The sequence below is a fragment of the Cupressus sempervirens genome, chromosome 4 (assembly GCF_028749045.1).
Source record: "Cupressus sempervirens isolate cs-2001-9-10 chromosome 4, ASM2874904v1, whole genome shotgun sequence".
Classification (NCBI taxonomy): domain Eukaryota; kingdom Viridiplantae; phylum Streptophyta; class Pinopsida; order Cupressales; family Cupressaceae; genus Cupressus; species Cupressus sempervirens.
The window spans coordinates 413,842,898-413,914,986 of NC_143121.1; positions in this window are offsets into that span (position 1 = coordinate 413,842,898).

The following is a 72,089-nucleotide window of genomic DNA, read 5'->3' on the forward strand; positions in this document are numbered from 1 at the left end:
GATTCACACCCCTAGTATATTAGTTTCCTAATTAAGACTTCCAACACACACATACACACACACATCTAAAATAAATAAGTAATGGTAGGGAGTGTTACATCATGTAGATCTTGACTGTAGGTGACTACAACTCCCTTCTTCAACCACATTAGATACGTCTATCAAAAAGAATAAAAAACATACACCATACACATGCAAGTATGGGGTAAGTATCCATAATCCATATAAACAACATCATGAATCTAATTGTAATCATAATATCAAAGCATTTAAACATTACCACATGAGCAAACAAGATTCATAATAACATATGAAATATCTCAAGTATGAAGTAGCTCATCCAATATATAATCAAACCATAAAGATAATATCAACTAGCTAGGTAACCAAGTACCACTCTATTAAATAACATAACAAAAAAACTAGCCTAAAAGTGTTTGGTAATATAACTAAAAGAAAAATGGGGTAGGCACTGCATATAGATATTTGATATATTATTATAATTATTTTTTACAAATTTAAGATATTTGATTATCATATTTTAAATCAAATTAATAAAAACCAAAAATAACATTTCAAAATGTAAGCATTTAATTTTAAAAGAATTAAATAAAAATAACATCTTCTTAGTTCTATGTTTTTTTTAAAAACAATAATATAATATTTCTATAATAGGATAATATAATAGTTCTTATTACGTAAATGCAATAAAAAGATAAAATGAATGTAATAGTACTACCTACAAGCCACATACTAATAACTCATTAATTATAAGTAACAATGATTGTAATAGTTAATATGAGTTATTATAACTAACATGTGTCTTCTTTTTGGGTGGCATTTAAAAAATTATTTGAGCATTCCCCAAATCTACCTTAAATTCATCTTGGGTCACTAATCTTGTTTATCCCTAAGCCATGTTGTCTATTAGTGTCAAACACTTAGTCATTTACAAGCTATGATTATTTAGTCATCACTCCATCCAAGTCATCCTATATAGGCTGAGAAAATAAATGAAGAATTGTATATATTGTAAGTCATATGTTGAGGAGTAGTTACTGCCAAGTGACCTAATGGTTGCTAAGTACTCCAATGGTTGCCAAGCTTACCAAAGACTTATGATAGACAATAATGGATGTTGAGCTAGTCATAGATATTGGTGGAAACCAAGTGATACACATGATGAGTTATTTAGTTCACATTAAACATAATTAATACCAAGGGACAAGATTAAAAAATAGTTTATGCTAAGCACCAACATGATGTATGTTTCGAGTAACACAGTTTAACATTTTTGTTTGGAAATACATCAAACTCTATGTTAACCATTTATATCAAACTAGAAGCATATTTTGAAGATTGAGGAGGAAATCAAGGAGGTGATTACACATTCAAATGAAGATCATTGATCACTACAAAGGGGAATCCACCAATCAAAAAAATGCAAGGCCTAAATGACAAAATGATTGATTGTAGATCATTGATTTGGATCTAAAAGCTTCACCTAATCATCTATTTAAGGAGGATCTATGACCTAATTATATATGATGATATGTATGCAAATGAATAGGTGAAGAGGGAAGTTTTGGAGGTGAATTAGAGTCTAGATATCGAGTAGTGTAGTGAAGAGTTTTGAGCAAAGACAAAAGATATTTATCTTAGTTAGGTATAGTATATTGCATAGAAGAGATCTATTATCAAGCATTGAAGTGCTACTCAAAGGATTAGATATTGAATATTTAAATAGGTGTTTTAGGGTTTAAATCTCTTAGAAGAGTATCCTTAATAGGCTTATGTAAATCTCCTAATAGATTACTCAGTTTATTGTTAAGGGAAATCCTTTAATCAAGGTAGAACCTAGCAGTTCTTCTAGCCTTTAACATGGAAGACCCTTCACAAGGTACATCACTAGAAGTGATCAAATCATTGTAGCCTTAATAGGCACAACTTTATTGCTATAGTAGTGAAGATTTTGTGGGTGTCATCCCCATTTCAATTTTATCTTCACGTTGGAGGGTTTCTGGGTTACCAAATTAGTGTGTTAATGTGTTATGTAAATATGAGTTTACATTTATGTAGTTAGAAGGTAGATTAGATAATATGTTAATGTGAATGGTTTCATTGATATGAGATGGACAAATAAATGAAGGTTTTATGTAGTGATATCAAATATGTTTCATGTTGGAGAGGAAGAAGTTTTATAGATCTTGATTCACCCCCTCTCTTATTATTAAACTTTCCCTATTAGATTTCCAACATATCTAAGTTGAATGAATAATGATCATTTGGTTTCTTACAAGTAATTATCATTAGTAGTTTATGATAGGGGACATCTTTAAATTTTTTGAAAGTTTTTTAGGAATTTGGGTTTTGTATATCCCATCCAGTCCAAAATACAACTAGCGTCATTGATCTATGGTGATCTAATGGTTGTCGGGCCTCATTGATATTACAATGAACTAATTAAAATGTGATTTCAATGATTCATTTGTTAAATTAAATGTTAATTACACATTAAATTTCAAACCTTAATATTTTGATTTTGATTCAATGTTTAAATGTTATATTTTATTTCTTACAAATTACAAGAGATTTTCAAAAAATTAAATCATTAAAGAGGTTAGCAAAACAACAAAACACAATTTTAAATGGAACTAGAAAATTTTATTGATATTTTTTTAAAATTACAAATTATAGCTAGATTTGTGTAGAAAAATTGTAATTTGATATAGAAAAACATAAACCAAACAAAAATGTCAATATGGGTAATGAATGACAAGCCCTGGGAAAACCCTAGTGACTTTTCCCTTCATTTGTGTAGAAATACTAAGACATGATTAAGTCTAGAAATTCTTGAAGCTAATTATTTCCCTCAACTTCATCTAGATAAAACTATTTTTAGAAAACATCCCTACCAATTCACACCCATTTCCTATGACACCTCAACTTCCTAGCATTTAGGCCAAGCATAAATGGTTGCTTGACCACATTCTGGCTAGGTTGTAGAAGTTTGTGGAGTTAACTTTCCCAAAGGATTGCCACCCCTAAATTTACATGAACAACAACCTCAACATCATTGTCAATGTATTCTGCCTTAAAGGTATTCCTCACTAGCATCACAATATAGACTCTTTCTGCTCTGAGGTTCAGAAGAGGCAAAAAAATGAGAAGTAATGTCTATGTTGACATGGTACTTGTTAAATTTTTTGATAAACTCAGAGCCAAGCACTATTTTCACAAGATGAAAGATGAAAGGTGAAACCTTATAGCAAATTGACTAAAGGTTTTCATTAGTGATGTTTCCTAAAAAGGCCTTCTATGTCTCTTCCAATTTTCATTTCATACAAATTAGACCATCCACCTCAATTTGTAAATTTACAAAAATAGGAGAAGATAATTAACGATCATTAAATGAACTAAACTAGACTATTTTGGTGCAAATTAAATTACCTACAAAGGAATACCTATGAGACTAATTAATTAAACCAAACTTAAATTTATTGATTGATACCACCACTAGACTAATGAATACCAAAGATGAGATAAGTGTATTGACCTTATGGCTAGACTATTTGTTAATTAGTGCCAAAACACTCAGTCATTTGGTTGGTTGCATTGTTACCAAGAGCCACATAGATAACCTTGTAGACAAAGTCAACTGAGCTAGCATGAAATGTTAATTGAGAAAGAGAAAAAGACAATGTCAATTGAGCTAGCCATGTTAACCAAGAAGAGGGAATATTAGTGTTGACCAAGCTTAAGTTCTAACCAAGTTGTTGCAATGTTAACCAAGCTCTACAATGTTTGTCAAGTAATCAGTGTTAACCAAGTTCACAACTGCTCTTGAGTGATCAATGTGGACTAGATTGTGTCAACCAAGTACCAAATTTTGTTGAGAACATTGTGTTTTCGAGTATCAAAATATGATGTAGGTGGACTTCTAAACTTGAGTGTTAGCATTGAGCTGACTTAGTGAATTTTTTTTAATACAATATTGTAGCCAACTTCAAAATTTATTTATTTGGATTAGTATATATATAAGAGACATCTTGTCATATCCAAATGTAAGAAAGTAATACAAATATGAATGGTATATGAAGAACATGTGAGTTCAAAGGCTACAAGAAGTATATGAAAAAATAAAGTCTTATCCATCACATTAAGGTGATCTTTCTACATTAAAGGAATCTCATTCAAAAAATTGAGTTTTGTAGTAGAGATCACCTACTGGCTCATCCTAATAGCTGCATCAGTCAAATCCTGTAACAAGGTGGACTTAATAGTCTTATGCAAAATTTCCTAGCTGAGTACATAGTTCATTGTATTGTATGAATCCTTTCACAAGGTGGACCTAAAAGTCCTTATTTCTCATAATAGGGTAGATCATTAGAATTGATCACTTGTTAGCCTTAATGAGCCAACTTTATATTGTATTACTAAAGCTTGTGTGTTGGAATTCTTTAGAATAACTGACAGGGAGGGTGAATTAGTTATCCAAGGTCTAGATGTACAAATATTTTCTTTCACAACTTAGTGAACCCATATCCACAAAAGATATTCATCATGTATGCATCCATTTGATCATACACTCACTTAAACTGGTAGGTTACTATCAAATCAACTTTGTAGAAATGTAAGCATGAAACATAATAGATTCAATAAAACATTTGACACAATGATTTTAGGTGGAAACCAAATTTAGGAAAAACCACAAGTAACATGCTACTCATTCTCACTCTTCTAAAGTGATGCCCTGTGAAAGGCCAACCTTATTAAAGGTTACAATGTACGCTATTAAATGTGACCTAGTTAGAGGATTTCAATCACCTTATTAGGAGTGAGCCTTGTTAGAGGACTTTAGATCATTCACTTGGAATGTCACTTGATTAAAAGATTTACAAATGACTGTTAGGTCAACATTAATTCAAAGGATTTACCCTAGACTAGTACAATGATTAGAAAGTAATAGTAAGGCTTGATCTAATAACAACTTACAACTCACTTTGTATATTATAGATCTCTATTTTAGCTCTCCATTATGCTTGGCTTTCACACACTTTATATTTGATAGCTTGTTCACCCTTAAAGAATCCATACCCTTAAGCCTTCTTGCTTTGCTTACCAATAGCAGGCTCTTCTATTTGGTCACTGAATAAAGTAATACCTTAGATTCCTTATCTTCTTTAGGTTCTCACACATGACAACCTTTTCTTCTAACCAACCATCTCTATAAATAGAAAATTAATATTTTTTTCATTTAACCTCCATTGTCCATTTTAGGGTTAGGTAGGATTAGGTAGGCCTTAGGATAGTAGGGGCGGCCGATGCAAAATGATTGGTTATTTGCATCACCGACCACATGCCATAGAGTAGTAGGGGCCTCCACATCTTTATTCCACCAAATAATAATATGGAAAAGGGGCACGCCATGGGTAGTGACACCCACCTATCCCACCCAATGGTAGGCTATCTTCTACCATACTTGATAGGGTGCACATACCATGTGTATAGAAGATGGAACCCTCAACCAAATAATAGGGCTCCCACCTACCTATGATAGTAAGGGGATTGAAAAAAGTTTGGTTGCTTCACCAATCATATGAGTGATCATTTTGATAAATGGAAAGATGCTTGAGATCACACTCTGTACCACAAAATTGGGTAGGCATTCACTTGTGCCCAACCATAATAGAGAATAGGTGGGTGGGCCTCAACATAGGTAGGATAAATGGGTAGACCTATGAGAAGATGTGGGGAATAATATGTGGTCAATAGCCTACTATTCTATGGGCTCTACCACCATCTATAGTTAGTTCTAGTGTTTGAAGGAGAAGAACGAGGACCTAGCACAAATAACTCTTGGTCTACCAAGAGGAACCCCTACCCCTATATATTGAAAGGGGAAGGACCTCCCACCCACTCGCCTTTAGAATAGTAGGGAATAGTAGGGGATAATTTGTGTAGGGGGAATTGTAGGTACCCTCCTATCAAGCCCCTAGAACAACTATTATAGTAGGTCCATTATTTTGCCCTTTTATATCATTCCCACCTACACACCCCCTTTAGAATATTAATTATTTCTTCAACACCTTGTTTTATTCAATGAATCTGACCATCTTTTCATTTTATCCCCTTCTAGAAACTTCTCCTTCAATCCTCTTTGAATTCATCTCAAAATGGTTCATCTTGAATTTTGTGCCACCAGCTCATCAAGCTTATCTTCCAGATAGTTTACACAATCCAAAAAATCAAACTTGTCAGCTAAAATTCATCAAATTCATGATATCTCTCATAATGTTTTCACTCAACATTAACTTGCTTCTGATGTTCAACACATACTACATTGCTCGACATCCACTATCAAATCACTCGACATGAACTAAAGTTTATTGGTGCTCAATATCAACCAAAATTAACTTAGCTTAAGTTGTATCACTCGACATACACTAAAATTTTGACTTTGCTCAACTCCAACTAAATTTAGCTTGGCTTACCTTATCATTTCTCAACACCTACTATACATATTGTTAAGCTTAGCAAAATCAATTTATTTTACTTGTTCTTCTAAACTTAATCAGTTTATCCATCATTTGAAACCTTAAGCAGATAACCAATTCACTATGTTATCATTGTCTCAACTAATATATGTACTCCTTTTTCATATCGCAACTCAAAATTTCCTCTAGGTGCTATTGTTATTTGATTTGATCAAAACCTCCTCATCAATCAAACAAATGATAGTACTCAAGTCATTTAAGCAATTGTCTTACTAGCAAGTAGTAGGTTTGACATTAGTGACAAAACAATGATTGAAACACATTATCATACTTGTATTAATTTGTTTTCAACAATCCCCCTCTTTAGAATTGATGGTGAACTAGTTCAACTAGTACAACCAACAATAATACTGAAAAGAATATAATTCCTTATATTGAAATCTTTCCCTTTATCAACAAATTTAATCTTTTGTATAGGTTACAAAATTCTATTCTAATCAATAGACATTTAAATCATCCTTATGACTCCCTTTTGATATCACCCTCAACACTATCTCCCTCTTACTAGGTATATGTAATCATTTCTTTCTTTGTAGTGATTAGTAGGTACACTATCTCCCTCTGAGTAGATATTTCATATACCTTCTATCTCCCTTGGATTTCTCACTGTATCTTCTATATGTATACTATTTCCACCAATATCTCCTCTAATATCTCCCTCTTTGATAAAAATTCTAAAGACTTGTCATCTTAATATGCAGAAATGAAGATTTTTAGTTTCTCCCTCTATCACCTTGCTTGTGACTGATTTGTAGCTCCTAAAGTAAGATCCATTTCATCAATGTGTAACATATGTCAATCATCTCTTTTGATGTAGGGAACTTCTCATGCTATTACATAGCATTAGATAGGGGTATCACCCATAGTTTACCTTTTAGTTACTCATAAGCATCCTTAGGTAATGCTTTTGTGAAGATATCAACTATTTGCTCTTTTGTATTAACATATTCCATCTTCACCTCTTTATTTTGAACTAACTCTCTCAAGCAATGATAATTGATTGTAATGTGCTTAGTATTTGTATGAATTCCATGATTCTTTGATATATTTATAGCACTTGTGTTATCACAATAAAGTATCATAGGTTCTATGATTTCCTCCTTCATACCTTTGAGTAGCTATTTGATCCATATAATATTTGTACAATTTACTGCAACTACAACATATTCAACTTCAATAGTAGATTGAGATATGTAGTTTTGTTTCTTACTAGTCCATGTAAGAATCCTTTTTCCTAAGATAAATGCTCCTCCACTAGTGCTCTTTATATAATCAATAATTCTAGCCCAATCAGCATCCGTGTAGGCTCTTAATTCAAAATTTTCATTTTTCCTATTGTATAGACCATAGTCTTATTCTCTTAATAGCCATACAATGATTCTCCCTGGGATTAGCAGAGTATATTGAAACTATCCCAATAGATAATGAAATATTAGGTCTTTTGTGTACCACATATTGTAATTTTCCAATCATAGACCTATACAATGTTTAATTCACCTCACTTGAATCATCATTCTTTGACAATTATGTCCTATCACCATAGGTGTGTTGAATGTCTTGGAATCTTCCAATCCAAAAGTTTTTAGTATCTCCTTTACATATTTTGATTGAATGATGTACATACCATATTTCATATTATGTACATGCAAACACACAAAGAATTTGATCTCTCCAAACATAGACATCTCAAATTTTTTCTTCATTTCATTTGCAAAAGCTTTACATAAAGTATCTTGACCTCCAAATATTGTAATACCCCAAAATTGGCTCATTGCCATTATACCAATTTTGGTCTATTCTGATCAATCCTAAGACCTATTCTAATAGGCAATTCTTATTCTACTACTCACTACTTGACTTAATTGTCAGATGTAGAAAACCCTAATCTGCATTCATCATGCTCATTATTTAATCCCTATAGTACTCACTCATATTAGCCACATTAAACCTATTTGATTTAATATAATTTAATCAAAAGTATTCATACTTTATTAAATTAAATTATCTCCTAAGGCTAATGTACTATGGGGTTACATTTATTTAATTTAATGAATATGCTTATTTTAATTAATTAAACAAAATTATTTAATTAAATAGGAAGTCATTCCTAATTAATTAAATGAAATTATTTAATTAATGGAAAAGGTATTTATGAGAGCATATATCATTTTATTAAATTAATATTCTTCCTAAATCTCCTCTTTAGTTCTAAATGGAAACTCTGAGTGAACTCTCTCTCGAATTGAAAATAATCTAGTTAATTTGCTTTCACACTTATGACAAGTTCAGTTAACTACGCATCCCACTCAAATTAGGAATAGTCTACTTCACCTGCACAAGGAAGTTTCCATCTTAACTGAATCTTTGCTTCAATCCTAACCATTGATCTGAGTTGATCTCACTCATTAATGGATTCTAGGAATTCTATTTAAGAAGCTCATAATTCCTTCTTAGAGGGTGGATTTGTGATTTGCTATCAAATTGCTATTGCATTTTGCACTCACTTAGCTCAATACATTCTCACATATTTTCATCATTTGGCTTAATTTCATTTAGCATTTAAAATGTATGCATCTAGTATAATTTCTTTTACAAGTTCTTAAGCTAGTTTGCATTATACATTTAGAGTAAATTTGCACATTCATCTAGCTTAATTGAATCCCTCAAATCCTTCATTCTTAGAGGGCCTGGTTGCTTACACCTCAAATCTAAGGATATCTAATAAGAAAAATCCCTTTAGATAGAAGGCAACAGGTTAGCTTGTAGAGCTAATCTTGGGTGAACAATCTTATGTTCATTCTAGGATGAATTTGCATACAATGACAGTGTTGAAGTGTGTGTGTTACAATTGAGGCCGCATTCCACGCATACAAATATGATATCATCAACAAAAAAATTAGATTGTAAAATACCTTTTCCTTTCTTTGTCTTTAAGTATAGATTGTTGTTATCATTGGTCCTCTCAAATCTAATCTTGACAAGATAATTGTGAAGCCTTTCATACCATGCTCTTGGTGTTTTCTTCAAACCATGTAAAGCTTTCTGTAGTCCACATACCATGTTTTTTTTGTTAGCATAAAAAATCCTTTTGGATATTCTATATAAACCTATTCTTCCTATATGCCATTCAGAAATGTGGATTTAACATCCATTTTATAAAATTTGAAACCTTTGTATGTAGAAGAAGCATGTAGAGTTCTTACTCCTTCCAATCTTGCAACAAGAGAGAATGTTTCTCCATGGTCTATCCCTTCTTCTTGTGCATATCCCTTGCGAACTAATCTTGCCTTATTCCTTGTGACTTTACCATTTTCATCTAACTTGTTCCTATACACCCACTTGGTGCCAATCACATTTTTATGTTTTGGTCTAGGAACTAGAGTCCATGTCTTATTATTCTTAATTTGTTCAATCTCTTCTTTCATGGATTTACTATAGTCAAACATCTTCTAAGGCATCTTGTACTATTTTAGGTTCATTCATGCTAAGAAAACATATATCATTTCTCTACTTTTTCCTTGTCATTGGTCTTGCATCTTTATGTCCAATGATTTGTGAGCAAGGTGATGTCTCTTGACATACTTGACAATCTAGGTTCTACTCTATTTTCCTCACTTGGTTTCTAACCTTCTAAATTACTATGTACTTCTCTATTAGGTAGTTCAGTATCTCTTTCATGTAGACTTATCTTAGAAGCAAAAATTGCCTCAACTTCATTATATAACTTGGCACCTAATTGTAGCTCGGTTCCTCAATGTAACTCAACATTCATAGTATGTGACTTGATAGTCACTAAAACTTGTTAATTTGCAATTTGATTTACAATCATCTTCATCAATAGGCATACCTTCATAAAATTATACAAATAGTTTATATTTCTCTAGTTCCTTCATAGGTTCAACCTAATGTACTTTTGTATATTCATCAAATTTCACATTTGCACTATCCACAATTTTTTTAGTTTTAGTATTTAAATACTTATATGCTTTACTTCTTGTAGAATAGCTAAGGAAATACCTTCTTCAATTTTTGCATCTAGTTTACCATTCCTAAAATCTTTGAGAATATAACACTTTCTTCCAAATACCTTAAAATATTTTACATTGGGTGAGTATTCATACCATAGCTCAAAATGTGTTGAATGAGTACTTTCTTGACTTTCACATAGTTCAAGGTATAAATAGATGTACTTACATCCTCTCTCCAATATTTCAAAGAAATATTCTTCTCCATCATGAGTTTATTAGCATTTTTCATCACATATCTATACCTCCTCTCAAAAATTCCATTTTGTAGAGGGTGTAAGGAATCTCAGGTGCAGAAATAGCTTCCTACACTATGAAATAGCTTCCTACACTGCGAATTCCTATTTAAATCCTTACAATTTTAGATTTGATATAATGTAAACAATAATATTGTAGTCAACCATGAATACAGAAAATAGATAGAGAAAGAAAGCACAAACAAAAAGATATGCTAGTGGGGAAAAACCTTTCACTAAAATAATCCCCCTTCCAAAACCTACACAATGTATTATCTTCAATACAAAGGTTACAACACACTTGCAATGCAAGTTCTTTTAGGACACGAAAGACAAATCCAATTGCAACAAAACACCACCAAAAATACACTTTCACTCTCACCTATCTACAACCCTAATGTCACTTATATCATGCACTTTCCATTTTAGGGAAACTTCCAAAGAAGAACCGTATTAGGGTTTTACCATTCTCTAGAAAAGTAGGAACCTAATTTTTATTTTTAGGTGATGCCTTGAACCCTGCACACTAGATGAAGACTCGAGTCTACAATACTCAATGATTAATTTCCACATATCTTCATGTCTTAACCTATCATCACATCTTCCAAAGATAGCTCTTATGTGTCATAAGAATCTGTCATAACCATTTTAATCATGATCTCCTTACATACTATTCAAGATGCCAACACATACAAGTGGAGTGACACATCAACATGCCAACTAGACATGTACACTCACATTTGATTACATTATTTACAAAAAATACATTTACAAAAAAAAAAAAAAAAAAATTGGAATTAGCCAAGGTTGAGACACCTTATTCCTAACATTCTCCCACTTGTCAAACACCTTGTAAGAGTAACAAGAACTAACCATTATAGGGCGAAAGACCCATAGACTCTAAACACCATATAAGCTTCTTTATGCCTACTGATTTCATAAATTCATTTGAAACATTCTTTATAGTATCCACCTTCTCCAAATTTACCTTTCCATCTTCCACCACATCTCTCACAAAGTGAAACTACACATCAATGTGCCTCATTCTATCATAAAAAGTTAGATTCTAGTATAGACCATAGCATACATAAGAATACCAATTGCACTAGCATAAGGTACTTTACTCATGTCCTCCACCTTGCTAGAATATTTTGGACAATCATCTATAGATAACTTTGTTCCCATAGAAATAGGAACACACAATGGTCTACAATCTATCATGCTAAACCTGTACAACATAGACTTCACATACTTACTTTGACTCAATGAAAGTTTTTTTTTAGACCTATCTCTACTAATTTCTTATGAGGCCTCACCCCAAACCATCGTAGCTTAGTTGATACTTTATTATTTTGGTACTCATGACTCAATATGTCAAGAAATTACTTGATGCACTGAACATTATTATGCTATTTTATGATGTGTAATGCTTTACTTCAGTTATTTGATTTTGTAATTTAATGCTTTATGAACATGTATAATGATGAAGTAAATGAATTCAAAACTAACATTTGGATTATGCAATTTTAATAGTCAAAAATATAAGTAGAATTAGATAAACAATTGATTATTAGAAAAATGGATGTTTTAATTTATATGATTTTTCTGATACGTAATTTAAATAATGAATGTGATTTCCTAATCTACTGATGTGTGCAATGAGTGTGCAAGAAATTTAGCCGAGAAACCCAATGGAAAGACGGAACTAAACCACTTGTTAATTTGTGCTATCTTGCATTTGCCTTGCCTTTGAAGGTTGTTTATTGGTCTTACTATTCTCCTAGCCTTTTTTTGTTTCCTATTAAGTCTTTAAGGTTTAAAAACATTAAATTTAAGTACCCTAGGGGTGAGGATATGAGTGGGGAGCACTTTCCAACCCCTTAGTCTCTTTGGTTGACTTTTAGGGTCACTCAAAAATCCTATTTTTGGTTGATTGCAAAAATTGATTGTCTCCTACTTGAGTTGGTGACTCAAAACTCCATCTTGAGGTTGCTTGAAGTCTAGTTGAGTTAAGGATCATACTTAGAGGCAATTTGGAGTAGTTTTGGGGTTATTACCCAATCTCTAGTTTTGGAGAAAGTTTGAAGGTTGAAGGAAGCAAAGGAAAAGCTCTTCTCAACTTACCATTTTGCCATAACTTTTTGTGAAGGTAGGAGTTCTTCACTTTTTTTAATTGTTTCTTCATGTTGTTCATGCTTGATTCATGCATGAGGCATTGTGTTGTTTTTGAATTGCTTGCATGTATGTTGAGGTTGTTTTGGGAGGGATCTTGACTTGTTCTTGGATGTCATTCTTATGCTTTGCTTTGAAATTTTGAAAGGATTTCATGGGGATTGTTTTGGCATCACTCACCCTTGGATAGGAAAGAAGTGGCCATGTATGGGGGAAGGGCCTTAGTTGGACCTCAATAGTGTAGAGTCTCCTCTCATGGTGAGAGGAGGAAAATAGGGTAGGGTGTATGGGCCCCTACTTGTCATCCCATACCTTGTATGAAAATTTGAATTTTTGAAGAAGGGAAGGAATGAATACCCTTATTATATTGGCCCCAAAAGGGCATTGTATAAAAATGAAAGTTCTTGAATTTTAGCCCCGGAAGGGCTATGTTATGGTATGGTGATTGACGTCTCCTATTGAGAAAATCCACCTCCCCACCTATTTTGGTTCAATTTTGAACCTATTGTGCAAAATCAGGTTGGGAATGCATGCTCGAATTGTTCATCATATTATGTTGTTTTACCTCCATGTTTGTTCTTGTCTCTCCATGGTTTCCTTGGTGCATTGAAGATAGTTGAAAAGACCTCTTGTGAAGGACCTAGAAGAGATTTCATTGGAATTGTAACATTATGTAAAAATGTATTTAAATTTTGATGTATTGGCAAGGATGTCGAGTTTTCTTATTGGTTCTTTTCCAATGGAGCTTTGAACTAGGTTAAATAATAGAGAGAAAATATTGAGAAAACCTCCTTGCATTGCCCTTATGTGTTTTAAATTTATGCATATGTGTGTGGGAAAAATAGATTAAAGGATAATGTTTTCGAATTATGAATCCTCAAGTTTTTTTTCCAAATATGTTAGGGAAAAGTAATTGATATGTTGAAGTTTTCAATTCAATGTTATATGAATCAAGAGGAAGTATATAAGCCTAAATTGAGAATAACAGAATTATCACCTTCCTTGATGAACTAAGTAGATGGCAAAAATGAACTTGACAAAAGAAAGGATTTATTTACATACACTTCATTTTTACCAACTCCTATCAATCTAAAAAAAAGATATGTCTCTTAAATAATTATGTAAGTTTTAAAAAAGAAGAGGAAGTTGACACAAAAAATATAATGGCTTGAAAAAGCATACATTCCCAGGAGCAAAAATGCTCACTAGATTTTGTATGGGAAAGAATTAAGTCATCTCCCCCTTGCAACAGAGAATCTAGAGATTCCTCTATTATTCCTTGCTTGGTTTTATTATCATTACATATTTAAATGAATTTTAAAATAATATTACTATCTACTTAACTTCATATTATGACTCCTATCTCTTCTTCCTACCAAATAAACTTTAAGACATTAATTCTCCTGCAAGCACATAGGTGCCAACGGTGATTAGGAGGGAAAGAACTTTATATTAATATAAAGAGAGTGATTTTTTTAATGCAAAATTCTACCACAAAATCTTTGGGATCATGTTCCTAGTCTAGCATGTCTTGGTATTCAGTTTTGGGCTCAACATTTATTAAGATCAAGATTTTAAAACCCCTTTTTACTCCACCATGGTAAATCAAGACAAAGCATATACTTCCTTTCAAAAAAAAAAACCCAACATTTATTGCATTCTTGCAAGTTGATTTAGCCTGACCTTTTAGGTAGGTGACATGGGAGGAAGAAGGAGTTAGGTGAGATTTAGTTGAGGCATTTCGCTTGGGGAAGGTGGGTGTAAAAGTTATAAATGAAAACTTGTTTTTTTGTTTCTTCCAAACCCTCCACTTGCTGCACACTCCTTGCTATCCCTAGTACGTGTGCAGTCTTGGCAAATGTGGTACAAACCTTGGGAAGCCACCTATGTCAGGGGAAAGGGGTAGGTCTTAGGCTAGTTTTTTTAGTTGTGTATCATGTTATTAAGTTAGTATGTTATTTATTAGTTAGTATATTATATTGCTAAGTTAGTATGTTATTTATTAGTTAGTATACTATATTGCTAAGTTAGTATGTTATTTACTGTTGAAGTTAGTATGTTGATAGTTTATGTTAGTATATTTGTCAGTAAATAGTTTTAAAATGGGATTTAGCTTGTTATTACTATGTTAGTTAGTGTTCTAAGTTGTTTTAATTAAGATAGTCCCAAGTTGATTAGTTCTAATTTAGCTATCTTTGGTTATAGTTGTATTTCATTTTATGTCATTAATTAGTTTTATATAATTGTGAGATTAGTTAGATTGTTTTTTATATTGGAATTATTAATATGGACTTAAATTTATAATAGTTTTTTAAAAATAAAGTTTAGATTTACTTATAGATTTTTTGAAATATTTCTAGTCTTCAATTTTTAATTGTAATTGATAGATTAATAAAATTAGATTTTTATAAGTATGTTGGAGAGAATTATGAATTAAAATGTAGATAGTACAATTGATGATAAAGTTTTCCTCTATTATTCGTGTATATCTAAGGTTAGTTTAGATTTTGGATTAAAATTTTAACATGTAGTTATCTTGAGTTGAATAGTTAAACTTAATTGATCTTTTAGAGTTCTAAATTCTCTTTATGCTAGTATTCTAGTAATTGATAAGTTTTGGTTAGGATAGATTATGGATCAGGATGTAACTATCTTAGAATGAAATTGTAAGAGGCTAAATAATGACATTAAGCCTAGAGTAAATGATTAAATTTGTAATGTCATTCAAATCATTAGGTTAATGGAAGGGACTAGTTAATCAATTCATTATAAGGTTAATGGTATGTTGATCATAATTAAATTGATGGCAAACAAGGTTATGTAATTAAGAGATAGATGTCATTTTAATTAGTAGGTCATTTGATGTATTGAATAAGTTTTGTTAATCTATTGTCATCCTTAGGAGGTAATATTTTAAAGAATTATTAAAAAAATTGAAGGATTAGGACTTTAGTTAAATAGAATTAGTCATTTGATTTAATCAATTGATTCTCTAGAACATTAAGTCTACCTAACCTATCTCTTTTATGATATGTTTCAAATTGAGTTGTCACCTTTCTATATCAATGGTGAACTTGCATCTATCTTCAAAGTACCTATGGTTATCTAAATTTTAAACTACTCAAACAATTAATTCCATTATAGTTAAACATCTAAAATCTTTTACGACCATGTTATCTTATTGGATCTTAGTTCAATTTTTTTTTGGTGTGTTTTGCCCTCATATTTTTGGGCATGACATTTCCATACCCAAGATGTACCTTACTACCCCAAGATCTTTCATCTCAAACAATGCTGACAACTGAGATTTAAAATTAGAAATCATACCCTTACCCTTTCGAAAAAACAACATATCATCAACATATAATGCAACAATAAGAAGGTGATCATTTTCAACTCTAAAATAAACACAATGATCTAATTTTGATCTTAAAAATCTAATTGAAAACACAAAGGCACCAAACTTAAGGTACCACATCCTAGGAGATTGTTTCAAACCATACAAAGACTTCTTTAATCTGCAAACCAAAGATTCTTTACCTTTAAAAATGTAGTGCCAAGGTTGTGACATATAAATCTCTCCCTCCAAATCACCATGAAGGAAAGCTATCTTCACATACATCTGTTCTATCTCTAAATCATATGATGTACAAAAAGATAAAAGAAATCTAATAGATGTCAACTTTGCATACGAAAGAATATTTCACCATAATATATTCCCTCTAACTATGAGTACCCCTTTGTAACCAATCTAGCTTTGTACCTTTCAACACTGCCATGTACACAAAATTTTTTCTTGAACACCCATTTGTTACCAACAAGTTTCCATCCTTTAGGAAAAGGTATAAGGTCCCAATTTTTTTTTAATCCAATGAAGCCATCTAACCATCCATGGGCTCAATCTAGGAACCTGCATCTTCCATATCCAAAGCCTCTTTCATAGATCTAGGCTTATCAGTGTCACTAATAAAAGTGAAGGCACAACTAGAATCTAACATAGAATAACCAAACCTTTCTGGCTTCTTTCTTAGTCTTGTTGATCTCCTCAAGGGCTAACTTTGAAGTTGTTCTTCCTCTTCTTTTGAACTATCAGAGCTACTAGAGCTCTCCTCATTATTAGACCCAATATGGTCTTTCTATTTAGTTTTCTCAGGGGTAGGAGGCAACTGAACAATATCTTGTATCCTTTCACACCAACATTGTGTCTGATGAAAATACATTTGATAGCTTTATTTTCCAACTTATATCTTTTCTCCTTTGGAACATGTGCATAAGCTTTACAACAAAAAACATGAAGATGTCTAATTGAAGGATTCTTAACAAACAACACCTCCATGGGTGTCTTAACAACAAGGGTTGATATAGGTGATCTGTTAACTTGATAGCAAGTAGTGTCCATAGCTTCAGCCAAAACCTTTATTCAAGACCAACTCCGCTAAGCATACTCCTAGCCTTCTCCATCAGTGTCCTATTCATTCTTTTTACAACTCTATTTTGCTATGCAGTATAAGGAGTTGTCTTATGTTTCCTTATACCTTGTTCTTTACATAACTGTTCAAACTTTTCTAAGAAAAACTCACCATCATTGTTAGTTCTCACACACTTAACCTTCTTACTTGTCCAATTCTCTATCAAAGCTTTAAATTCTTTGAATCAACTAAAGACTTGTGTCTTAATTTTCAAGAAATAAATCCATGTTCTTCTACTAAAATCATCTATGAAAGATACAAAAAATATAGACTTGGACATTGAAGGAAATTTTATAGGACCAAATGTACATCAAAATGAATAAGATCCAAAATATTAGAAGATTTGTGAGAACCAAAGTAAAACTGAACATGACTTTGTTTACCATAGAAATAATGCTTGTAGAAGTAAAACTCAAGATTACAATCATTTAACCCCTCAACAAGGTTCTTGTTTTTCAGGGTTCTAAGACCCTTCTCACTAATGTGGCCAAATCTCATATGCCACAACATTGTCTTTTCTATAGGAAGCTTTCCTTCCAATGTGTTTGCATCCTTAGGTACACATGCTGCACTACCATTGGAACCAATAACCACAATCTTTTTTACTACTCATTTAGATGGTGGGAATGAAGTGATAGTTGGTCTCTTCTTTGAAATAGAAGAACTATTGCACTGAGAAATGCATGCATCAAGCTAAAATAGAGTACCTCTCCTAGTACCCTTAGCAATCACCATAGCTCCTCTCATCATCTTACATCCATATTTAGAAAAAAACAACTTGCACAGCTACAACATTTGTCAGACTTAGAGATAATAGGTTTCATGCCAAACTAGGGATGTGCATTACCCTGTTGATCTCCTTTACTCATCCATTAGGGAATTTGACTGTGATTGTCCTCATCCAACTATCTTTAGGTGAGAATCATCACCCAAGTAGAAGTTTCCACCATTAAAAACTTCATACTTTGAGAACCAACTTTAATGAGAGGTCATGTGGAAAGAAGCACCAGAGTTTATCAACCACACATCATCAGATGCATGCACTGCCAAGGCTACAATGAAAGCATCACCATCTTCTTGTGATTTTTCTGAACTTGAATCTAAATCCTTCTTCTTCTTCTTTTGGATCTTTACAACCTTTATATAATTTCCCAATCTTATCATAGTTCCAACATTTAGCCTTGGACTTTCTAGGAGTCTTTGATTTTCCATAGGATTTAGATCTACCCTTTCTAGACATATTTTCATTTTGCTTCTCTCTGTCATTAGATCTAATGTGAATAGTAAGAGCTTCCTTAGCTAAATTTGATGAATTTCTTGTTGTCTCCTTAGATAATAGCAAAGATAGCACATCATCCATTCTTAAAGTGACTAAAGTACTTCCGAGAGCCATTACAATATGGTCCCATGAATCTGACAAGGACCATAATAAGGTCATACATCAATCCTCCTCCTCTATCTTGACACCAGATGATGTCAACTATGTAATTAGTAAATTAAAAGCATTTAGATGATCTATAATAGATCCTCCTTCCTCCATTCTTAGAGAATATAACTTCTTCCTCAAGAACAACTTGTTCCCTAGAGATTTGGCCTGATACATAGACCTAAGCTGTGTCCACAAACTATTTGCAGTCTTCTCATCAAGAACATTTAGGAGAACTAAATCAACTAGACAAAGTCTAATGAGACCCTTGTCTTTTAAATCCTTGAGATCCTAGTCTTCTTGAGCTATTTTTTTAGGTTTCACATCAAGTGAAACTACCTCCCATAGATCATGATCTTCAAGAAAGTCTTCCATCTTCAGTTTCCACAACTCAAAACTACTACCATTAAATTTCTCCACCTCTATTTTTCTATATGATGAACTAGCCATCTCAATCTACAAATAAGATTTAGAATGATCTGCACAAAAACTCCCACTCAAATTGAGATTATCTCAAAAAACCCTACCCAGCAACTAGGATCAAAAGTTGATCAAGCTCTGATACCACTTGTAAGGAAACTTAGGTGTCGAAATAGCTTCCTACACTATTCCCTTAAGGAAAGTATTGTGCAAATTCCTATTTAAATCCTTACAATTTTAGAGTCAATATTATGTAAACAACAATATTGCAGTCAACCATGAATACATAAAATAGATAGAGAAAGAAAGCACACACACAAAGATATGTCGATGGGGAAAAACCTTTCGATAAAACAACCCCACCCCTCCAAAAATTGCACAATGCATTATCTTCAACACAAAGGTTACAACGTAGTTGCAATGAAAGTTCTTTTAGGACACGAAAGACAAATCTAGTTGCAAAAAACACTAACAACAATACACTTTCACTCTCACCTATCTGCAACTCTAAAGTCAATTATATCATGCACTTTCCATTTTAGGGCAACTTCTAATGAAGAATCATATTAACATTCTCCAGAAAAGTATAAACCCAAATTTTTTTGGGGGGTGATGCCCCAAACCCTACACACTAGATGGAGACTCAAGTATATAGTACTCAATGATCAATTGCCACATGTCTTCACGTCTTCACCCCTCATCATATCTTCCATAATAGGAATCCATCATAACCATTTAGTCATGATCTCCTTATACATTATTCAAGATTCAACCACATGAAAGTGGAGTGACACATCAACATGTCAACTAGACATGTACACTTATAGTTAATTACATTATTTGCAAAAAATACATTTACAAAAAAAATAATTAGAATAGGAATTATCCAAGGTTGAGACACCTTATTCCTAACAAAGGGGTCCTAGGGGAAGATGTCTATCTTTTGATTCCTCTTCCATTACAAAACATCTCAAACTCATTTTATGTAAATTCTGCTCCTCTACTAGATCTCAAACATTTTATACTTTTACCTATTTCCTTCTCAACTCTTGCTAAGTACCACTTAAACATTTGGAAAGCATCAAATTTATGTTTTAGAAATACAACTATCATCATCCTAGAATAGTCATAAAAAAACAACATAATATATTTCTTGCCTTTGTAGGTTTTCACATCAATTGGTCCACACAAGTTAGTATGCACAATCTCCAAAATTCCTTTAGAGGTATGAGTCTTACTCTTAAAACTTGACTTAGTCATCTTGCCTAACTGACATTGTTTGAAAATTATATTGTCAAGTTTCTTTAACTTAGGAAAACCTCTCACTCTTCTCATGTTTTAGATACTAACCAAGTTATCAAACTTAACCTGACATAACCTCTTGTGCCATAATCACATATCATCAAATTCTACAATTAGATAAGTAGCATCATCCATATCAAGATAGAATATATTACATCTAGTTTGATCACCTTTTCCAATTAGTTTTTCATAATTATCATATATTTTAGCAATCTTGTTCTTAAACTTAACCTTACAACCTAAGCTATTTAGTTGTGACACACTCAACAAATTATAGTTAAGTCCTTCAACATAACAATCATTGTCACATAATATATTTTTGTGAGTTTGATAAAACCTTTTCCTTTTATCAGATAGGGTGCATCATTACCAAATCTTACACTATTTTCATCATAATAATTCAAGGTAATGAACTTACTTTTATCTCCAATCATGTGATATGAACACCAACTATTAATGATCCATCTGTCATTCTTGTTTACACAAGACACTGTTGTAGTTGTCTCATCTTCATTAGAACTATCCTTCATTACAACATACACCACTTCATCATTGTCATCATAATCATCTAATCCATATTTGGTTTTCTCTTAAAAAATGTAGCAATACTTCTTGCCTTTTGTTGAAAATAGATTGATACAAGTATGAGAATGTGTTTCAATCATTGTTTTATCACTAATGTCAAACCTACTACTTGCTAGTAAGACAATTGCTTAGTTGATTTGAGTACTATCATTTTATTGATTGATGAAGAAGATTTGATCAAATGAGGTAACAAGAGCATCTAGAGGAAAGGTTGAGTTATGATATGGAAAATGAGTACAAGGATCTGTTAAGAAAGTGATGTTATAATGCATTGATTATCTACTTAAGATTGCAAAGGATGGATACACTGATTAAGTTCAAAAGAACCAAGTAAAAAAATTAAGTATGCCAAGCTTAACAATATGCATAATAGGTTCTGAGAAAAGTAAGTGTAAGATAAGCAAAAAATCAATTGGAGTTAAAAAAAGTCAAATTTTAGTATATGCTAAGTGATACAGTATATGCCAAGTAAAGTTTACTTGATGTCAAGCACCAGTAAATTTTATTTTGTGCCAAATGATTTGATAGTGGTTGTTGAGAAAAGTAGTTTGTGCTAAGCATTAGAAGCAAGTTAATGCCAAGAGACAAAATTATGAGAAAGATCATGAATTTGATGAATCTGAGCTGACAAGTTTGATTTCTTGGATTGTGTGAACTATGTAGAAGATAAGGCTGATGAGTTGATTGTGAAGAATTCAAGATGAACCATTTTGAGACAAATTCAAAGAGAATTGAAGGAGAAATTTTTGGAAGGTAATAAAATGAAAAGATAGGTAGATTCATTGAATCCTACCTAATCCTACCTAACCCTAAAATGAAAAATAGAGGTTGAACAACAAAAGATCTTAATTTTCTATTTATAGAGATGGTTGGTTAGAAGAAAAGGTTTTCATGTGTGAGAACCTAAGGAAGACAAGGAGTTTAGGGTATTGCTTCATTTAATGACCAAAGAGAAGAATCTACTATTGGAAAGAAAAGCAAGAAGGCCTAAGGGTATGGATGCTTGAAGGGTGAACAAGCTATCAGAGTTGAAGTTTGTGAAAGCCAAGAATGGAGGACTGAAATAGAGATCTATAATCTACAAGAATGTTGTAAGTTGTTACCAAATCAAGCCTTACTATTACTTTGTAATCATTGTACTAGTCTAGAGAAAATCCTTTGGATAAAGGTTAACCTAACAGTCATTTGTAAATTCTTTAACTAGATGACATTCCAAGTGAATGATCTAAAGTCCTTTAATAAGGCTCAATCCTAACAGGGTTATTGAAATTCTCTAACTAGGTTACATTTAATAGTTTACATTGTAACCTTTAATAGGGTTGGTCTAACATAGGGAGGACAAAGGAGTAGAGCCAAATGCACACCTAGCTATTTAGACCACCTTCATAGAGTCAACATAGTATAAATAACAATAAATACAAATAACTTGGGAGATAGAGGAAAAAGCCTTCATTCATATATTCATCCAAAGATCTATTACATTATTAGCTATAAGGCCTTTTGGGTTATGACCACATATCAATTCAATTACAATCTTTGATGATCTAGCTTTGCATTCTACCTTTCTCTCTCTCTATGTTCCCCTTAAGACTCTAGCCAAAGGCTCTTAAATACATGTATGACCACAACTTGACCTATTGCAAATACAACTAAATAAAGTCTCATATTAAATGCTAGGCCAAGCCATAAGTTATCTTGCAACATATATGTAACACTAAATTAAATACAAAGGTCAGCCTCAATAGGAAACTACATATAGACAACTCAGCAAACAAAGACTCCATGAAATGCTAATACTCAACATCCAAAGAATGACTCAGTAACCAAAGAGCACTCAACAACTAAAGACACTAAAAAACAATAGTAAAATCAATATCAACCAAGAAACTTGGCATCCACTAAATTCTTTACAATAAATAGGAAATCAGTAATGTAACATATTGCAACTTGGAAGAAACTAAGAAAACTGAAAACATGTAGGATAGCAGTGCAACCCAAGATGCTCCTGCATCATGGTCTTCCAAAGGGCATCACTTTAGAAGAGTGAGAATGAGTAGCATGTTGTTGGTGGGTTTTACCAAATTAGATTTCTATGTAAAATCATTGTGTCAAATGTTTTATTGAATTATTATGTTTTATTCTTACATTTCTGCAAAGTTGAATTGACAATAACCTACAAGTTTAAGCAATTGTATGATTTAATGGATGGATGCAGTTCACTAAGATATAAAAAGTTTTATTTGTACATTTGGACCTTGGATAACTGATCCACACCCCTAATTATTCTAAAGAATTCCAAAAATTGGTATTGGATCCATCTGCTTAAGAGGACTAGTTTGAAGCTACTAGAAGAAAACAATCAAGATGCCAAAAAGAGACTAACCCAAGCTTAATAGAGATAACATTCTTGCATGGAAAAGTCTGATGAAGCTACATCTTGGAGGTCTTAGAGATAATGCACAATCTACCATCACTATTGGGCATGTTGATCTTGTTGGAGCCCTAACTATTGAAGCTTTGAAAAAGAGAAAAGAACACAACTAGGCAATGTTGGAGATTTCCTATAACCTAAGCTATGCAGATTTTGATGATATCAAGGGTTGTGATAGTTTAAAGAAAATGTGGGATGCTCTTCACACCATCTATGGAAGTGATGTAAATGTTTTGAGAGCCAAATCTAAAAGTCTTAGAGGTAAGTTTGATGATGTGAGAATGCAAGAAGGTGAGAATGTTTCTCAATATTTCTCTAGGATAAAAGATGTTATTAATGCAATAAGAGGATATACTAGATAAAAGATGTTTTGACAACACTACTACCCATCTATGCTATTAGAGTTTCTACAATACAAGAACTAAGATATGTACCAGGTTCTAATATTTCTCTTGAAGGTCTAGTAGGTAGATTCACTAATTTTTAGCTATCTAATTTTGACAACTTCAAATATGACAATGTTGAATATGCTTTCAAAGCCAAGATATCATTGAAGGAACCTAATGAGAAGAAGAAGAAAAAGGTAAAATATGTTTCCAATGATAGTGATATAGATGAGGAGGATGTAGAATAACTTGAAGCACTACTTGCAAGGAGATTTCATAGAGGTAAAAGAAAATTCAAAGGTAAGTTACCTATGATGTGTTTTAATTGTAGAGAGGTTGGTCATATTGCTGCTAGATGTCCAGAGAAGAAGAACTAGAGAGGTGGAGACAAGTAAAAATGTAGAAGAGATGAAGACAACAAAGATTACAAAGACAAAGGAAAGAAGTCTTACCATATTTTTGAAGAGGAAACTAACTATGGATCTAATGATCATGATAATAAAGTGGTGTATGTTGTAATGAAGGATGAATCTAATGAGGATGAGGTGACTGCACTAGTGTCATATGTGAACAAGAATGAAAAATGGATCATTGATAGTGGGTGTTCACATCACATGAATAGAGATAAAAGTCAGTTCATTACCTTGAATTATTATAATAGAAATAGTGTAAGGTTTAGTAATGATGCGCCCTATTTGATAAAAGGAAAATGTTCTATCAAACTTACAAAAAAGATTTTATGTGACAATGCTTATTATGTTGAAGGACTTAACTATGATTTGTTGAGTATGTCATGACTAAATAGTTTTGGTTGCAAGGTTGAGTTTGAGAACAAGATTGCTAAGATATATGATACTAATGGTAAACTAATGAGAAAAGGTGATCAAACTAGAGGTAATCTGTTCTACCTTGATATAGATGATGCTACTTATCTAGTTGAGTATTTTGATGAATATATAGAAGTACATGAGGCTGAAATTATGAAGGAACTAGAGGAATATAAATCATTTTTATACTTTTACAAAGGTATGGTTGTTGATGAAGATGTTGTAAATCAAGTTGTAAATGAACATCAAGTTTCAGTGACTATTGAGTCGCACACTATGAATGTCGAGTTGCATTAGGAACCAAGCTACAATTAGGTGTCGAATTACAAAATGAAGTTGAGGCACATTCTAATTTTGAGATTAGTGTACATGAAAAAGATGTTGAATTACCTAATAGAGATGTACATAGTGATTTTGAAGTTGATATACCTAATGATGAAAATAAAGCAAAAGAAAGATTGTCTAAGTATGTCAAGAGACATCACCTTGCTGCACAAATTATTGGAGATAAAGATAAAAGACCAATGACAAAGAATAAGTTGAGATATGATTCATGTTTTCTTAGAATGCAAGAGCCTAAAATAGTGAAAGATTCCTTAGAATTTGTGGATTGGAGTAAAGCCATGAAATAAGAGATTGAATAAATTCAGAAAAATAAGACATGGAGTCAGGTTCCTATAACAGAAGATAAAAATGTGATTGGCACCAAGTGGGTGTACAGAAACAAGTAAGATGAAAATGGTGAAGTCACAAAGAACAAGAAAATATTATTTTGTAAAGGGTATACATAAGAAGAAGGGATAGACTATGGAGAAACATTCACTCCTATTGTAAGATAGGAAGGAGCAAGAACACTACTTGCTTACTCTGCATACAAAGATTTAAAAGTTTATCAAATGGATGTTAAATCTATGTTTTTGAATAGCATAATGGAGGAAGAGGTTTATATAGAAAAACCAAAAGGATTTGTTGATGCTAACAATAAAAACATGGTATGTAGCCTACAAAAAGCTTTATATGGTTTTAAACAAGCACCAAGAGCATGGTATGTCAAAAGGCTCCACAATTATCTTGTGAAAATTGGATTTGAGAGGAATGATGATAACATTAATCTGTACTTGAAGATAGAAAAAGGATAAGGTATTTTACTATCTAAATTTTCTATTGATGATATCATAGTTGGAGGTCAAGATACTTTATGTAAAACTTTTACAAATAAAATGAAGAAATAATTTGAGATGTCTATGTTTGGAGAAATCAAGTTCTTTGTGGGTTTGCAAGTACATCAAATGAAATATGGTATATAAATCACTTATTCAAAATATGTAAAGGAAATACTAAATTTTTTTGGATTGGAAGATTCCAAGACAATAAGCACACCTATGGTGATAGGACATAAATTATCAAAGAATGATGATTCAACTAAGGTGAATCAAACATTTTATAGGTCTATGATTGGAAAATTACAATGTGTAGTACACAACAAACATGATATTGCATTATCTATTGGGATAGTTGCAAGATTATTTGCTAATCCTAGGGAGAATGATTTGATGATTTTTAAGAGAATAATGAGATATTTGAAAGAAATAGAAGACTATGGTCTATATACAAGAAAAATGAAAAATTTCAATTGAGAGCCTACATTAATGCAGATTGGGCTAGAAATATTGATGACAGAAAGAGCACTAGTGGAGGAACATTTTTCTTAGGAAAAAGACTAGTTATATGGACTAGCAAGAAACAAAACTACATATCTCAATCTATTGCTAAAGGTGAATATGTTGCTACTACAATGAATTGTACATTTTATGGATCAAACAACTACTCAAAGGTATTAAGGAGGAAATCATTAAACTTGTAATACTTCATTGTGATAATATAAGTTCTATAAATATATCAAAATTTTTTGTGATGCATACAAATACTAAGCACATTGAAATCAATTATCATTACTTGAGAGAATTAGTTCAAGTTAAAGAGGTGAAGATGGAATATGTTAACACAAAAGAGAAAATAGCTAATATCTTCAAAAAAGCATTACCTAAGGATGCTCATGAGTATCTAAGAGTAAACTAGGGGTGATACCCTTATCCAAGGCTATTTAAGAAGCATGAGTAGTACCTTGCATCAATCAAGATGATTGATATATGTTACACATTGATGAAATAGATCTTACTTTAGGATCTACCTAAAGTAATCAAAGAGTTGGAGTTGCAAATCAATAACAAGCTAGGTGATAGAGGGAGAAGCTAAATATGTTCATATTTGCATATTAAGATGACAAGTCTTTGGTATTATTGTCAAAGAGAGAGAAAGACAAAGGAAGGGAGAAATAAAGGGAGAAATCCAACAATCTAGAGAGGGAGATTATAGAAGATATAGATAGAAGAAACATGGAATATCTACTCAGAGGGAGATATTAATAAGAGATATATAAGGAGTTATAAGGAGTAATCAAGAGGGAGTCATAAGGATGAGTTGATTGTCTGCTGATCAAAATAGAATTTTGTAACCTATACAAAAGATGAAAGTTGCTAATAAAGGGAGAGATTTCAATACAAGGAATTATTTTCTTTTTGGTATTATTATTGGTTGTACTATTAAGTTTGGTTTTCCATCAATGTCAAAGAGTGAGATTGTTGAAAAGAGATTGATACAAGTATGGGAAAGTGTTTCAATCATTATTTTGTCACTTATTTCAAACTTGCTACTTGCTGGTAAGACAACTACTTAGTTGTTTTTAGTACTATAATTTTTTTGATTGATGAAGAGGATTTGATCAAATGACATAACAAGAGCACTTAGAGGAAAGGTTGAATTATCATATGGAAAAGGAGTACAAGGATCAGTTAAGATAGTGATGTTATAGTGTATTGATTATCTATTTAAGGTTGCAAAGGATGGATACATTGATTAAGTCCAAAAAAATAAGTTAAACAAATTAAGTCTACCAAGCTTAACAATCTACACAATAAAATTTAGTGTAAGATGAGTAGAAAATCAGTTGGATCCTAGAAAATTCAAATTTTAGTGTGTACTGAGTGATACATTGTAAGCTGAGTAAAGTTAAGTTGATGCTGAGTACCAGTAAACTTTAGTTTGTGCTATGTGATTTGATAGTAGATGTTGAGCAATGCAGTTTGTACCGAGCAATAGAAGCAAGTTAATGCCGATTGACAACATTGTGAGAAAAATCATGAATTTGATGAATCTAAGCTAACAAGTTTGATTTCTTGGACTATGTGAACCATGTAGAAGATAGGCTTGATGAGTTGATGGCACAAATTTTGAGATGAATAGTTTTGAGGTGAATTCAAAGAGAATTAAGGAGAAGTTTCTAGGAGGGAATACATTGTAAAGATGGGTAAATTCATTGAATCCTACCAAATCCTTCCTAACCCTAAAATGGATGATAGAGATTGAATGACAAAAGATCTTAATTTTCTATTTATAGAGATGGCTAGTCAAAAGCAAAGGTTGTCATGTGATAGAACCTAAGGAAAAAAATGAGTGTAGGGTATTTTTTTCATTTAGTGACCAAAGAGAAGAGACTAGTACTGGAAACTAAAGCAAGAAGGCTTAAGTGTATGGATGCTTGAAGGGTGAACAAGCTATCAAAGTTGAAGTCTATGAAAGCCAAGAAAAATGGAGGACTAAATTAGAGATCTATAATCTGCAAGTGTTTTGTAAGTTGTTAGTAGATCAAGCCTTACTATTACTTTCTAATCATTGTACTTCTCTAGGGTAAATCCTATGGATTAAGATTGACCTAATAGTCATTTGTAAATCCTTTAATTGGGTGACGTTCCAAGTGAATGATCTAAAGTCCTCTAATGAGGCTCACTCCTAATAGGGTGATTGAAATCCTCTAAATAGGTCACATTTAATAGTGTGCATTCTAACCTTTAAAAGGGTTGGCCTAACAAAGGGCATCATTTCAAAAGAGGGAGAATGAGTAGCATGTTATTGGTGTTTTTTTTTTCAAATTGCATTTCCACATAAAATCATTGTGTCAAATGTGTTATTATTCCTATTAAGTTTTATACTTACATTTTTGCAAAGTTGATTTTACAGCAACCTGTGTGCTAAAATGTTGACACACTTCTATGAATCATTATATCTAAGATTGCTCAGAAATGAGGTCTCAAATGGTGGCTCATAACTCTCTATTCATGGAGTGAAAGGGTTTTAATGAAGGTGCTTAGTTTGACCTAGTTTATGCCCATGGAAGTACAACATAAAATAAGAGAATCAAAGATCAAAATATGAATGCAAATAAAGTTGCAAGCTAATATAAATGATAATGATGCAAAGCAATACAAGAAAGAAAATTTAATCTATGAAAGGGAATAACATATTAATCTATGAAAATGCAAGGATGAAACCTCATGATGAAAGCCATGGATGCAAGAGATAATAGGACAAGAAGAGAGAAGTTGCAATATATATATTTCTCTATATTTCTCTATATATATTTTCTATGTCTCTCAATATATCAAAATGAGGAGAGGGCTCCTTATAAAGGATAATGTGGAGGTGGGAGGCTTCTCACAACCAATATGGGATGATAGAGTTTGATCCATTTGAGACAAAATTCCATCAATGAGAAAAGATGAGCATTTGAGAAGAAAGTGGAAAGAGGAAAAAAAAGAGGAATCCCATTGAGAGATATGTGCATTTAAGTGTAGAGAAAAAAATGATTTATTTTTATTTATTTAATTTATTTCCTTTTTCATCACAAAGAGATATTTAAGTGGGAATTTTATTTATTTAATTAAAAGATGGATTTTCTTTTAATTCAAAGGGGATTTTATTTAATTAAAAGGGAGCAAGTTCTTTTAATTAAATAGGAAATATTTAATTAAATTAAAAGAGGGGTTTTCCTCTTAATTAGTTAAATGTGGATTAATTATTTAATTAAAAGAGAGGTTTTATTTTAATTAAACAAGACTTAAGATAAAATGATCAAAACTTAAGAAATATTGAAACAATTAAATTAATTACAATTTGATTAAATAAATTGATTTGAATTGATTTAATACAATATTGCAAACCATTGATTCAAGGAATTGATAAATTGATTTAGAAAATTGATAAATTTAAGAAAGGGGGCCTATAGTCTAGGTGACCAATTTAGGGTGCATACATTTGCCCCTCTTTGACTAATGTGTGATCGATTTGGGAACACATGTAGTCAAAGAAGGAAATTGAAGTGTGAGATTGATTTGGGATCACAAAACAACCCAAATGTGTTGTCAATTATGGAACACATCAGCACAAAGAATACAAATAAATTTTGACTTAAAAAGGTTGAGGATAAAATTGATAAAACTGAATCAAGGATTGAAGTTGCTAAGTATCGCCCCCTAGTGATCAAAATCAAAATGAGATAGAGGAGAAACAACAAATTGATAAACTCAAATAGAATAAAAGATAAAGATCTTGATGTAAGATGAAAGATATAAGACTCACAGAACCAAGGTAGATCAAAAAGCATAAAATATTATGACCCAAAGTTGAATTAGAAGAAAAGAAGTGGGGTGAAAGTTAATGGAAGGAAGAAATTCAGAAGATATGGAAAGAAACAAAAAGAAGAAAAGAAAACTTTTTGTAAGAAATAGAATGTGCCAAAATCAATCAATTGTTTAAGATAGAAATTTTGATTGAGATCTCAAAAGAAGATAAGGAAATGAAGATCAAAACATGAACACAGTTGATTAAAAGTCCACAAGAAAGATGAAGGAATACCCTCTCAAACTCATAATGCAACCTAAAAATGCAAATTAACATGAAGTCTAATAATGCCAGCTACATGAGAATGCAAAGATGTACTTGCAATAGAGCAACTGTAATATAGGATTTTGTGTTCATCAATAATTAGAGAATGTAAAAGAACTTTTAAAAAAAAATCATTGGGCCATTATTAATAGACATTAGAGAATCACACAATCATCACTAGTTACATGTTTAACTATGAAGATATAAATGTGATTTATATTAGATTGGAATGTGGAAATATTCTAACATAAGCATCAAAGACATAAAGGTCAAGATGGTGTCAAGGTTAGCTTACCCAATTTAATGTAGCAAAACCATACTCGCATCAAGGCATAGATTCCAGGATGACCATAAGAATGGTTGTGCAAGAATAGTCAAGGATGATGCCTCAAATATCTTAAGTGTTTCAAGGGGACAACAAGAGACAATCTAGAGTTTTAAGACCACACCCACAATTAGAAAACAAATAAAAACATGCACCATGCCCCAAATCCTCTAGCTATGCATCCCGAAGAGACTTATTAGACAAGGAAACTCAATGGAAATCAATAATAGTTAGCACACAAAGAAAATATCATGACATAGGTCAAGCATTAAGTGTCATGTTCAAAATTTTAAGTGTGTTAACTAATACTAAGTTCCGAGGATGAGAATAAAATTCTTTCAAGTAGGTAAGTTCACATGACAAGACTGAGTAAGACCAAACTAATAAGTGTTGAAAAACACTCAATGTCAGGGGTTTTATTGAAAAATATGGTTGGGGTGGTGTTGAAAAACACCATTTGCAAGGTTTCCTAAAGATTAATGCAACCAAGAAACCAAAGCTAACATAGTTATGTCCCCTAAGCAAGGAACAATTCCAAACCAAGGCAAGAAGGACAAGGCATGATGAAGAAAGGTCAAGTGTCAAGGACACGTGCTAAGAAACAAGGGTGGAATTGCCTCATGTAGCACCTATTTCTAGGATTTCACCACTTGGATTATTTTATTTTTTTTGGAATATATAAATTTTTGGGGATACATCAAAGTGCTTATTACTAAGATGATAATTTTTTAAGGACATTTTCCAATTTTTATAATTTTGATAGTAGATCATTTTTTTGGATTAGTAAATATATGAAAAGATGCCCCTAGATAGAACGAGCATCATGGATAGAACTTCTGCAGGTGCAAGACATTGATAGGATGAGGGAGTTTCTCTCCCTCTACTATAGATAGTAAAGAGGCAGCAGACCCAAAAGTTGCTATAATAATGTAAGGTCTAATCCAATTAGGTTCAAATTTACCCTTTTTATTTCTATTCTATTGATTCTTAGGATTTTCACATAGGACAATATCTCCCACCTATAATTCTCTAGGGTGAACCTTTTTGTTGAATTCTTTTGACATGCATTTTTGATAAACCCTCATATGGTCAAATGATGTTTGGAATTTCTCATCTAGAATTTATAACTCTTGAAATCTCATGGCATGGTAGTCTTCATCTGTAACTAGACCTTTGAGGGAAACTCTAAGTGAAGGAATCTTGACCTATAAAGGTAACACTGGTTCAACACCATATGTAAGGGAAAAAGGAGTAGAATTGGAGTATGAATACTTGTTCTATAGGCCTACAAAGCTGAATTTATTTGTAAGTGTCAATCCCTACCATTTTTATGAACTATTCTATGTAATATTTTGAGAATGGTTTTATTTGATGCTTCTTCTTGACCATTTCCTTGTGAGAAGTAAATGTAGGACCAATATTGTTTTATCTTAAATTTCTTATAAAATTGTTTAAGGTCTTTATTTTTAAACTGGCCTCTATTTTTAGTGATAATCTCAAAAGGACTCCATGTCTAAAGATAATATGATTTAGAATAAATAGAGAAACTATCTTTCCTGAAGCAACAAAAAGTTGGACAACTTCTACCCATTTAGTGAAGTAATTAGTAGTAGTGATAATAAACTTGTGTCCACATGATGAGTTGGGATGAATTTTTCCAATAAGATCAAAGGCCCAACACTAAAATGACCAATGAGATATAGAAGGAATGAGTTCCCTACATGGAGCATTTATTAGGTTACCATGTTTTTGTTACTTTTCACATGAATTTTCCAAAGCTATTACATCAATTTGCATCATGGACCAATATTACCCTACCCTAAGAAATATTTGAGCCATTGAAAGACCATTGGAATGTCCCCCATAAATGCCCTCACAAATTTCAACTAATGCTTGATTGGATTCTTCCTTTTCTAAGCATCTAAGAAGTGTTCTATCTAGACCCCTCCTATAAAAATCTCCAAAGATAAGGGAATGGTGGGAGGCATTTTGAATAAGGTTTCTACATTCAAACTATTCAAGGTTTCAGTTATAATTCCATTATAAAGGGATGAATAAATGGCACTGTGATGTGATGACTCATGACCAACAAGGGTACAAATAACATGACTTTCTTGGGAATCATAGATATGGTGATGTATCTCTTCCACCAGGAATTCAAATCTTGATTCATGTTGCTCTAATTGAAGAAGTGAAGTAAGTGTAGCGATAACATTAGATGCTTTTTTTTCTACTCTAGGGATTTGCTAAAATGAGATAAATGTGAAGTAGCATCTCAAGGAATCAACCATTTGCTTGTAAGATACCAATTTCTCATTTTTTGTTAAATAATTTTCATTGACTTGGTTGATTATTAGTTGTGAATCTCCATAGATGTATAACTCTATAATTCTCCATTCTATAGCCATGTTAAGTTCATTTGTTAAAGCTTCATACTCAACAATGTTATTTGTACATGGAAATAATAACTTGTAAGATTTAGGAATCATGTACCCATGAGGAGAAACAAACAACACACTAGCTCTAGAACCATTTTGCATAAAGGATCCATAAAAGAACATCTTCCATGTTCTTTCAATCATCTACATGAGGTTATTGTATGGGAAATCAACTTGAATAGGTGCATCATCTTGTAGTGGGAAATTAGAAAATTGATCTACTATGGCTTTCCCTTTGATTTCTTTACGCTCAACATACTCTATGTCAAACGCCAAAAGGATCATTATCCATTTAGCAAGTCTACCTATAAGGGCAGCCTTACCTAGTATATACTTAAGTGGATCAATTTTTATATGAGGTGTATAGTGTGCACAAGCAGAAAATGTTTCAACTTTTGGAAAGTAAACACAACTACAAGGCGAGCTTTCTCAATACTGGTGTAATTAAACTCATATGAAACAAGAGTATGACTAATCTAGTATATTTCTCTTTCTTTCCCATGTTCATCTAGTTGAGATAATAATGCCCCCATGGAAGAATATGTCACTGAAATGTATAGAATAAGAAATTTCCTTGGGATAGGAGGTATTAAAATAGGAGGATTTGCCAAGTATTTCTTGATTTGATCTATGCTCTTTGACACTCCATTCCATACACATTTGACTCCTTTATGTAAGTTCTTGTTGAAAGGTTGTGCTCTATCTACCAACTATGAAATAAACCTCCTTATAGATAAAGATGCCCTTGAAGACTCCTCATTTGACTAATTTTTTTAGGAGGTGGCATATCCATGATTGCTTGAACTTTTTTAGGGTCCACATCTATTCCTTTTACTGAAATAATGAATCCTAGTAATTTTCCATAGGTGACTCCAAATGCACACTTTTTAGGATTTAATCTTAGTCAAAATTGTTCCATGTGATCTACAATGACTTCTAAATTATTTAAGTGTCGATCTCTCTTCTTAGACTTAGCCAAGGTGTCATCCACATAATCTTCCATGTTTTTATGAATCATATCATGAAAGATAGTTGTCATAGCTCATTAATAGGTGGCTCCTACATTTTTTAATCCAAAAGGAATGACATTCCAACAATAGGTACCCCATGCACAAGTGAATGTAGTCTTAATTTGATTATATCCTAAATAAACTATCCATTAAGGAATATAAATCATAACCCACAATCATATCCACTATCATTTCTATATTAGGATGTAGAAAATCATCCTTTGGGCATGCTCTATTAACACCTCTAACATATGTGCAAACTGAAATGGTTTTGTCATGTTTTGAAACTAGTACAATGTTTGATATCCATTCAGCATAGTGAATAGCTCTTAGTAATTTTGAACCAAGAATTTTCTCTAATTCTACCTTGACTAGGAGAGCTATGTAAGGATGCATCTTTCTTAATTTTTGCTTAACTGGTTTAACACCTGGAGGTATGGATAAGTGATGCATAATAAGATTAGCATGTAATCGTGGAATATCTCAATAAGTCCATGCAAAATTGATCTTCTTCTCTTGTAAGAACTTAATGTAGGCTACTTTTTCTTGTGATGACAAAGACTAAGCCAAATGTACCATTTGTGGAGCTTCATCTATACCCAAGTTGACTACTTGTGTTGGTTTAATAAGTACGAAAGATCTTTCTTGAAAATAACTAGGGAGACGATCAAGTACCTCATCCTTAGGTTACTTTTTTTGGTTCTAACACCACCACATAGTGGTTTTCACCATCAAAAGTCCTATTCTTTTTAGTTTCTTTTAAAAAAAAATATTTTTGCAACTAAGGTACTTAATGTCTGGCTCTATCATATTGGTAGCTGGTTCATTGGTGGAAGAGACTATAGGTTCAATGGCATTCAAATAGTAGGCTATCTCATAATCATTTTGAAACATTAAAAACTTAGGTTTGTGATTGTGTCAGGACTAATTGATCAAATCAGGATGAATAAGGGGTAAATCAATGATTGGTTCAAGGTTATGAATATGAATGATATCTCTAATGACCAAAGAGTTAGAGTCTATCAAGTAACTTCCTAAACTACCCAAATTGGGATTTGTCCTAACAAGAAAAGAATCATTCACTAAGGTAACATGTGAATTCAAATTAGTTGATCCTACATGTGAATCATCAACTAACTTAGATTGAGAACTATATGTATGAACAACATCAATATCCATATCAACTATAGAAGACTCTGAAAGAGAGTCCCATTCATACGTAATGGAATCTATTTCTAAATCTCAACTAGGATGCTTACACCATGAAGGCTTGGGATACCAAGACATGGAAGCATCAATATCATCAAGGGTCACACTCTTGTTCTAAATTTGCAACTATCTCATGAGATATTGGACTATTTGAATCTCCCCAAAGGAGATTAGTAGAAGGGACCAATTCTTCACACATATCTTGTTGATTTTCCAAATTAGGTATGTACTCGTGTTCTTCTTCACTATGTAACTTATCAAGGATAGGACAAACATTCTTATTGTGATTCGCATATCCTAGGCCAATTGGCTTCTTAGAATTGCATCTGAAAAGACCATGATCAAGGGGTTCAGCTCTAGCATCCAATCTATTACTAACAGGGCCATGTTTAGGATAGCCCATCTTCTTGACAAAAGTATACCCTCTTCCTTAAGCTTTAGGAGAGGGAGTGAAGTTCTCATTGTGCATATACTTCTCTTGTCTATAAATCTAATTTCTAATAGCCATATCTTCTTTCTCATATTGAATAGGCACTGATGACTATATAAATGTGTCAAATAATGTCATAGATGAAGAGGAAGGTTTCATCTCTTGTGAATATTTACCATTAGACCTAGGTGAAATTAGTAATGTTACGAGGGAGTTGAGTTGATATCCCCCCATGCCAAGGTCTATGGATTTGAACTTGTCTTTACATTTAGCTAAATTTTCACCAAAACCATTTGCTTCTCTATTGAGGGGTACATGAGTACTTTCTGAAATCGAGTTAATAGAAAAAGTATTATCCCTAGTTATACAAATCTCTATTTGTTTGTAAGAAAACCTAACATACTGATGATAGGTAGATGATACTACTTGCATATAATGAATCCATGGTCTACCAAGTAAAATATTGTATGCAAGGGGTCCATCATAAACTATTTGGAATAAAATATATTTTTCTATAGGACCAATCCTAACGGGAAGGACAACCAACCCCTTTGGACTTCTCTATGCCTCGTCATAGGCTTTGATAATAATCTTCCATTAGGTATCAATAACTTGTTCAGGATAACCTAATCTCTTTAAAAGACTCAAAGAACAAATATTATGCCTAGTACCCCCATCTATCAACACATTTTTTATACTAGTTATATGGATCATGAACTCAATATGAAGGGCAAAATTGTGGAGATGGATAAAAGATTTATCATCTTCCTTTGAAAAGGAAAGGTAATTAGGGCTAGCAATATGATTAACCATGTTCTAGAATTGATCGACATCTAAATTTTTGGGTATATTTTCCATTTGCAAAGCATCCCCAAGGACGTGTTTGTGTCTCAGAGAAAACTTTAAAAGTTCAACGATCAAAATTTGAGCAAGGGTTGTTTGCAATTGATCATTAAGATTATAATTTGACCTAGGATTAACCACTAGTTTTGAAGGAACATACTTGGATTGTACTTATTTTGGCTTACTTGGTTGGTTTGAACTAGGCCCTTTGATGACAAGGGGACCTTGACTTTGTGTAACAACATTAAGACTTTGGGAAGAAACTTGCTTAGGTTTACTTGACTAGTTTGAATTGGGTCCTCTAATGAAAGGGGACCTTGATATGAGTCTCTAGAGTGAGCACCCCTTAGCACCAAAACAAGTTTTTAACTAAGGATAGGAGAGCTCAAATTTAAATCATAACCACTGGGATCTTTATCTTCCATCATGTTGTCACTTTCTTCTACAACCTCAAGCATATTGACAACATTTGCATAAGTGTAATTGATTCCAACCTTTTCATTCTTAGGTTGGGAAGGTTCCCCTTTATCATACTTGGAAAAAGGCTCTTTGAATGCTATGTGATAAGCATTGGTATTTAATCCATCTATTTCAACTTTTCCATTCTCAATAAGATCTTGAATAATATGCTTAAATCTCTCACAATTTTTAATATCGTGTTCAATGCTATTGTGAAATGTATAATAGGCCTTCTCATCCCACCACCATGGATTAACTTTAGGTATGTAGAAATTTGTGGCATAATAAGGGTGCACAAGATTATGAGCAAGAAGCTTTGTGAATATCTCTTCATATGACTCACCCAATTGTGTAAAGTTACATTTCTCTCCTTTAGGCCTTTCTTGATATCTTGTCTTGTTACTTTGTTGATTTGAACTAACCAAATGGAGAACAAATTGGTCTTTAGGCTTAGAGGAATTCACAACTCCATCATTAACCACCTATTTATTCTTATTCCAATATGTGTTCTTTCCTTTATCCTTGTTATTGTTATTGTTATTCTAACCATTGTTGTTGTTGTTTCCATTTTTTGTCAAAATATCTTTCTCTCTAAAAACATCCTCAATTCTAAATGTGGCTTCAACCATGGTATCAAAGAACTCAAAAAATATCTTCTTAACTTCATACTTCATCTCAAGAACCATGTTACTAATGAGGATTTCAATATTTTCTTTCTTAGGAATAGTTCTAGAATAATGAGAGCACTGTCATCTCCATCTTTGCAGGAAAGTAACAAAGGATTCTCCTTGATTTTTCTTTGTGTGACATAAGTCCAATAGCGAGATAGATCATAAAATATTGTATGCAAAGTGTTGAAAAAATCTCTAAATTAACTTAGGGAATGTATTAACAAGAGTTATATTGGTAAGCCATTCCATTGCTTGATCCTTAAGACTCCTTGGAAATAATCTCATAAGGTATGAGTCCTCATGATGAAACTCAAAACTCATAGCATAGAACTGATGCACATGATCATTCGGATCCCCATTTCCATCATATTTTTCATATTAGAGTATCTCAATTTTTCTAGGAAAATATTTCATGTCAACACTCTTATCAAAAGGATTAGGACAAATTGAATCAAGTGAAAAAGAGCTCTTGGGTGTTGATATTTTCTTTAGTTAGTTCTTTAATTGGTCAATTTATTCTTTAATAGAGGGATCATGCTTTTAAATACATCAAAGTTGTAAGGGACCTTAGCACCCTTGTTGATTAAAAGTTGAAAGCATGCATCTCTATTTTGGTCTATATATGCTTCCTTATATTTCTAAAAATGTGGGTCTTATTGCATAGACATGAAATCTTAAGAATTGTAGTCAAATTTTGAGCTACCACCTCCATATTGTGAATCATGATGAGCTTATTGTGAATGTTGTCTAGAAACTCTAGGAGGTGTTGGTCTCCTATAATCATCATGTCTTGAAGCTCTCCTTCTTCTAGGTCTAGGCGATCATGAAGGTGTTCTTGAGTGTCTTCCACTTTATGGAGTATTAGGAGGGTTAGATGGAAGAGAGTCATTTCCACCACCAATGTGTACATTATTGAATTTATTGTCAAGTTTCAGAGCCATGAGAAGGTTTTTTGCTTCTTGATGGGCTTTTCTTTCTATCTCAATCATAACTTACCTTTCTTCCTATAGGCATCTAAATTATTCTTCCTTCATATCTTGTTCTTCTAGAAGGGTTTTTCTCTCACACTCAAGTACTTTGAGTTTGCCACTTGCATAACCTAAAGGTGTCATGAGTAGTGTACATGGTCTTGACTGTCTAAACTGGTTACTAGTAAATGTTACATTCTTACAAGCACTAGAAGGCTCACTAATTTGATCATCATATTGGGATTTCTCTTCTTGATAGGTATAATTCTTATCTTTCTTATCCCTTTGGTGTGTATCCAAAAATCTATCCTCAATATGGTGTGAGGTTGCACTATTTTCATGAGTAGGACCATAACTCAAAAGGTCAACATAGTATTCACCACTTCAATTCTTCTTTTGTGGAGCTATTGTAAAATTCATATCCATATCTAAGTGAGGTGATGCTAAGGGTGTACTCAACTCAATAAGGTCACTACTAGGGTCAAACAAAGCTTCTAGAATATTCTTAGGTGATTGAAAAAACATAGGTTCTTTTCCCTTATGTCTTTGATGAGTTTGAACTAAGGGTAATTGTTTAAAGATGACTTGAGGTTGTTTTTCTTGATCTACCTGATATCTTATTGTAATCAGCGTGAAAGAAAAGGTACTAGGTGATAGGATAACCCTAAGAAATTTTGGTACCAAACTAGGAAAGTAAAAGCACTCACTTGTGCAAAAGAGATGTAATAAGATAGAATTTTGCAATAGGCATAAACCAACACTACCACGGAGGTGCCCACAACTTTGGGTGAATACCCTAGCACATATGGACTAGGAGGATGATTTACCCAAATTGTAAATAATTAAATTTGAATTTTTATGAAAGTGGATGGAAAAGAGATTACTAAGACTCTTCAAGCATAATATAAAAAAATCTAAAGGTATATCTTTCTCAACAAGGATAGTCTCTAACTCATTGACTCCAAACAAGGTCACTTGTGAAATCAAAGATCACTAATTCAAGGGGTCAAAGCATGATAACCCAAGGTGCAAAAAAACTTCTAGCAATGGGGTAAGTAGCCTAATATAAACTAGATCAACCTAGGGAGACTAGAAATAATAGGATATCCAAGCAGTTTGATCATAAAAGTCTTGACTTAGGAACTCAAATTTTATTTGTTTTAAATATCCAACTAGGTGTGATAAATTTAGAATCATGAACTAGGTACACAAGACAAAAATCAAAAATTTCAAGCAAATACCTTCAAATAATGAGCAAGGGATAAAGCAACCTCACACATGAACAAGAATAGTGTTGTAGTATCAATCTAATCCCTAGAACCACCACTGTGTATGTTGTCAAAATATTTTCCAATCACACACATAGTCCTATAAAAGACAATTTGGTAGCACTATGGTTCTTAGTAGTGTTCAAATCTGTAGCTTTTGCAATCTAGAGTAGGCAAAATCCAATTATGGCGCACCAAGGTTTTGACATATTCTAAGAATTTAATCAATCGGAGATCTAAAAACTCAACAAAAGACTACACCCATGAGGATTTTCCCACAAGGATATTTATATAGTAGTTGCTACTACCACGTCAAAAATGGCTATTACTACTTGAGGTTCCATCCACATGGTTGAATCAATGAAGGAAATGTCCACTATGGTTAACACTCTCTAATCAAGGAAGACTCACAAAGTTATATCACATGGGGACATGGTTTCGATTCAAAGGTTCCAAGTTTTTAATGTTCCCAAAAAGGAATAAAGCGTACTCCTCTAGCCTCTTCACCTTACCCAAACATAGCAAACAAGATTCTTTGACATGCTAATTTAAAATAACCTCACCAAATCTTTGGAAAATTTAACAATAAACACCACCAATTTCAAAAGAGAAAGTACTAATGGATGTTGAGGACAAACCCAAGTGGAATAGTGAGATAATAAGAAATATCCTTCCCTACCTACAAGGGGATATATCATCAAGAAGAGCTTTGCATGTAAGGCAAATGAATGAAGCACATTCCCTCAAGAACTTTACAAATAGTGTTCACAGGGCCTAATTACTATGTGAAAAACATATGTGTGAAAGTAAATCTAGATCCAATTAGAGGAAGTGTGAATCTATAAACACATGTAAAAGCACTCAAGCCAAACACATGAGAGGGTTCATTTCATTTCAAAATCTAAATGTTGTAGAGATAAAAAAAAAAACTTCGTAATCCTTGCAATGCGTGTTTTCTTTGTTGTACCTTTCATTTACGCTTGAATGCTTGCTCGCAATGAACAAAGCAACAAGCAAAACAAGCAAACACAAGATATGCAATATATATCCAAATTATGCAAAACTAGGGTTCAATCTAAAAATCTGATTTTGAAGAGTGATAATAACTAGCAAGTAATCCGAATGAAATCTCACATCATGTATTAATCCATTTGAAAATTAAATGCAAGCTATTCATTAAATATCCCTTTTTAATATTGATTTTTGACCTGATCAACAAGATTGGACCTATATGATATAAATTCAAATGTAAAACCCTAAATGAAAAAAGAGACCCCTATCAAAAATCAGGAAGCTTTCCATAAAAGTTAGAATTTTGAAAAGATCTTTTCATTTGTGCCCTAGGGAGCCATCTTGTCAAAATAGACTAGTTTGTGCAAATTAAATTATTGAGCGTTAATATGATCTCTAAAATCAAAATATTAAGAACCAACCCTATTTAAATAACTTAGAGACTTTCCAAAAATGTAGACTTATAAAAAATTCACTAATCTGTGCTCTAAAATGAATTTTTTTATGAAAAATCAAGAAAAAATATTTAAAAAAATAACTCAAAAATATTTGAAAATTTTACTGATGCTTCTTTGATATGTCACCAATCTACAAAAACAAAATTCAAACCAAAAAACAAATCTCTTTGGGAGATATGATCAAATCTTTAAGATCTAGGGTTTTTTGTCTCCAAACATATTTGCATAAGGGGATTAGCTCCAAAAATATCTAAAACTAGCAAGTAAAGGTGGGTTGCCCCATGGTGGGTGCCAAAGATGTGTGCTAAAATGTTGACACACTTCTATGAGTCATAATATCCAAGATTGCTCAAGAATGAGGTCTTGAATGGTGGTTCATAGCTCTCTACCCTTAGTTTGACCTAGTTTTTGCCCATGCAAGTACACCATAAAATGAGAGATTCAAAGATCAAAATATGAATGCAAATGAAGATGCAAGCTAATCTAAATGATAACAATGCAAATAAATATAAGAAAGGAAATATAATCTATGAAATGGAATAACAATGTAATATTAATCTATGAAAATAAACATGACTCTAAGATAATATGAAAATACAAGGATGAAACCTTATGATGGAAGCCATGGATGAAAGAGAGAATACTACAAGAATAGAGAAGTTTCAATGAAGCTCCAATGTCCAAACCCTAAGGCTCAAACTCCTCTTCTAAAATTACTCTCTAAACTTGTAGCATAACAATAAAATCTTCCTCTATATCTCTCTCTATGTCTCTCTCTATATCTCTCTCTATGTTTCTCTATATATCTTTCTCTATATCTCTCTATGTCTCTCTCTACATCTTTCTCTATGTCTCTCTACATAGAAAAATGAGAAGGAGAGGGCTCCTTATAAAGGAAAATGTGGAGGTGGGAGGCTTCTCACAACCAATATGGAATAATAGAGTTTGATTCATTTAAGAAAAAATTTCACCAATGAGAAAAGAGGAGTTTTTGAGAAGAAAGTGGAAAGAACAAAAAGAGGAATCCCACTAAGAGATATGTGCATTTAAGTGTAGAGGAAAAAAAAAGATTTATTTATTTTTATTTAATTTATTTCCTTTTTTCATCACAAAGAGATATTTAAGTGGGGATTTTATTTATTTAATTAAAAGAGGGATTTTCTTTTAATTCAAATGGGATTTTCTTCAATTAAAAGGGAGCAAGTTCTTTAAATTAAATAGGAAATATTTAATTAAATTAAAAGAGATATTTTTCTATCAATTAATTAAATGTGGATTAATTATTTAATTAAAAGAGAGGTTTTATTTTAATTAAATAAGACTTAGGATAAAATGATCAAACCTTAAGAAATATTGAAACAATTAAATTAATTACAATTTGATCAAAAAAATTGATTTGAATTGATTTAATAAAATATTGCAAATCATTGATTTAGGAAATTGATAAATTGATTCAAAAAATTGATAAATTGAAGAATGGGGACCCATAGTCTAGGTGACCATTTTAGGGTGCATACACAACCTACAAGTTTAAGTGATTGTATTATCTAATGGATGCATGCATGGTGAATATGTTTTATCGATATGGGTTGAATAAACTGTAAAAAGTTTAATTTGCACATTTGGACCTTGGATAACTAATCCACCCCACCTTAGTTATTCTAAATAATTCCAATACCTTTGTCTTTGTAATCTTTGTTGTCTTCATCTTTTCTACTTTGTACTTGTCTCCACCTTCATAGTTCTTCTTCTCTAGACATCTAGCAACAATATGACCAAACTCATTGCAATTAAAACACATGATAGCTAACTTATCTTTGAATTTTTCTTTACCTCCATGAAATCTTCCAGTAGTGCTTCAAGTTGTTCTACATCCTCCTCATCTATATTACTATTACTGGAAACATATTTTACCTTTTTCTTCTTCTTTTCATTAGGTTCCTTGAATGATAGCTTAACTTTGAAAGAAGATTCAACATTTTTAGATTTGTTATTATCAAAATTAGATATTTGAAAAGTAGTGAGCCTACCTACTAAACCTTCAATAGTTAGATTAGAAACTAGTATACATCTCAATTCTTGTATGGCACATACTCTAATAGCATAAGTGGGTAGTATTGTTCTCAAACCTTTTCTTAGTACAATCTCATCATCTATCTTACTAATAGCTCCTCTTATGGCATTAACAATATCTTTGATCCTAGAAAAATATTGAGAAACATTGTCACCTTCTTGAATTCTCATATCATCAAACTTACCTTTAAGACTCTCATATTTGGCTCTTACAACATTCATGTCTCCTTCATAAATGGTGTGAAGAGAATCCCACATTTTCTTTTTCACTGTCACAACCCTTTATGTCATCAAAATCAACATAACTTAGGGTAGAGGAAATATCCAACATTTCCTAGTTGTGTTCTTTCTTCTTTTTTAGATCTTCAATAGTTAGGGCTCCAATAGGATCAACATGCTTAGTGATGACGGTAGATTGTGCATGATCTTTAAAACCTCCTAGGTGTAGCTTCATCAAAAATTTTGATGTAGGAAAGTTATCTCTATTAAGCTTGGGTACCTCTATTTTGAACATCTTGATCTTTTTCTTCTAGTACCTTCAAACTAGTCTTCTTAAGTAGATGGTTCTGATACCAATTATTGAAATTCTTTAGAATAACTAAGAGGTGGGGTGAATTAGTTATCCAAGGTCCAGATGTACAAATAATTTTTTTATAGCTTAGTGAACCAATATCCATAAAATATATTCATCATGCATGCATCCATTAGATCATACAATCACTTAAAATTGTATGTTACTATTGAATGAACTTTGTACAAATGTAAGAATTAAACATAATGAATTTATAACACATTTTTAACAATGATTTTACATGGAAACCTAGTTGGGAAAAACCACTAGTAACATGCTATTCATTCTCACTTTTCTAAAGTCATGCCCTATGAAAGGTAAACCCTGTTAAAAGTTACAATGCACACTTTTAAATGTGATGCAATTAGAGGATTTCTATCACTTTTTTAGGAGTGAGCCTTATTAGAGGACTTTAGATCATTCACTTGGAATGCCACTTGTTTAAAGGATTTACAAATGGCTACTAGGTAAAGCTTAATTCAAAGGATTCAACCTAGATTGGTACAATGATTAGAAAGTAATAGTAAGGCTTGATCTGATCACAACTTATAACTCACTTTATAGATTAAAAATCTCTATTTTAGTCCTCCATTCTCCTTTTCTTTCACACACTTCATTTCTAATAGCTTGTTCACCCTTCAAGCATCCATACCCTTAAGACTTCTTCCTTTGCTTGCCTAGAAATCTCTTCTATTTGGTCACTGAATGAAGTAGTAACTTAGACTCCTTGTATTCCTTAGGTGCTCCTACATAACAACCTTTTCTTCTAACCAGACATCTCTATAAATGCAAAATTAAGATTTTTTGTAGTTCAACTTCTATTGTCCATTTTAGTGTTAGATAGGATAAGGTAGGACTCAATGAATCTGCCCATCTTTTCATTTTATTCCCTTCTAAAAACTTCTCCTTCAATCCTCTTTGAATTCACCTCAAAAAGGTTTATCTTGAATTCTCTTCCACCAAATCATCAAGCTTATCTTCCACATGATTCACACAATTCGGGTAATCAAACTTGTTGGGCCCAGATTGATCAAATTCACAATCTTTTTTATAATATTTTCACTCGGCATTAACTTCTAATACTCAACACATATTGCATTGATCAAAATCCACTATAAAATTACTCAGCCTGAACTAAAGTTTGTTTGACATCAACTAAAATTTACTCAGTTTACACTGTATCACTTAGCATGGGCTGAAATTTTGAATTTGCTTGGCTCCAAATGATTTTATGCCTAGCTTATACTAACATTACTCAACACCTACTGTGTAAATTGTTAAGCATAATAGACTCAATTGATTTTACTTGTTCTTCTAAACTTAATTAGTGTATCCATCCTTTGAAACCTTAAGTAGATAATCAATCCATTATGTTATCATTGTCTAAGCTGATCTTTGTACTCCTTTTTTATACCATAACTCAACATCTCCTCTAGGTGCTATTGTTATTTGATTTGATCAAAACCTCCTCATGAATAATAAAAATGATAGTAATCACATCATCTAAGAAATTGTCTTACTAACAAGTAGTAGGTTTGACATCAGTGACAAAAAAATGATCGAGACACTTCCTCATAATTGTATCAATCTATTCTCAACATTGTGGGTATCATCCCACCCCAGTTTTACTTTCTATTTGGAAGATTTTTGGGTTACCAAATATTGTGTCAACTGTTACAAATGTTTTATTACTTTCAGCCTTTCATGCATACAATTAGATCATATTAGCTTATTAAGGATTAATTGGTGAATCAAAGTTAAAGTTTTATTGGTTCCCAATTCCCATCTCCAATCACCTAGCCTTCTCTACATTTCCAAAAATTGGTATTAGATCATTTGGTTCTCATATTAGAAGTTCATAACCTTGAGAAAAGATTAGAGGCAATGGAAGTTTATAGATTAGAAAAAGCCATTGAAAATGAAAAGTTAGATCTATAGATGGCCATGGATCAATTTAAGAAACTGAAGGAGCAACTCTCTAAATTCCTGCAAAGAAGGAAAGAACTAGCAACATAGATGAATGAACATCTCTACATAAAAAAAAGAATTGAAGACATTCGCCAAGACAAAAAATTAGATGAAGCTGGTGCAAGAATTAAAGATCTACTTGAAAAGAATCTTACTCTACATGTAGAAGTCAAAAAGCTAAAAAGAGAATGAGAAATTCAGTCAGCTAGAATGTGTGAAGACATGGAAAAAAAGGACATATAAAAAGAATAGAAAATATTTCTAACTAAAAATATAGAAGAAAAGGATAATAAAATTAAATACCTATCTCTTCAACAAGAAGATTTGATAAATCAACTCAACTGTGCAAATCATGAGCTTATCAACTTGAGGACATGCAATATAAGACCATAGAATGATCTCAGCATAGAAAGGAAAACTAATAAAAGAATGATGAAATCTCAATGAATCAATTGGACAATAAAACTCAATTTAGATACAAAGGAAAAGCTAGATTAGGGAATATAAATGAAGGTGAATCATCACAGTAAGGAGATTAGAAGAACAAATGACCTACATGTAATCATTGTGGAAAGACAAGGTATACATCAAACAAGTGTTGGAGTAATGAAAAATCAAAAGTTAGTGGAAAATATTAAAGTTGTAACAAGAAAGTTCATAGAAAAAGTGAATGCACAGAGAAAACCAAATTTGAAGGAAAATGTTTTAGTTATAACAAACAAGGGCACAAATATTTAGAATGCAAAACCAAGAAATAAAACCTAGTAGAAAAAATTGTGAAAGCTATCTTTGGTTGGGATTAGAACACATGGTACAGATGTCAATTATGTGGTGAGCATGGGTACATTGGAGAAAATTGCATAAGAATTTACATGAGGAAGATAAAACCTACAAAGAGATGTTTTGTATGCAAAGAACCTAGTCATCTAGCAAAGAATTGTATCAGAAGTTAAATGTGACAGAAATGGTTAAAGAAATCTCCAGAGAATGCAAGTCAAATTTATGAGATCACTGACATCCAAGTCAATGAGTTGAGTGATTCAACCATTTCAAACTAATTATCCATCTAGATCATTGGAACTATGATGTAAATAAACATCTTACATTAGTTCCAGTCAAAAAGAAAGAAGATCCAAATAAATATTTTAGATGCATTGGGGATCACCAAGTTGGTGTTAGTATCTTAGACCTTACTGAGTGAAGTCAAGTGCAGTTAGTACTAACCAAACTTCATTGCATTTGGAGGCCTAATCAAGTGTGAATGTATATGGAGTCTACTAAGTTGAAGATCTAATTTGAAGATCCAAGTTAAAGATTTGAGTTGAAGACAAAGGTAATAGCCGAGTTTCTCATGCATACTAAGTTAAGAGGCTATCATAGATTTATCTATAGTATGATGTATTTATGATGACTTAAAGTCAAATTTTGATCAAAAGGGAGGAATCAAACATTTTATTTTTCATTGTGATATCTAGAGTGAATAAAGTAGAGTGATCTTGAGCTCTGAGTGATTCAAAGAAATTTAGAGAAAATTTGTCAAAGATTATTCATTCATCACTAAGCATAATGGCATCCTCATTGAGCAAAAAAGTCAAGGAGGGATCTAAGATGTAAGCAAGGGGTATTGTAAGTGAAAACCCAAAGTTCAAGACCAGTTTTGTGATTGCAGAGGAATTAGACCCATTTGGTGTACACTTGTATATTTCACTAAAGGTTCTGTTAATACATGATATTAGGTCCTTCTATCATTGTTCAATTCAATAATTGGGAACTTTAGAGATGAATCAAGCATATGAAACAATGCGTGTGGATAGAAATGTGAAACCCAAGCATAAATCCTAGAAGTAAAGGGTTTGACCCATATATTACACATGCTAAGGAATTTCAAATTAAGTGGATAATGTTTATATTGAGTTGTATTCATGATATGCAATTTTTTTTTGATCTACACATCAGAATTACAAAGAAAATGATTCATAGGGTTACCAAATTTCCCATGCTTGATAAATCCAAGACAACCAAAACCCTATGTTGTGTTGAGCTAGCAAAGAAGACTCTTGCCGAATGGGATGGCAGAGGAATGAAGTTGAATGATGTCACTAACATGAATCAAGTTTGATATTCATGTGATTGCACATAAGATTTATAGTTCCAACTAACAGAATAGTGTTGCATGTAAAGATATGGAATTGGCTTTCAAGGCAGTAAAGAATAATCTTTCTTTTGATCTCATTGAGTTGTAGTTGAACTAGTTGAGAAAAAACATGGAAAGCATCCAACTATCAAATACCAATCCATGTAAGTTTGGTTCACTTTTATTCTACTTATTCTTTTATATTTATAATTTTTTTCCTTCCAAGGGTAGTGTAGTATGGAAGAAGGATAGATCCATTGTATATCAGATAAATGAATTTATAACTAAAATAGGAGACAATTTTGAGGGCATCATGGATGCATATTTTGAAACCTTCAAGGAAAGAATGAAAAGTAGATTGAAAAATCCTAACCAAGTAGTGGATGACTATGAACATGACATATGTTTTCTTGTGAATTGTAACAAGGTATACATTTAGGTAGTCAGACCTAGGGTTGCATGGGTAAGATCTCTTGAATATGAGGTGAACATTGATGATACTAAGGACATCATAGAGGCTCTTGTTAATGAGCATGTGGACCTCAAAGCACCTTATTTTAGAACATTTGAAGAAGCAAAAACTAGGATCTCACTTGAGATCAAGATTCCTCAAATTATCAAGAGAGGAAGGAAGAAGGTAGAAACAATTAAGAAGCAATATGTGAAATCTAGTTCCCTTATTCTACTCACAAAAGGTAAGGGTGATGAAATTGCCAAGGAAGAAGAAGAAGAAGAATTAGAAGAAGAACCGCCTAAGAAAAAGGAAAAATCAATATCAAGGAGAGCTACAAGGTCAACTCTAGCCTTTACCACCAACAAACCCACTAGATCAAGGAAGAAGCTTAGACTTTAAGATGTAGAAGAAAATGAAGAAGAAGAGCAACATATATCATTCAAAAGATCTACTCCAACCATTAAAGAAATACTAAAGTGACTCAAAGAAGGAGGAGGTATGGAAGATTTCAAGTTTCTTAAATACAAGACTAGAAATGAAGAGGAGTAGAAGCAAATAAAAGAATCCTTAGTGGAAAAGATGGAAAAGTGGAAACACTCCCCAAGTGAATTAAGTAGTCAACTTCCTAATATTCGAATTAAGGAGGTATCACATCATTTGGACGATGCAATAATGGTTGCCAAGGATATCCATGATCAAACCTTGAGAAAGGTAATGCCAAACCTATTAGACAAAGAAGTGAAGGAGGCATTGAAAAATCATGAACAAATGCTTACCTCTAAGCTTAATGCATTCCTAATTTTGTCAAATGATATTGAAAATGTTGTATAATCCAATACAATTTCATGGAAAAACATTTATGGATTGAATTTTGTAAAGCCCACTGAGGAAGTTTTTTAGATTGATAATGTGAATGTTGATGAAGAATATAGGGAAGATGAAACAATCAATGAGGATCTACCTAAAATTAACAATATTGAAGATTTAGATCCATAAAATATTGTAGAATAGGTTATGGCATCCCTTGCTAAATCTTTGAGAAAAGAATTGGTAACAAAAAGCTTAGAGGAGATAACATTGAATTCATAGGCCATTGGGTTTAACATTGTTCAACCAAGCACTCAATTGGCTATTGGATCTATCTTAACAAGTTTACAAATGAGTAATGTTACCACTACTTCATCTACTAAGCTATAGGCTCCACTCATCATAGAATCAAGCCATATTGAGTTACAACAAAGTACTCTAAGTACTACTATAATTATTGTTATTTCTCTAGTTAGTCATATTGGTACTATTGCAACTGATTCCATAGAAAGTGCAATTATAGCCGAATTCAAGCCTCAACTGATCACTAAAGATATAAGTAAAGGTAAGAAAACCATTATTTCAACTATTCCAAAGGGAAAAGGAAAAGAGATAGAAGTTTTTATTGATGGAGTTGATCTGGAGGAAGACATAGTAATCCCAAACTAGGATCTCTCCAATCTTACTCCTAATTAGATGGACACTCTTGGAGAACTTTGGAAGAAAAGGCCTAGACAAAAGAAGCTAAGTGCAAAGAAGAATAAAAGAAATCAAGTGCTTCAAGATATCAAAGTTATATTTATTGATGCATAGAGTATTGAAGTTGATGGAAATAACTCTATTTTGGACCAACTTGTTGACATAGTCCACAAGTTCAATGAAGATTTGAATGGTCAAGAGAAACTACTACAAAGGGAAGAGATAAAATTTGATGATTAAGTTTTAGATAATGTGGCATAGAAGATTTCCATAAACCAAGAGGAACTATCCACTATTCTTAATTATTTTGAGAGCACTATAAATAATGTTGTTTTTTTGTTTGTAAAATTAAGTGATAATATAAATTTCTCCAAGGAAATAAAAAATAAGTTGTCAAAGATTGATACTGATCTAAAGGCAAGTGCAAGCCAGTTGTCACTTGACCTTAGTACTAGCTCAACACATTTTGCCAAGATCAAATATTTGATTGACTTGTAGGTAGAGTTATTGAGAGAAGCAAGAATCAGGGATACATTTTCATAAATTTAGAGTATGATAATTCCTAACATGGATATAATGCAGAAACATATTATTCATGCAAAGACATTAATCCATGATAACAACTTTTCTATTTTTGATCATATGATGGAATTGTTAGCTGAAGTTTAGATAGCTTTGGATACTTCAAAAATTTTACAAGAAAATTGGGATAAAACCATGTCTCTAATATTGAAGGTACATAGTGATTTCCTTTGACATTTTGGTATTACCTTGTAAATATACATTTTTTGGCATTTATGTTAAAAACAAGGGGAAATATAGAATATAGAATATACATATGTATATATGGGAGAATACAACTTGTAAAGAATAAAAAGGGGGAAATATAATTATTCAGTAGGAATCTATGTATACAACAAAGACACAAAAATATTTTTTGAAAAATTAAAAAATATAGTGAGTGTTAGCCATGCATTAGCATACTAGTCAAAATTGAGGTACAAACCCAAGTATATTCATAGGGGGAGTTTTGACTCCTTATTTTGAGTATTTAGATTTTTGGTATGATAAGTGTTTTTACCACTAATGCCAAAGGGGAAGATTTTTGACCTTATGGCCAGACTATTTGTCAATTAGTCCCAAAGCACTTAGTCATTTGATTGGTTGTGTTGTGATGAAGCACCATAGAGTTAACCTTGTAGATAGTGTTAACTGAGCCAACATGAAATGTTAACTGATCAAGCATAGAAGATAGTATCAACCAAGATAGCCATGTTAACCAAGTAGAGGGAATAGTAGTGTTGACCAAGATTCATTTGTAACCAAGTCATTGTAGTGTCAACCAAGCTCTACAATGTTTTCTAAGTCATTAGTGTTAATCGAGTTCACACCTACTCTTAAGTGATCAATGTGGACCATTCACTAGTGTCAACTAAGTGCCAAATTTTTCCATGTTCACTATGTTGTTGAGTATTAGAATATACCCCAAGTGGACTTTTGAATCCTAATGTCAGCATTGAGTTGACTTAGTGAAGTATGTTTAATATGTTATTGTAGCAAAATTCAAAAGGCAATTATTTGGATTGTTATATATGAGAGATATCTTGGCATATCCAAATGCAAGAAAGTAATACGAATATATATGGTCTATGAAGAACATGCAAGTTTAAAGGCTACAAGCAATATAAGAAAAAGAAGAGTCCCATCCATCACATTTAGGTGATCTTTCTACATTAAAAAAATCTCATTTAGTAAATTGAGTTGCATAGAAGAGATTAACTATTGGTTCATCCTAATAGGTGCATTAGTCAAATCCTTTAAAAAGGTGGACTTAACAATATTATGCAAAATCTCTTAACCAAGTACATATTTCATTATATTGTATAAATCCTTTCAAAAGGTGGACCTAATTGTCCTTATTTGTGTTGGAAATATCCAAGATATGAAAAGTTATTGAGAGGGGAGGGGTGAATCAGTAACTTAAAAAATTTCCTTTATATTTACCACACATACATCTATGCTACTGCATTTATTAGTTTTGAAACATAAAACACTCATTGCACAAGAGAACACAATATTTTGATGACCCAGACACCTTCCAAATAGAAAGTAAAACTGGGGTGGGGATGATACCCACAAAAATTCAATACTATAGCATAAATTTGGCCAGTTAAGGCTTACATTGACCACTTCTAGTGATCTACCCTTTTAGGAGCACAAAGGACTACTAGGTCTACCTTGTTAGAGGATTTACAAACATACAATGAAGTATGCACTCAGTTAGGACATTTATACAAAGACTATTAAGTCTACCTTGTTAGAGGATTTAGAAAATTGATTCACCTATTAAGATGAAGTAGTGGATCTACTTACAACTGATTATTGATAAGATCCTTTTTTCACTAATCACCTCTTGTGATAGATATAACTTTTTTGCCTCTATATTGACCTTGCTGTGTTCCTTGAACTGCTTTTGAAAATCCTTCACAGATACTCTTGAAAATTACTTCACATTACTTCTCTCCTTTTATTTTTATTTTTTTAATATTCATGTGATATCTTACAATACACCTTACATATATACCTTTCAAATTTACAAAATTGCAAGGTCAACCAAAATACAAGTGAACAAATATATGACAAAGTTGGCCCAATAGTAAATAACTCAGGTTCATTGAACTGACTCGGTGGCCTTCTGATACACAACGTTCACTACATTACTTGGCATCATCATGCACTTGGTAGAAGTGAAGGCTTGGTCCATATAATCACTCAATGTAGTTCTAAACTTGATAACCATTGGTGACTTGGTAGATGTAGTGCCATTCAATAGATACTGCACACTGAGTTTACCTTGCTTTACTCGGCAAACATTATTTCTTCCAACACTTGGTTTTCTCTGAATCTTCATAACACAAACATATTTCTCAATAGACACTGTGAAACTTGGTAGATACTGAGAAACTTAGTAGACACTGTTAGTCTTTATATTGTCTATATTTACTCAGTAGCTTTAGGAATGCTTGGTGTAAACTGTATAATTGCTAAGCTTAGAAGGTAACCACTGGATGCTCGGTAAGCATTTAGAATTGAGTAATTGTTGTCACTAATGAAAATATAACATAATGCCAATAATTTGTCCTAATAGGGTAGATCAGTAGAAGTGACCATTTGTAAGCCTTAATAGGCCAACTTTATACAACAATACTAAAGCTTTTGGGTATCATCCCCACCCCAATTTTACTTTATATTTGGAAGGTTTATGGGTTACCAAATATTGTGTCAATTTTCATGAATATTTTATTACTTTCATACTTTCATGCATGCAATTAGATCATATTAGTTTATGAAGGATTAATTGGTGAACTGAATTTAAAGTTTTATTAGTTCCTAATTCACCCCCCTAATCACCTAGCTTTCTCTACATATCGAACAGAGCAATGACAAAGAAAGAAGCTCAACTACCTATAAATAAGCTTGTGTGCCTCAAAATTTATTATCCTTGACCATTTTTCATTCCAATTTAATTATTTTAGATGATTATATCTTTAGAAACCTTCCTCATAAATGTAGGTTTGTGCAAAAAAATATGTAATGTGTACAAAGTTGATCGAAGAGGAAATACCATTGACAGTGATAAGACATATTTTAATGTACAATGCAATTGGTATGGGGTGGAATTTTTCTCCATTCTTGAGAGTTTGAGAAGGATAGTATTTCATTTGAGACATTGGGCCCAAAATAAACATTCAACTGTTGATTTATAATCATTGATTGGTTCACAAATGTTAGGTTTGTGTTGAAGAGATGACATGTAATAAGTATTAAAAAGTATTGGATCAAATAAGAACACTAACAAGTTTAAAATATTTCCCAAAAAGACATCACTTCAAAGATACAATGTAAGCCAACAACCAATTCAAAATCTTTACCCAAAAGATAACACAACATTGACTCTTTAGGTCTAATCTTAATAAAATACCTTCTAACTAGAAAATAAAATTAGGAATCTAAGAACCTTATATATATATATATATATATATATATATATATATATATATATATATATATATATATATATATATATATATATATATATTCACACAAGTTTTGAAAGTAATAATCAAATACATAATTTGATTGTTGTAAAAGAACTAGAGTTGAAAAGAAAACATCATTCTACAAAAAATTGAAATAACAAAAAGTGTATGATTTTCATTATATTCTTTATATCTTCTTTGTACATTTCATCTTATATTATATATATACAAACACACTATAAAATAAAGGTTTATGGTTTCCATAAAAAAGGGAAGTGACAAGCTTCCATCCATTACATTTTTTTGTTTTTTGTTTTGATAACATGTTTTACAAAATAAACCCTAAATTGATGATTCTTAGTGCAGTGGTTCATTTATCCTTCAAAATATCCCAACACAATTGAAGTTTTAGTTTTCTATTGTATTTTCAATCTATTCTTTAAAATTTGCAAAGTCAAAACCCTAATAATGAATATAGGTTAGAGCTTTGGCTTGTCCTGCTACTTTTCTAGCTCTTTCATGGCATCCCTCATATTAGCAGAGATGACCTACAAAGATGCCATAAGCCTATCAATAATATAACTTTTCTCCACATCATCATCTTGAGTCAAATATGGGTCGAGAATGGGGCTTGGATTTTCATTCAAAAATCCCTCTACCATAGAAAGTCCAATTTCTAGCAATCAACTATGGTTCTAATAATGTCAAGTAAAATGTATACATTTTAAAGAATGTTTTTTCAAAAATATGCCATTATGTCATACATGAAATAGTACATTCCATATACATGTCATCCTTTTGATACCTCATTTTCTTATCAATCCTTGATTTAATACTGATAATAATTTTTTGATACTTTGACAACTAATTTGATAACCATATAATCAATTTCTAGCCATTCATTCATTTAGTAATTACATGTCATTTGCAGATGATATGACTTTATTTGTTGTCTCACAGTACACATTCGTCAACACATTATATATGATTTCCATTAGAAGGGAAAATTTTCCTCATAAAATATATAATTTTTCCATTAGAGGGGAAAATTTCCTCATAAAACATGTTTTTTTTATTAAACAAGAAAAATTACCTCATACAATATATATATTTTGCATTAAATGGGAAAAATTGCCTCATATATATATATTACAAAATTTACAAAAAATTTAACCAAAAAAATAGAAACAAGAAAATTATACAAATTTAAAACCTACATAAGAAACAAAAGAGAAATCCATGGATGTTGCCCATTTGAAACCTTGCAACATAATGAGAATTCTTCACACACCTGCAACAAGCACAAAAGATTTAGGGTTATAAAATGTTGAGAAGAATGATAAAGAAAACAAAAAGAGAAATAATAAACATGATTGTTCAATATTTAACCCTAACTCTAATACTAATTAGGGTTAGGGTAGGGATAAAAGAGGTAGAAAGAAAATAATGAAATTTCAAAATGATATAAAACTCATATGGGAAGTAGTTACAAACCCTAATTAGGGTTGGGTTAGCAAACAGTAAATGGATATAATTTATTTTTTCCTTCTTTTCTTTATTTTGATGTAAGATTTTTCAAGTTAATTTGTTTATTGTGTTTAAATAAAAAAGTAACTTCTAGATTATTATTATTTGTAAAAAGAAAGCTATTTAGTTATAGTTGTTGTAGACTAGTTATAAAAAGGTAATTTATAGTTAAGTGTATTTTTATTGTTAAGCTAATAATATTATATTAGATGGATAAATAATAGAGTACATAGGATTTAATATTAAAATTATAGATATCTTCACTTTAATTTGAGTTGTTGATGACTTAAGTGCTTTCATTCTCATTAAATAACTTTCAATTTCAAAGTGCTTTGGATTATTAATGTAGTTTTATATCGATAGGGATATGTTATTAAAGTAAACAGATTAAACAATATTAGTATAAGGTATACGAAGGTAAATACATTAATCTATTGAGTTACAAATATTGTCTTCTGACAAATAAATTAATGCTAGTAAATAATTTTAATATAAATATTATTAATAATTTATCAGATGGAAAAATATTATAATGAAGTATACTAAGGGGATATTTATCTAATGTAGAGCAAGATGGGCCTACCTAATTCTCTATGATAAAATGCTCAAAATAATGTATATTCCCACAAGTTTTCAATTCAAACTCAAGGTTTAACTAGCCTGAACCAAATGTGGACTCTTCTCAATGATTCACCCTAGTTTTAAGGGTCTATATTTCACAAATACAACCTATTGGATCAATTCTAATAGTTTCAAGTTCCTACCTCTTAGGCCAATCCCAAGATTTTTGCGTATTAGGCCTAACAATGATAATTAGACCTCCAATTATGTTCCTATTGGAAATATAAGGTAGGCTAGGTTACTGAGAGGGGATGGGTGAATCATGAACCAATAAAAATTTATCTTACTTTATGAATTAATCCTTCATATATTATTTTGATCTAATTGGATGCATGAAATAATGAAAGCAATAAAAAATTCATAACACTTTGACACAAGATATGGTGACCCAAAAACCTTCCAATTAGAAAGTAAATTTGGGGTGGAGATGATACCCACAAGATTTAGTATTTTAGTATAAAGTTAACCAATTAAGGCTTACAATTGACCACTTCTAGTGATCTACCCCATTAGGAGAAATAAGGACTATTAAGTCGATTTACAAACATACAATGAAGTGTGCACTATGTTAGGAGATTTAGCAAAAGAATTCTAAGTCTACCCCATTAAAGGATTTGATTGATGCACTTGTTAGGATGAATCAATGGTTGATCTCTGATCTATAACTTAGATTTGCTGAATGAGATTCCTTGTATTACAATGATTACCTAGCTATGACAGATAAATCTCTATTGTCTCTTATACTAGTAGCCTTCTTCAATTCACACTCATAGACTTCTTATTCTATCTCATTGACACACTTGGATATGATACAATGAGTTACATATATATCAATCTAAATAACTACTTACTATAGTTAGCTACAATACCAAGTTCATCATAATTCACAAAGTCAGCCCAACATCTATAACTTGGGTTCTAAAGACAAACTTGGTGATGTTCTGATACATGACAAACACTATCAATGCTTAAAAAAATATGTACCTCAATTGAAGTTGAAGCTTAGTCCATACTGATCACTTTTGAGCAGCCCAAAATTGGTCACCATTGTGTGACTCAATGAGCATTGAGAAACTCGGTAGCTACTAAATCACTTGGTTAACATTGCATGACTTGGTCAACACTAGATTCATTGAGTTAATACTATGAGCTTAGTAGACACTATAGAGATTTTTTAACACTACATATCTCAATCAACACTAGAGTCTTCATCACATCCACTGGATATTTTAGTAGGCACTACTACATTTGGGCTATATCATAAATTATCTCTGATGTTCAATTGATACTATGAAGCTTGGTACCAATTGAGACACTTGGTTAACATTATTGGATGAATGATAAGCCTAGTAGAAACTTTAGAGCTTGGTAGCAATGTAACTATTTGACTAAGTGTTGAGTAACTGATAGACAAATTGATCTTAATATTGACAATCTTCCCCTTTGGCATTAGTGACAAAAGCACTTATCAAACCAAAAATCTTAATAATCAAAAATTACAAGTCAAAAACTTTCTTTATCACCATACTATGTCTTCAACTTAGTTTAGACTTCCTACTATTGTAGCTTGGTAAAATATTCTATTTTTTGATTTTACAAAATTTCTTATGTAAAGATATTTTCTACTTATATGTACATGTATCTGCATATTACTATACTGCTCCCTCATACATATATCTCTCCTATACACGTATATCTAGAGTATAGTAATCTTTTCCCTTTTATGAAATAACATTCTATACAGATAATCTTCTTCCCCTAACATATTTACTTCTCCTCATTTTTGACATAAATTCCAAAGGTGTATAATATCTACAAGTTAATACAAAAATGTGACAAGAAATTAGAATATACCTTCAGAATTAGTACCATAATCTTGTCTCAATTCTCTCACAATATCTTACTTGCATACAAGGCTATTTATACTTCTAGTAAAAATTCCATGATGTGGTCAGCTATGGAGAAGTTATTATCATGGATGAGAGTCTTTGTATGTGCAATGTGCTTTTCTAGTGCATCCATTTTTAGAGGAATCATGCCCAAATTTTTGCAAGTGTGGCCCTAATTTTGGCTTCTTCCTTCAATAATTCTACCTATACATTTTTCAAATATTTCATCTTTGTGAAGTATATAGAACTATAACTTAGATCAAGTGATAGCTAGTGTGAACTTACCTTTGTATCCTCATCTATCTTGGATAATTTATCCTTGATCTTCTTTGTGAAGATAGACCTATCACTCAGTTTGAAAAATAATGAAACAAAATTATTTACATATGTTTCTAGTGAAGCAAGAATAGTAGATAACTCTACTTGATCTATGCAATTTTCTAAGCTACTTGCTCCAACACTTTATTTTCAAATTTCCTTTCAGCTCTCTGCAATAATTTGTCTTGTCCATTGAATTCTTCATTGCACTTGTGGACAATTTTAACTAATTGATCTAGAATAGGTTGTTTTATATCAACCTCAATACTTAGAGCATCAAAAAATATGTTCTTTATGTCCTCAAGGACTTAATTTTTCTTCTTCTTCTTCTCTTCTCTAAGATTTTTTTTCTTAGCCCTTTTCTTCAAGAGTTTTCCCAGGGTATCCATTTGATCAGGAGTGAGGATAGAGATATCCCAATTTGGAATAACAACATCCTCATCTAGATCAATTTCTTCCTCTTCTTTTTTCCCTTAACCTTTGGAATGGTAGAGAAAATTTATTTACCCTTATTTATGACTTTAGAGCTTGGTTGAGAGTGATGCTCAATTGTTGTTGCACTGGCTATGGATACACTCGGTATTTAAACAATTGTAGAAATAGATGAAATAGAAATAAATGTAGAACTAGAATTAACAACAAAAATACCTTGTTGTTGCTCGGTCAAGCCTAATGATGGAGGGACTAGCTTCTTGGAAGATGAAGTGTTGGGAACTTTAGTCAATGTAACACTTAGTAGTATAGATCCAAAGATTAGTTGGGTGCAAGGTGATTCAGTGGTAACCACAACCAACTTGTTATAAGCCTTTTGTGAGCTTGATTGCACTAAGGCTTTACTCAGAGAGTGAGGAAATGAAACCATAATTAATGCTGCAATATTCTCTACATCAATTTCTTCAATGCTTTGTATTTCTAGAAGAATTTCCTCAGTGGCTTCTTGACCTTCCTCCTGATCATCAAGATCAACATCATCTATCTCATCATCCCTTATTTATACTTCTTCTTCTTTTGTATCCTCATCTTCACCATTTTTTGTCATCAACATGCACCACAAAGTCACTGGGTTTGTACAACCCATAGATGTTCTTCCATGTGGTAGTGGTTGACATCACCATAGATTCAATGTCCTTAAGCAATATTGTACATCTATTAAATTTGTGAGTAAGCTTATTCTCATTCTACTTCAAGGATTCCTTCACCTCCTTCTTAACAAGGCTCAACATAAGCTGTCTCAAAGTTTGTTCACAGATGTCCTTGGTAGTCTTCATTGCACTTTCCCACATAGGTTTAACTATCTTCAAAAGTTCAATATGAATTTGCTATGAAAGCTCATAAGGTGAATATTTTCACTTGCCCAATTTTGCTACAGTGTATTCTCAATCTTCTTTTTCTCTTCTTCATTCCTAGTCTCATAATTAAGAGACTTAAAACATGTCATACTAGATCCTTCGTCTATCTTCTTCAATTTTTCTTGAAGTGTAAAAGTAGACCTTTTAAAGATAATCTATTGCAATTCATCTTTACCCAACTTTAGCTTATTCTTGGACTTTTTTGCTCTTCTTGTAAACATTGTATGGGAGGACTCAATAGGTTTGGTTATAATAACCTTTCCCTTCTTCTTGGAAGGCTCTTCTTTCTCATTTTCAATTTTCTCTACTTCATATTCTTCATCTTCATCTTCTACATCACCTCCTTTATGCTTGGTAAGCATTAGAGGAGAGTTTGATGACTTGGTATTCTTGTTTATTTTCTCTATCCTCTTCCTTCCTTTGTTTACTGGTTGAGGTATCTTGATCTCAAGCTCAATTCTGGCCTTAGCTTCTTCATATGTTCCAAAATGAGTGGCTTTAGGATCCACAAGATCATTTAGTAGAGCTTCAATGATATCCTTAGTGTCTTCAATGTTAACCTCATATTCTAGAGGCTTAACCCATGCCACTTTAGGTATGACAATTTGAATATAAATATTGTCACAGTAAGCCATGAAATTGATATCTTTCTCATAGTCTTCTATAAGCTTCTTGGTTATCCTAAATTTACTTTTCATCTTTTCCTTGAATGAATCAAAGTAATTATCCCTGATGCTTCTAAAATTCTCACCCATTTCTGCAATGTATTCATTCATTTGGTATAATATTGGAACATCCTTTCTCCATACTATAGATCCTTTAGAAGGGAAAAACTTTTGAACAAAGAAAAATAGACATGTCAAAAGAGAACTAAACTTACATGGGTTGTTCTTTGACACTCTGGTGCTTTCCATATTCTTGTTGAATTAGTTCAGCAATAGCTTGGCAAGGTTAAAAGACAAGTTGTTCTTCACCACCTTATATGCTAGATCAACAACTTCACATGACACATTGTTCAACTAGCTTGAGCCATATATTTTGTGATGAATCACCTAGATATTGAACTTCAACTCCATTTCTATCTTGTCACTTAGCTTTATGCCTCTTCCATCCCACTCCACAAGAGTTCTCTTTGTTAGTTAAACCTAACCTAGGGTTTTAGTGGTCTTGGCTTTATTCAATATTGGTAATCTAGTGATTTTGTGTATCATCTTCTTTATTATCAAGATAGGGTGGTCTGGCCACAACTATTCATTATAAACTTGGCTTAGGATAAATTTGATCCACTTGACTTGAAAGTCCTTTGACATATGAAGAATATATGTTAAGCCCTTTGTTTCCAAATGATTGTGCTTAGGTTTGATGCCATCCACACATAACTTATTGAACACTTCATCCATTTTTAGGGTTCTAAGTTCTTGAATAGAGAAATGATAGAATGAATGGATATCATGGACAACAAGTACATTGGAAAAAATTTGCAATTGCACTAGGGGTCTAATGTCTCTGCAATCATTTCACTTAGTTTGAATGTAGGAGCCTTGTAATCCACTCTATGAACCAACATTTCTGATTCTTTCTTAACGTTGCTGCTTGAAGATGTCACTGCATAGTAGGGTTTCAAATATGGGAGAATCTTCAACAACAATTTCTCAAATCATTTAGAAAATCTAAATTCACTCTTCACTTTGTGCTCGAAAAATTCACAGTGAAATAATGTGTTTGATTTCTTCCTTTTAACAAATTTCCTCTTTTTAATTGTCATTACTTCTTTGTACACATACTCAATCAGTGATAGGTTGTCCTCCACTCAATTTGGTCTTTAAGCTTGGAAGAAACCTTCAACTTAGTAAGGTCTTTTGACTTGGTAGGAATTACTAACTCAAAGGACTTCAAAACTTGGTAACATTACCACTAGTTGGTTTGACCTTGGTACTTAGTAAAGTCACAAACTTGGAATCTACATTATGAAATGATATATAATTCAACCATGCTCGGTAAGGTCTTGCAACTTGACTATTCTCAATAACGTCTTGAACTTCAATTATCACTCAATGATCCTTGTGTATCTTGAATGTTGATATGGATCTTTGTACTTATTTCCTAGAACTGATGTTAGTTGAATTCTTTTGAGTCATATTTTCAATGATCTCCATAGGTAACTAAGTAGAAATCTTTAAGCCACCCAACTCATTAACTTGGATCTCATCCACTTCCTAAATTTTCTTTGGATATTTTGGCACCCATTGCTACCTCATGTGTTCTCTAATATTTTCATCTTTGGCTTTTTTCATCTTCAATTCTTCTTGTGTTCATAGAGTTCTTAGCAAGATGTCCAATTTTTGCACAAATAAAACATCTCTTTGTAATATGTCTTTTCCACATGTGATGTTTCATACAGTTTTCTCTAATATGTCCATACTCACCACAATAGTGACATCTACACCATGTATTGTAATCCCATCCAAATATTGCTTTCATAATTTGTTCTTATAGGTTTCACTTCTTGGTTTTGCACTTTGAAGATTTGTGTGCTTGTTTCTTGCAATTGTGACACTTTCCTTCAAACTTAGGTTTCTCTGTGCATTCACTTGCTCTATGTCCACGCTTGTTGCAACTATAACACTTTCCATTGGATTTTTCTTTACTATTCCTCCAACATTTATTTGATTTATGACCTATCTTATCACAATGACTGCAAGTAGGCCTTTTATTCTTTCGAGCTCCTTGTTGAGATGATTCACCTTCTTCTATATATCCTAATCTAGTTTTACCTTTGTGTCTATACTAATCCATGCTTTCTTGAGATTTCATCATTCTCTCATTGGTTTTCTTTTCAATGCTGAGATCATTCTATAGTCTTTCATTCTCTATCCTTAGATTCATAATCTCTTGATTTTCATCATTGAGTTGATCAATAAAGTCTTCTTGGTCAAGGGATAGTTGACAGATTTATTTTTCTTCTATCTCTTCTTTGGCTTTGTCCTTTTGTTCCATGACATCACACATTCTAACTAATTGTATTTCTTGTTCTCTATTTAGCTTTCTAACTTCTTGAAGATTGGAATTCTTTTGTAATAGATCTTTGATTTTATATTAGCTTCATTTGAATTTCTTTCTAGACATAAGTCTTCAATTCTTCTTTCAATATAGAGATTGTTATCCATTTGTACTACAAGATCTTTCCTTCTTTTCAATGATTGAGAGAGTTTCTTCTTTTGTTTCTTGAGTTGTCCAATGGCCAATTCTAGATTCAAATTTTCATTCTCAATTGACAATAACCTTATCTAGCTTGTATACCTTCATTTCCTTTGATCATATCTCAAGCTATTAAATTTCTTCTATGAGAACCAAATACTCCGATACCAATTGTTAGAAATATAAGGTAGGCTAGTTTATTGAGAGGGGAGGGGTGAATCAGGAACCAATAAAAAATTATCTTACTTCACCAATTAATCCTTCATATACTATTCTGAACTAATTGCATGCATGAAATAATGAAAGCAATAAAACATTGTGATACTACTATCAGGATGACTCAAAAATTACATAGTTAAATCTTGATAGTAGTATCACAATTTAACTTGTCACGGAAATTATCTCCTACTTATCAATTGATGAGCTTAAGGGCCTTTCTAATGAATGATTCATAAGGCACAACACTTTGTGAAGGTTTTTAAAATGGGGTTGCAAGCTTTGGGTTCAACCCTGGAGGAAACTCCATAGTTAAGCGTGCTAAGGCTGGAGTAGTATTGGGATGAGTGACCTCCTGAGAAGTTTTGGTGCTTCACCCCTATGAGAATCACCTAGATCTAATGAGTGCTAAGTGTTCCATTTATTCTCATGAGAGATGGATTCATGTTGAATCACTACTCATGAAACATGGGTCAATGAGTTTGACTCAAAAATCACATAGTTAAGTCCTAATGGTAGTATTACAATTTGACTTGCTGTGGAAATTATCTCCTAATTATCAATTAATGAGCTTAAGGGGATTTCTAATGAATGGTTCATAAGGAACAACACTTGGTGAAGGTTTTGCAAATGGGTTTTCAAGATTTGGGTTTAACCATGGAGGAAACTTCGTAGTTAAGCACACTTAGGATGGAGTAGTATTAGGATGGGTGACCTCTCAAGAAGTCTTGGTGCTTCAACCTGGTGAGCATCACCTAGATCTAATTAGTGCTAAGTGTTCCATTAATGAGATATGGATTCATGTTGAATCACTACTCATGAAACATGGGTCAATGAGTTTGACTACAAAATCGCATAGTTAAATCCTAATAGTAGTATCACAATTTGACTTGCTGTGGAAATTATCTCCTACTTATCAATTGATGAGCTTAAGGGTCTTTCTAATGAATGGTTCATAAGGCACAACACTTGGTGAAGGTTTTTCAAATGGGTTTTCAAACTTTGAGTTTAACCATGGAGGAAACTCCGTAGTTAAGCATGCTCAGGTTAGAGTAGTTCTAAGATGGGTGACCTCCCAAGAAGTCCCGGTGCTTCACCCCGATGAGCATCATCTAGATCCAATGAGTGCTAAGTGTTCCATTTATTCTCATGAGAGATGGATTTATGTTGAATCACTACTCATGAAACATGGGTCAATGAGTTTGACTCAAAAATCACACAGTTAAATCCTAATAGTAGTATCACAATTTGACTTGCTGTACAAATCATCTCCTAGTTATCAGCAATAAAACATTCATAACACTTTGACACAAGATATGGTGACCTAACTATAAAGTAAAAGTGGGGTGGGGATGATACCCACAAGCTTTAGTACTATAGTATAAAGTTAACCTATTAAGGCTTACAATTGACCACTTCTGGTGATCTACCCTATTAAGAGCAATAAGGACTATTAAGTCCACCCTATTAAAGGATTTACAAACATATAGTGAAGTATGCACTCTATTAGGAGATTTAGACAAAGACTATTAAGTGTACGCTATTAAAGGATTTGACTGATGCACTTACTAGGATGAATCAGTGGTTGATATCTGATCTAGAACTTAGATTTTCTAAATGAGATTCCTTGTATTACAATGATCACCTGGCTATTATAGATAAATCTCTATTGTCCCTTATGCTTCTTGTATTCTTCTTCAATTTTCACTCATACACTTCTTATTCCTTCTTAGTGACACACTTGGATATGACACAATGAGTTACATATGTATCAATCCAAATAACTACTTACTAGAGTTAGCTACAATACCAAATTCATCATAATTCACAAAGTCAGCCCAACTATTATAACTCATGTTCTAAAGAAAAACTTGGTGATCTTCTGATACACAGTAAATACTATCAATGCTCAAAAAACTATGGAACTTGGTTGAAGTTGAATCTTGGTCCATATTGATCACTTTTGAGTAGCTGAATCTATTAGAATCTGATAAGATTAATAACCCAGAAAACTAGTGTAAAGAGTAAATATCTAAACTATGAATGCAAATTATATAAAATCAAAATAGCATCATAGAGTTAGTCTCCAAGAAAGTAATGCAAATGCTGGAAGAAAAATAGCATTAAGAGGACGCAAAAATAAGAGATTCAAATACAAGCCAAGTAGCATGCTTATATAGGCTAAGAAGAGGGAGGAGGTGGCAACACCAACCAATGAGGAGCAACCATCTATCGGACTAAAGATAGCAAAGTATCTTCCCAAGATAGTTAATGGATTCTCACATGTAGGAAGGTGACACCTCACAACCATTCACCTAATAAGACATGCTTTATTAACCTAAGCAAGATTATTAAAAGTGTAGGAAAAACCTAGCAAAATAGGAAAAATAAAAAACTACACTAACACCCCCCCATAAGTGAAGCTTAGGTGGATGTAGAAATGGGTCTCGGCAAGTCAAGCCTGATGAGGTACCCATGTACATAAAATTCCCCCAAAAGAGAGAGAAAAGAGACTCCCCAAAGAAAATTAGAACTCCAAGTGAGAGGAAGAGGCCCCCCCAAAAGATGAAGCATCCCACACCCCCAACAACGCTTGCAAATTTTGTCCGGTAGACCCACTTACATCGAACAAGTTTTCTTCCCTTAGGAAAATGGACAACATCCCAAGTGTGGTTCCTCATCAAGGAACTATACTCTTCCTACATAGCTATATCCCACTCAGAAATACCAGAAGCCTTATGAAAGGATTGTGGATTTGAGGCAGTAGCAATGAAGATATGTAGAGCATCCTTGAATTGTGAATGAGTCTGCTTGGTGTCTGATGGATCCCCAACCCAACCAACTACAAATTGCAAGGTCTGTCTAGCCCAAAGTGGACCAGAAGATGGAGAATCTAGAGGAGAATCATCAACCTGTAAATGATGACTAGGAGAGGAAGGAGGTGAGTCCTCTGAATCACTGTCTGCATCAAAAGTGGAGGTAGAAGACTGCTCAAGTGAACCTGACCCATCAAAAGATCTATCATGTATTCCAAGTGACTCCAATGTCAAAGTAGAAGGCAACCATGTGACCATGCTCTGCTAGTTAAGCTGATGCAAGTAGTGGAAGTTAAGATGGCCAAACTGCTCATGCCATAATTTGCTCACATCATTAGAGTGAGTGAGTGAAATAGTCAAAGGAGGATCAGGAACAAAGTGAGAAAACATATAGAGTCGTGGCTGATGATCTGCTCTCCCAACTACAACTGTAGAATCATTGTGGAACTCACGTATCTCCACTGAATCAGGAGTGAACTCAACCCATTTGCCTAAACCTGTGTGAGTGATCTGGTGTACTGATTGGAGATTAGTTGACAATGAGGGTACATAAGGAACATCATGGAATGTTCCATCCCCCACATCAACAAGAGTGTTATCACCCATCAAAATAGAAGGCATAGTACACAGCTCCAAGGATGCAAGTTCTTCCTTAGATGAAGCCATGTGGTGTGAAGTAACCGAATCAAGAACCCAAGTGGATGGTGAGGAAGCAACTGCAAAAAGAGCCTTGCCCTTTCCTTTCCCCTTGCTATTTTCTTTTTCCTTGTTAGACCCTTCATTAGAACTTTGTTTGATAGACTCAGGAACACTGATATTATTCTTCTCAAGAATGTATGTCAAGTGATCAAGTTGTTTCTACAAACATTTATGTTCATCATGACTAGGTCTTTTACAATAAGCACATTTGACCTTTTCTTTCTTAGGCTTATCAACCTTGGAAGATGGTGTATCAATAGTTGCTTTTGAAGAAACTGGCATCTGATCCTTCTTCTCCTTGCTATTCTTTTGTTTCTTGTCCTTACTATTGTTGTTACTACTTTGTCCTTGTTGTTCTTTTGTGCCTTGGTTGGTAGCCAAGGCATGTGACTTAGAGGACTTAAGAATGCCAATCTAGATTAGCTTGTCCTATTCTCGAGTGAGATTGATAGCAAAATCATCTAAAGATGGCATGGTGAATTGAGTACCAAGTGCACCCTTAGTAGCATAGAAGGTAGAGACAAACACAAAATATTCTGAACTTAGCTTAGACAGAATACTAAGAATTAGTTGTTCATCTTTCTTTTCAATTCCACATTGTTTTAACTGCAGACTTAGTGATTTCAATTTGGTGAAGAAATCTTGGATTGTGTTGAAATTGCCTGGACTCAAACTAATTAATTCATTTTCCAACATATGACCCCTCATTGAATCTTGTGTGCCAAATAGTATTTCTAGCTTTGTCCATACTTCATTTGGTGTATCCAAAGACTCAATGTGAAATAGAAAGTCAGGAGAAATAGAAAAACACAATGTTCCAAATGCCTCATCACATTAGTTAATCCACTTAGGCTTATCTTCATCTTTAGCAGGTTCAGTTTCAAGTCCCATAGTTATCCTATTTAATCCAGCTTTCCTTAAGTGAATTGTCATATGTGATTTCCACTCAAAATAATTGTATGGAGTTAGGATGGGCATATTTGTTTGATCCATGATGATGAAATGCAGAGAGGAAATGCTAGAAAGAAGAGAACCCAGCCATGACAATGCCCCCCCCTTTTTACTCAACCAAAGAACCTCCCTCCAAAGAAATATGATTTGGCACTTTATTCTAGTGCGTTTACAACTACCATTAGAAAGAAATACTTAGTGGTCTTGATTTCAATGCATTACAAACCCTCATGAAGAGCATATGCTAGAAGTGAAACTTGGGCACAATAATTAAGGAAACAAATAGCACCACTACGATCTACTCGAAAAATCATGCACAAAAAAAGAATCGCCTCGATACAAGGTCGTATGAGAAAGTTATGATCCTTCGAAGTTTCCAAAACAAGAACTGTGCAAAGTCACGACTGAGAATCTGCAATTTCTGAAGAATTCATCCATGAAAATCAAAAAACAACTCCACTAGTGGATAGAGCACAAAAAAATAGCCAAGTTCATAACAAGAATCATCAAAATTGGAGTCTGTATGAGCAAGAACGAGACATTTGAAAACTACGTTCAAATTTGCGACTGCCAATGGAGAGGGGTATGGTTTTAGCTTTGCATGCTCGATTCTGCAAAATATACAGCTTGCATGCAAAATCTAAAAGATACCCAGATGGTTTTTCGGGGCTGCAAACAAAACCCAAAAATCATTTTTCTTGTTGATGTACAAAAGATGTTGCTATAGTGTAAATCAGATGCCTTTAACAGAAAAAAAACAACTCCAACAATCAAAAAATGACCCCAGCAACTAGAATATGACATGAAAATGTTGGATCAGCTTCCTAAGTCCATCAATGGCATGCTGGAACCTGCAAAACGGATTGAAAACTCCAAATATACAAGTTGGTTGTCAGATTTGAGATTGAAACCCCAGAGAAAAATTGTTTTTGTCAAAACTTTTCTGATTCTCAGGATCATCCAAAGATGCAAGAGAAGAGCATACTTCATTTTTCAAAAAACTACAATAAAGTTTATTAGCCCCCCCCAAATCTCTCAAATAAGAAAACTAAAATCTACTCTTGCACATAGAAAAGCTCTGATACCATGTTAGAATATGATAAGATTAATAACCCAGAAAACTAGTGCAAAGAGTAAATATCTAAACTATGAATGCAAATGATACAAAATCAAAATAGCATCATAGAGTTAGTCTCCAAGAGAGTAATGCAAATGCTAAAAGAAAAATAGAATTAAGAGGATGCACAAATAAGAGATGCAAATACAAGCCAGGTAGTATGCTTATATAGGCTAGGAAGAGGGAGGAGGTGGCAACACCAACCAATGAGGAGCAACCATCTATCAAACTAAAGATAGAAAAGTATCTTCCCAAGATAGTTAATGGATGCTCACATGTAGGAAGGTGACACCTCACAACCATTCACCTAATAAGACATGCTTTATTAACCTAAGTGAGATTATTAAAAGTGTAGGAAAAACCTAGCAAAATAGGAAAAATAAAAAACTACACTAACAAAATCTTAGTCAACATTGTGTGACTGAGTGAATAGTAAGAAACTCGGTAGATGGTGAATCATTCTATTGACATTGCATGACTCATTCAACACTAGATTCATTGAGTTAACACTATGAGCTTAGCAAATACTATAGAGCTTGGTTAATACTATAGAGCTTGGTTTATTGGTGTTTGAAACTATTGAGCAACAAAATGCTCAATATCATAGTGAAATTAGTCACACAATCTAAGGATTAGCCAATTCCTAGTAGAAATTACATGAATAAACCACTTTGACCCAACTTCAACAAAACCAAGAATGGTTTTCTACTCTTTAGGCTCTGCTAAACTAAGGCGGGTATACCTAGGGATAATTCTAATGCAAACTGTGGTATGAAATTATCTTAGTTTCATTCTGATTCTCATCTTTTACCCTTAGGCACATACATAGTTTATCAATTTTCTCTAAAAGCTTCTCAGATCTATATGCATCCCCTATAAGCAGATCTGGTTATAATTTTACTAGAATTTACAAATATTCTTGGAAATAGCAGCTACCTAAGACTCGGGAATTATATATGAATGAGTAGTGACTAGAATTTTATAACTTTTAAAAAAACTGGAATGAAATGATTTTGATTTTAAAATTGACTTGATATGTAGTAGTAGAATTCACCCTTGCTCACTTCTGACTTATGTGACCAGTTCTTTATCCATTGGGCAAAGTCTTAACTATTGGTAGGAGATCTAATTCAAATAACTTGTAAATGAATTAATCAATTGTAATCACCCATTTCCATTCTTATGAAGTATCCTTTTATAAACACATAAACCCTACTAATTCACTGAAGCATTTCTATAATTCCTTGAATTAAAAGCAACAATGAAATCAATATACAACCCATCCAGATTGCATTCAGCCAAGTTAAATCTTATTTAAATGAATTCAATGTAGACAAATCCATAAAATGGAGATAGAAATTGATGACACAAATATACTGTAAATACCCCTTTGTATTATCCTTTCAGATGACTAATACAATGACCAATAGAAATCAATTGAAAGCCCAGAATAGATTACTTTTTCTATCATTTCAATATGTTATTAGAGAGTACAATTGGAAGCAAACTCAAAACAACTACATACTATTGGACTGATTGAATGTACTTTTCTTGAAAGAAAAAAAAAATTCTACAAGTTTCAAACCATCACATTACCTTCAAAACTCATTTATATAGACATGAGTTGCAGCAAGCAAAGGGCAAATGTGATTGACAGGTGTCCCTCAAAAGATATTTACACACACCTGTCACAAAAAGACAAAATGCAAATAATAGAAAGGTTAATATATCGAACATTCCTTTGTGGGCCCCTTTATGTTATTCCACCTAAATAGACAAAAGTGTTACCATCTAATTCTTTGATTACTCTGATTCCTCGGAGTAAGTGGTCATCAAGTTTGAAATTGATGAGTCATCTCTGATTACCTGCACACTCACTTTAATCCAAGGATTTTCCTTGTCTACATCATTAATTGTAAGGGTAACTTTTAACTTTGCACCTTCTTCCTCCTCATCATCTTCTACTTCATCATCTCCTTCTATCTATTCTATAGACATAAACTCTTCCTTCCACTCAATGTAGGTAGTGTCCTTCGGCCAATCAAAATTTAGAACCTCTCTTTGTACAATTATTAAAGAATTTGCAACTGCCTCTATATCAACAAGGTTTTTCTTGACATCATTATAAAATAACTGTACTTTTACTAGCTCCTCATTTATCCTTGCCCATAACAAATGACCAGTTTCATTAGTAATTTTATTCATCCTTTCAAAAAGAATTTCATCTAATTCTCTTTTCCACTTCTCTTTTTCTTTCACTTTATCAACACTTTTTAGAGTACAGGAAAATAAATCAAATTTCTCTGCAACATATTTGGAAAAGAAAATAATTAATCTTTTTTGAAAAAAATATGGTTTTTCATCAAAACCTTGCAATTTATTTAGCAAATCAAAGATCTGTTCTATTTGATGACATGGTAGTTGAATGACAGATATACACATAGTAGTGATATCTTTACTTCTTTCTATCCATTTCTACATAAGGAGTTTGAATGTAGCTTCATTTTTCCTCAATTCATCCCTAATGGTTGCAATCCTTGATAAAAAAAAAAAATGATTCCTATTCAATTCTATCTACCAAATACATGACACCCTACCTCAATTTTTCTTCATACTAATCATTTAGTTCCACATGCAGTGCATACAATTTATTCTTCTCTTCCTCAAATCCTTTACAGTATAGAACTATGGCCTTTATGGGGTGTCTGGTACCTCAACAATTGGAGTTGATTTAAAAGGTTCAACAGGTGGCCTTAGGGGATATGCAATTCTAGATCTACTAGATTCTTGTACTTTTCTCTTCCCAAGTACCTTTTCCATTTGAGATACTTTTTTTTCCAATGACTATATCTGCATACCACTCTCCTCATATGCTTTCAAAACTTGTTTAAACCTAGTATTGAGTTGGGAAGATCTTTCTTCTTCCTAACCAGAT